Genomic DNA, 72,089 nt, shown 5'->3' with positions numbered 1-72,089 from the left:
TAGTATAAATAATAAAAAAAGAAAGAAATTAATTAAGAAATAAAAAAATAGAATTAATACTAATAATATTATAAAAGCAGATTTTTAGAAATATCTAAATATTAAGTTATATTAGTATATCTTATATAGAACTTCTAATAAGAACCTATAAAATCTATTTAAGAATAATTTTAAAGACTTTAGTAATATAATCTTTAATTAATATAGCTATATTAAACTATAAATCTTTTAAAAATACCTTTAGTATAATAGTATTTATATTAAATAGAATTATATATATCTTATTATAATATAATTCCTATTTAATATTATTTAGAAGGAAATAATATATATTTAGTATAAAGCTAATATTATTAAAATAGCCTAATTAGAATAGATTTTCTAAAAGAACCTATTATATTAGTTTATTTTATTCTAGAGAAACCTAAATAGAAAAAAACTAAGTATTCTGAATTAACTAGCTAATTAAATTAAGATATTTATTTATTTTCTCTAAATTAAGGTTATTTATTACTTTTATTTTTATTACTATTACTAGATTTACTATATCTAAAGAATCCTTAATTAATTTCTATTATTACTATTAGAAAGCTTATTAGAAAAATAATAAAAATATATTTTAAAATATAAAAATATAATAGAACTAATAGTAATTTTAATTATAAACTTATTATTTTTCTTAATATTTACTAATATATAAAACTTCTAGAAAAGATATTAGTAAAAGCTTTTCTTATTATATTAAAGAAACTAATATAAGACTACTTCTATAATAACTAGTTCTTTTAATATATATATAAAGAAGCCTATATAAATATTTATAATTTCTTTAAAGATTCCGGTTTCTATTATTAAAATTCAAATAAATAAAATATTATTACCTTAGTAACTATAATAGTAAAAGACTTTAAAAAACAATATTCGAGCTTATTTAAATACTAATTAATAACTTATATAAATTATAATATAGCTTTATTCTTATCTTAAGAAATACCGGTTTTGTATATAAAATTATTATTTCCTATTAAGGCTTACTAATATACTAATATATAGTTTCGAATTCTCCTAATAAACTTGGCTAATTTATTAATAAGCTCTAAATATCTATTATTACTTATAAAAAGAAATAATAAATTAATACTAAAACTTATTTTACTAATTAATAATACTATTTTTAAAACTTTTTAAGCTATTATTTATCCGGAAATTATTAATATAAATCTAGTTATAACTTTAAAACCTATAATAATTACTTTAAGTCCTATAATTATAATAATTATATTCTAAAGTTATATTTTATATATAAGAGATTTAAATACTATTTATAGAAATATATACTAGAGAAATAAAAAGCTAAAAAGGCTCGATTTAAAAATAGAAATATTTACTAATTTAGATCCCAAAATACCTATAACTTTAATAAATATTTTAGTAATACTTATATATAGTATATTACCGAATTTAAAAAAGAAGAAAATAATAAAAATAATAAAAATAAACTAGTAAATAATACTTTTAAAGCTTTACTAATAGAAACGAATAAACGAAAGAAATATTACTCTAATTCTTACTTTATTTTTATTAAAAGCTTCTTAGCTATTTCTATAGCTCCTGTTTTTACTATTTCTATAACTAATATTCTTATAAATAATCTTATTTCTCTTTTTCTTATATATTAAATAATAAGTAAAAATTATATTTTAGAGTTTACTAAATAAATAAAGAATATCTAGATATTTATAATTAATAATATATTAAAATATAATATCTATTACTTTTATAGAATTGTAATTAATACTAGAGCTTCTAGATTCTTAATTATTAGTTCTAACTAATAATAGTATTAAACTTAATAAAACTACTAAAGATTAAGTTAATATCTAGTTTAATATTAGATCTATATTTTCTATTAGATTTATAATAATAAAAATACTAATTAGGTAAATATAATTCTATTTCTATTTAGCTTAGCTAATATAAATAAGCTAGAGATTTATTTTAATAATCTTACTAATTATCTTATTACTTTTACTAGATATTTTATATTTATAATATAATATTTTAGAATATTATATTATAAAGCTTTATTTTCGAATTCTTTATTTATAATTCCTACTTTTTTATAAAAATTAAATTATAATATCTATATTACTATTTTAGTTATTTATTTATTAGTAAACTCTAAAATATACTAGAATAAGTAGGCTATAATATTAATATAAAAGCCCTTAAATATTTTATAAAATATTATAAATAATACTAGAAATTTAAATAATTACTAAAATAATTTAAGTTTAATCTAAAAAATAATATTAGCTTTAATTATTTTATTATTATTAATATTTTTTATATTTCTAGTAAGTCTATATTTTATATTATTAATAAAAGTACTTAATATTAAACTAGTTAATAGCTTTAAAATATTAATATATTATATATTTAAAATATACTAAAATAGTATTAGATTAATATTTATTGAAATTCTTTTAATTAAATTATAATAAATATTAAATAGTAGTTTATTAGTGAAAAGTTTACTTAACTTATAAATATTATAGGAACTAAAATTAAAATTATTTTTATAAAAGCTTATAATTCTATTAGAATTATAGAATACTATTATAGCCTAATTTAATATATTTATTTTATTATTATAGCCGAAATTAATAGAATTAATAAGAATACTACATTTTAAATAGCTTTTAAAGCTATTAATAATTCTATAAAATCTAATAGTATTATATTAATTATTTTAATTTATAATACTTTATCTTAAATAACTAAATATAATATTTTATTACTAATTATATTATAATAATTAATAATATTTAAAAAAGTAATAATAGAAATTTAGAAGCTTTAAACTAGATACTAGATTATAAATATCTCAAATACCTGAAATAATTCTAGTATTATTAATATTTATAAACTTCTTTTAAATTTAAATATTCTTATATAATATAAAGAAAATACTAATTAATCTAATAATTAAAATAGATTATATAAGCTAGTAACTATTAATAGAAAGAACTATATACTAGCTTTATTATATAATAATACTATTTTCTATTTTATTTTTATAAAGATTTTTTATATAAGAAATATTAAGGTTATTATTAATAGCCCTAAATCTAAAACTATTTTCGAATTTTATAATAAAACTAAAAGTAATATAAATATAATTTCTTTTATTATTCCTGCTATTCTATTAAAGTATAATAAAAAACGCTCTTATAAAAACCCGGATTTTATAATATTTCTATAAAATAATAACTTATATAAGAATTCTCATTAAGTTAAAATTATTAGTTTTCTAAAAAGAAAAATATTTAAGATTATTTCCAGATTTTAAATACTAAAAGAAATATATATATTTAATTCCCGGTTTATTAATAAAATTAAGAATAAGAATATAAAAAAAAAGTTTAAGAAATTAAAACTAGTTATCTAAGCTTATAATAATAATAAAAAATATATAATATTAATATAATTACTTATTATTTAATATATTAGCTAGAGAATTATTCTTAATATTATTATTATAATAATAAATATTATAAAATTATATTTATATAATATTTTATAAGCTTATATCTAATTAATAATATTATTTAATTATAATTTTTATATTGATTTATTTTATAATTTTATTCTAAAAATTATAAAACTATTATATAGTATATTAAAAGCTAAAAACTACTAGTTTAAGACTTATTATTTCTATTATACTAATAAGCTTTTTATAGAATAATTAATTTATAACTCTTGCTTTTTCTATAATAAATAATTTTTCGGAATTATTAGCTTTTAAACTAATAATATTCTATTTATTAAAACTAATAATTTTATAAAAATAGAATAACTAAAGCTCTAAAAAGTTAAGTTCTTAGCTAAGAAATATAAATGCCTCATTTTTAATTATAATCTCAAATTAAATAAAGATATTATTTATATAAATATTATTAGAATTACTTTTATATAAGAATACTAATATAAAAACCTCTAAATTATTTTTATAAAAAATACTATTACTATAAATAATAAGAGTATTATTTATTAAGATCTCTTTATTAAAAACTAATATATTATCTAATATATTAAAGAAATATATATTATATTAATTTATTAACTAAAAGCTTTATATAATTTATTAATTACTATTTAAGCTATTAAACTTTCGGAAACTAATATAAAGGCATTTAATAATTATATTTAATAATAAATTAAGAATATTACTAGAGAATTAAGATTTATAAAGCTAATAAAGAAGTTCTTATATTTAATTATTTTTATAAATACTTTATTTATAAATAATAAAGATTTCTTTTTCTAAATTAGATATATTCTAGTTCTAATAAATAAAACTAGATATACTAATATTATTTATTAGCTTTTTATTAAATATAAGAGAATTACTAGAAATATTCTAGTTTCGAAATTTTATAATATAGCTTATAGCTTTAATATAAATACTTTAGTTAAATCTATAATTAATAAAATACTAAAAATAGAATTATTATAAGTAATTTATATAAATTCGAAGTTATTATATAAATATTTTATTAAATTAGAAACTATTCGAGAAAAGTATTTAATAATTAATATAATATACTTTTATTAAATATATAAATAATAAGAAATTATAGAAGTTAAATGAATTAAAAAAGAATTAAATTCTATTTATTATAGACCTATAAAGAAAGCCTATAAATAAGGTATTTATAAAAGAACTATTTATTAAAAAAACTAAGCTAAGAAAAAAAGGAAATCTCGAGCTAAAATTCCTTAAGTATTTATAGTTCTTTATTTATAGCTCGGCCTAATAGGGTTTAGTATCCTAAATTTCCCAGAATATAGCTTTTTTTAATTTTATTATATATAATTATTATATAATTCTAGATACTAGATATTAGATATTAGATTCAGATATTAAATACTAGATATTAGACTAGATAAAGTATAGAATTATAATATTATTTCCTTTTTTAGAAAAAGCTTATTCTTAAATAAATAAGTATTATAGAATTATTATTAAAATTATTAAAATTTTCTATTTTGTTTTTCTAGGCTTATATCTAGTTAACTAGCTTCTTTAGTAGGCCTGGCTATTATTAATTAGCCAAGTAATAGTCTTATAGCTTATAGAAGAAATATTTTAGATTAGAAGCTAAATACTAGTTAAGGTTTTTATTATATCTAATCTAACTAACTTTATATAAAAGCTTTTCTTATTTTACCTTTAATACTTAAATATCTTATACTTTATATTCTTAATCTATTATTACTTAAATTAGTAAAAATAGTTTATTTTTCTAGCTAGGTAATAAATTATTAATAGTCTTATATAAATAATTAGAAAAGAATATATTATGAATTTTAATATTTTCGAATAGTTTAATCTTATAAGAATTACTAACTTAATATAGAATTAAATAAGGCCCGGCTATTTAATAATCTAGTTTATAGCTAAAGTATTATATTCTCTATTTTTTTATTAATATATATATTTTATTTTTTATTTTAAAATCTATAAAGTAATATTTAGTATTAGTATATTTCTTTATTCTTTTTTATACTTATTTTATATTCTCTTTATTTCTTTTTATAATATATTCTATTTATCTAGTAATTTATTAAGCCTTTATCTTACTTAGCTTATTTTAGGATATAATTATTAGAATTAACTAGTTAAAGAAGGTTTATAGAAGCCTGCTATTAAGAAGTTTATATAGGGATATACTAATAAAGCTATATAAGAAAGTAAGTTAAATATAATTAATTATTAGTAAATACTTATTCTAGTTATTTTAATAATATATAATATATAAGTATAATTATTAATTAATATATTAGTTTATAATTTCCGTCTATTTATTAATTTATAAGTAATATATTATTAATAACTTTAATTTTATATCCAGAATTCTATTAAACTTTTTCTAGAATACTAATATAAATTATAGACTATAATCGGAAATAATAGAGGCTAGAGAACTATAATAATAATAAATAATTCGGAAATATATTTTTATTATATCTTTTATTATAATTATTTTATAATAAGATATAGAAATAGTTTATTTACTTAATTAATTAATTATAATATATATAATATTATAGCCGGATTTCGAATTAGGTATTAATTTGAAATTTATTATAATATATTATTATAAGTAGTCCGGAACTAATAAAAAATAAAATAAATTAGAAGTTTTATTTTTTAGAATATTTATTTATTTATATAATTAGTAATTATAAATATATTAAATAATATTATATTATATATTCTTCTAGTAATACTATAGCTATAATAGCTTATATATCTTATTTTTACTAGAATATATTATAAAAACTTAGTTATAAGCCTTATAGATTAAATTTATATATAATTATTTTCCTAATATTATAAGTTATTTATAATAAAATAGTAATTTATTCTTTATAATAAAGTTAGTATTATTCTATTTGGCCTGCTTATAAAAAGCTTATAAAAAAGAAGCTTTATAATTATTTTATAAGATTTATTTAACTAAATTATTTATTTTATTAAAATTATTATTATTATTTTAGAAAGAAGAAAGAAAGTTAACTTTAATATTAAAGTTCTAAAATACTTTTAAGTCGATTTGGTTTTAAGAAAAAAAAGCCTTAGTATAATATTTCTTTTTTATTTTATTTTATTAAATAATCTTATTATTTTAGTATATTAGAATATTAGCTTTTATATTTTATTTACCGGATCTATATTAGATAATAAAATAGTATTTAGCTAAGGCTTTAGTCTATTTAGCTTATTTATTTATAAGCTTTTTTATTATTATAAAATATTCTAATAAATAGTAGTTTATATAGATCTGAATTTAATAAATAATTCCTTAAAATTCCGGGTATTATTAATTTAAAAACTATATAATAGTAAATATTTCTTTATTATATATTTTATAATTATATTTTATAAATATTATTATTTTTAAGAAAAATACTATAAAATATTATTTATTACTATATTATTAAAAAAAATACTAATAATAATATTATTTAAGATATTAGTTTTAATTATTAATTATTATTCTAGATTATAGTAATAAAATAAGGCTAATAATATAAGATAAGTTTTAAGTTTCTTAAAAGTATTCTAATAAACTTTATTAAATAAGAAGAAAATATATATATATATATATATATAAGGTTTAATAAAAGCTTAGTAATCTTACTATAGTTATAAATAAATCTTTTATAAAAGTTATAGAACTTTAAAAAGGCTTATATTTCTTTTATAATTTAAGGAGCTTTCTAATTCTTTATAATTATAATCTTTTTAAAATTAATTTTAATATTTTCTATAGAAATAATAAAGCTAAGGTATTTTATATATATAATATAAAATTTATACTTTTTAATATCTATTTATAAGCCTATATTCTAAAGCTACTAAAAGATCTTTTTTATATAAAGTTTATATTCTAACTTATTATTAGAATAAATAAGAATATTATCTAAATAAGCTATATAAAAGTTATCTAGATAATTAAATAAAATATTATTTATATAATACTAGTAAATAGCTAGCCTATTAGTTAATTTAAAGAATAAAACCTTATATTTATATATTCTATAATATATATAAAATATTATTAATTTCTCTAATTTAAGGTTTATATATATTTAGTAAAAAACCTAATAAATATTAAGCTTTATAAAGATTTTGGCTTTATTAATTCTAATTAAGGTCTTATTAATAAAAGAAAAAAAGTAATAGTTCTTATAAGTAATCTAGTTAAGCTTCTAGTAATTAATATAGAATTATAAACTCTTATTAGACTTTTTTATAAAAAAGATAAAGGCTATAAATAGTAATTAACTAGAAGTAATAAAACCCTTATTAAGATTCTTTAGGAAATATTTCTTTATAGCTTTTAATTCGGCTATTATTATTTTATATAAAGGGCTATATTTTAAGTATTTCTCTATTTCCTTTTTTAATTATATCTTATAATTATATAACTAATAAAGAAATAGAATATTAGAAACTTTTTTAGAAAAAGTATTATTAAACTTAATATATTATTTGGGAATAATAGAATCTTTAATATTAGCTTCTAAAAAAAGCTTTTTTTATTATTTAAAGAAGCTATTAATCTTATAAAGGCTTATAGTAAAGGCTTTATTCTCGAATTATTAAAGGTTATAATATATATTTATAAAGCTAATACTAGTAATTTTAATAATAAGAGCTTTTATTAGCTTTCTTTTTATATATAGTCTTTTCTAATATAGGGTATTTATAAGGTAAATAATACTAGCTAAAGAGTTTTTTATTTAGTAATAGCTATCTTAAATATTCTATTTATAGAAGTATTTAATCTTTAGTTTTTATAAAATAAAAGTAACTAGTATTAGCTTAGGCTCTTTATTTAAATCTAATTCGGAATTAGTAGAATTATATTTAAAGATAATATTATTAGTAAAACTAATATATAGAAAGAAATTAGTAATAAAGTTATTCTTTATATTATAGTTTTTAATAAAAGCTCATTTTCTAATAACTTATTATTAGTTCTTCTTATTAAATATATAGTCTCTAGCTTTAATATTTATTTAATAATTGAAATAAGAAATATATTTTGGGATAGGAAATAAAGTCTTTTAAAATATAGAAATCTCTTATATAACCGAAAGTAATAGAGGAAAAAACTCAGGCTATATTAAATATTAGTTTTAGATATTAAGAAATAAGCTAAAGTATTCTAGCTATTTATAGCTAAGAATAAGGTTATAGGATTTAAACTTAAGAATTAATAAGGAAATAGTATATTATTATTTCTAATTAATAATAAAATATATTTTTAAGAAATAGGTAATATAGGTTTCTAGTTTATTATTATATTTCTTAATACTAATAGGCTTAAATAAATACTAGAACTTAAGATTAAAAAAAGTAGTAATATTTATAATAAGAAAAGTATTAATAAATATAAAACTATTTATTCCGGAATTAGTAAGAGAAAAAACATTAATTAAATATTTATTATAAGATAATCTATAAAATATAATTAAGTATAGTTTTCTTATTAACTAGTCTAGATTAATTTCTATAAAATTAATCCCAAGTTTACTTAAAAAGAAGTCTTTTTTTTAGATATTCTTATTTCCTAGTATATTATTTATATTAGCTTTTATAAGCTTATTATTTTTTTCTAGTTTCTTAATATTAGTAATATACTTTAGTACTAGATAATTACGGGCTATATAACTAGTCTAAGAATAATTAAAGTAAGTTAAAATTAAAGTAGAAATATTTTCTTTCTTAATAACTAGCTTACTAATAATTAGAAATATTTGAGTTAATATAAAAATATAAGAAGTTATTATATAAAGCTTAGAAGTAGTAAATATAGAGATATTAGAAATAATAAAGATTAGAAAAGTAATAATAGCTCGAGTCTTAATATATTTTTTAAGGCTTTTATAAATCTATAATATCTTTATTTTAAAATTAACTAATAAGGCTATATAATATAGGTTATAGAATATATAAATAAAGTAGTACTAGCTTATAAGTTATTTTTAAAGAAAGAATATTAGCTTATTATATAGCTTATTAAGATAGTTTTATAAATAAATCTAAGCTTTATTTACTAAGTAAATAAATTTAATCTTAAACTTATAGAAAGTCTAAATTTCGTTTATTTATAGCTTCTTATATTTATATCTAGCTTTATATATATAATAAGAGTTAATAAAGTATTTACTAAGGTAATTAATTATTTCTATAGCTATCTTAAAAGAATTAGTAATATTAGGCTTATATTAAGTATATAAATAATATTAAATATTATTTTTTATATAATTAAAGATATAATATATATAAGTATTCTTATTTATATAATAGTTTATATTAACTTTAAATTTACTAATAATCTGGATTTACTAATAGTTATAAGTTAGGTTTTTACTATTATTAAACTTTAAGAAATCCGAAATTTTTATAAAATAGAACTTACTATACTTAGGAATTTTTCTAACTAGATATATTTATTTAATAAAAGAAACTAGGAAATTAGATACTATATTATAATACTTAGATTAGAAGTAAATATTATCTGGAATATAATCTTTATTAATAAAATATTCTCGAGAAAGCTTCTTTATATTAAGTAAATAAACTAGACTAGTAGCTAAGCTATTTAGGATTATATAATTAGTCTAGGTATTTATCTGAATCTTAACTTGAGCTTATTATAATATAAGTATATTAGAATAAATATTAAATAGAATAAGTAATTCTTTTAGAATAAAAAGTTCTATTCTAGAAATATTTTTAGTATTAGAAATAAGAAATAGAATTATAAGATATAAATAAAAACTTTTAGAAAAATTATTAGTATAAAAGGCTATATTAAAGGTATTAGATATATATAATTTATATATAAGAAGTTATTCTTTAGAAATAAATAATTATTTTAAAAGAAATATTCTAAAGTCTTTCTAGATAAATAAAAAGAAAAAGCTTAGTTTAATATTATAGATTTATAAAAGAAGCCTATAAATAAAGCATTTATAAAAGAACTATTTATTAAAAAAACTAAACTAAAAAGAAAAAGAAGTCTTAAGTTAAGATCTCTTAAATATTTATAGTTCTTTGCTTATAGCTTGGCCTAATAGGGCTTAATATTCTGAATTTCCCAGAATATAGCTTCTTTTAGCTTTATTATATATAATTATTATATAATTTCAGATACTAGATACTAAATACTAAATACTACTAATTTTATAATAAAATTAAAGCTAATAAATATTCTTAAGTATTTAGTTAATATAAATATTATATAATTAGATATAAAGAAATAGATTAAATATAAATAGAATAGAAAATAAATATATAAAATAAAAGAATATTATAAGAAAAGAAATTATATATAAAAGACTATAGCCTTTAGTATATAACTAAAACCTTAGAAATAATATAGATATATAAAGTATTTTGGAAATCTAGTATTAGGCCGAATTAGAGAATTTATATATAATTAGAAAAAAAATTATTTTTTATATTTTTAGAAAGTTTTTAATATTAATATAATTATTTTTTAGAAATTATATATATAATTATAAGATATAGTTATATAATCTTATATCCTATAAATAACTTAATTAGTAAACTAGATTCTTTTAGATTTAATAAATTTAGGAATTATATATTAATATTATAATATTATAATTTCTATTTTTGAATAATAATAACTTTATTAATTAATATAATTAGTATTTCTATACTTATATAATAGTATTATATATTACTAATAATTATTTTAAAGTTTTAATTAATTAAATAGTTTCTTATTATATAAAATTAATTTTAATAAATTTTAAATATATTATAATTAGCTTTTAAAAGAAATATAAATTAGTTTTAAAAGAAATAATATTTTATTTTAAGTTATTTTTTAATTTTATTATTTTAATTTTTTTTCTATTAATATTCTTTTTATATTTTTTTAATATATTTATAAAATAAATTATTTCTTATATTATTTCTTTTTCTTTTATATTATTTCTAAATTAATAGAAATATCTTTTAATAAATAAAGAATTAAAATATATTTATATTATAAAACTTTTATTATTTTAAATACTATTATATTATTTTTTAGATTATATTTCTTTAAATATATATATTAGTATTTTTTTTTATAATAAAATCTTAATTTTATATTTTATTTTCTATAATTATTTTAAATATATTTAATTATTATATTTATTTTTTCTATTATATATATATTATTATTTTAGCTTCATTTCTTTATTTAAAAAAAAGAAAACTTAAATATATATAATACTTTTATATAATTTAAGTTTATTTTAATTTATATTTTCTTTTAGGAAATATTTAAAAGAAATTCTTATAATTTCGAGAATTTTTAATTCTATAATTTATAACTATTATATTAATATTATTTATATAATTTCTTTAAAAATAGTAAAATAGCTAAAAAATAGATTTCTTAAATTAATAAAATATAATAACTAGTTCTTATAAGCTATAATATTACTAAAAGCTTATAAATTAATAATATTAAAGTTTAGAATATTAAAAGAACTTAAATAATTATAAAAGGCTTATTAATACTAGAAAAAATAGCTATAATTATTAAATTTAATATAAATATTTTTAATAAGCTAAATAGTATATATAATAAGCTTTTAAAATAAAAAACCTTTATTAAAAACGGAACTAAACTAGATTTAATTAAGGAAAAACTAAAGAATTATTAGACTAATAATAAGAAATTCAAGAATATTATTAAAAGTATTACTAAAAATAAATAAAACAAGCTTAATAAAATTAAGATTATAATAAATAATCTAGAAACTAAAAATTAAAATAGAATTATATTATATAATAAAGCCTTTAACTAATATATTAATAATATTTATAATAACTTTAATAAAAATATTAATAAAAAGTTATATTTCTTTTTTAAAATAAAAGCTTTAGTATATAAGGCTATCTAATTAATTAATAAAGCTATTTTAAAATATATTAAAAATAAGAAATATTAAAATACTAATATATTTATTAAATTAGATATTACTAAAATATTTAAATATATTAAAGCTATTTTAGAACTTAAAAAATTAGGTTTTGAGTTATTATTAGCTAATAATTTAATTAAATTTAACTAATAAAACTAAAGCTAATTTAATAAAGCTTATTAATAATACTATTAATAAGACTAGTAAAACTAATATAACTAATTAAAAACCTAATAAGAAAAGAAATTAAGCTAAATCTAAAACTTCTAATAAATAATACAAATTTAAATACTTATTAGTTTACTAGTAATATATAGTACTATTATATAGGTATAGAAGTACTATTTATATAAAGTTAGTAAAGTTATTATTTAGAAGTAAGAATTATAGTATTATAGTATTAATATATAATTCCTAAATCTGCTAAGCCTAAAGGGATCTAGTCTACTAATCAAATTACTAATAAAATATAAGGTTATATAACTATATCTTATATCCCATATCCTATTATCTATATCCCATTACCTATATCCTATTACTTATATCCCGTATCCCGTATCCCGTAACTATATATGTAACTCCTAAAGAAATAGCTATACTAATACTAGAAACTCTCTAAAAACATAAAAAATAATATTTTCTCCTAATTATATACAAATTCCCTAATCTGGCCTAGTACCAGATTTCCCAAACGCTCTATATATCTATATTACTTCTGAGGTTTTGGTTATATACTAAAAGCTATAGCCTTTTATATATAACTTCCCTTCCTATAATATTCTTTTATTTCATATATTCATTTTCTATCCTATCTATACTCGACCTATTTCTTTATATCTAATTATATAATATTCGTATTAATTAGATACTTAAGGGTGTTTATTAGCTTTAATTTTATTATAGAATTAATAGAATTTAATTCTCTTTTAATTTACTTAACTTCTGTAATTTCTCGTTATTTATATATCTGGCAAAAATATATTATATTAATTATTAGGCATTTTTCTCAAGTAGTATCTAATTTAATAAGGCATTTATATAACCACTTCGAATTTATATAAATAACTAGTAGTAGTTCTATTTCTAGTATTTTATTAATTATAGATTTAACTAAAATACCTATATTAAAACCATAAGCTATATTATAGAATTCTAAAGCTAGAATACTTCTAGTAATTCTCTTGTATTTAATAGAGAACTAGTAAATAATATTAGTATATCTAGTTCTATTTACTAGAACTAGAATATATCCGATTTGGAAAAAGAGATCTCTATTATTTATAAAAATAATTAAATATAAAGACTTCTTTACTAGCTTTATAAATCTCAGTTCTCTAGTAGTATTCTCAATTTACTATTAAATATACTTATTAAGTGCCTTTATATTAGTTTCTAAAGATTTAATAGCTTAAATAGTAATTAATAGATTATATAAAGCTTCTAGTTAATAGACTAATATAATATATATTTCTCTAGTATATTAGGTAATATATTAGTTCTTAATAGAAAGATTTTAATAAATAGTATTTCTATTACTTATAGTAATAGTATTTTTCATAGAAATAGTTTAGAGGTTTTTATACTAGTATTTCTATATAAGAGTAATTCTAGTAGTATTTATATAAATAATATTTCTATTAAACTTTCTTATAAGAATCATATAATAATGATATGTCAGTGGTCGAGTTGTATGAATGGCCTTAGATATAAATATATTATAGAATTTATCGAATATAGATATATTATTGAAATGAATTAATTATAAACGATATAATTAGGATAAGATATTCGAAATTATCTGTTCATTTAGATTTTCTTATTAAGACAAGATTTCAATATTTTTGTATGTATATCATATGGCCTGTTGGATCCTTAATGATCAAATTCCTGGAATAATACAGGATAATTATCAATTATTCGACAAAATATTCTTATCAATTAAATATTAAGAATGAAAGAAATATTATTCATTAAGAAACTTTAATAATCGGAAATTGATTATTATGGAATAAATAATCTTGATTATTAAAATATTTTTTCGTTTTCATTGATTTCGAGATATTCTGATTTAAGAACGATTTTTCATATTTAAAGAATAAATTAATATTAGAGTTTTTTTTTTTTTTTTTTTTTTTTTGGGGGCGGGGGCGGGCGGGGGTGATTTTTATAACGGACCGCCTGTCCATTCTCTATTATATTCTTTAGCGAAATAGTAGCAAGAAATGTATACCTGTATTATCTTTAGGTCTTACTATAGTTTAGGAAATAAGATTAGATTCGGGACCTATTAGTAATTAACCTTAATATTCCCTATAAAAAGGGCTTATAGAGATTAAATAAAAAGCAGTATTACTATATAATAAAGCTAGTATATATTTCTCCCTATTAATAAACTACTAGCTTATATAGTCTATTCTAATTACTAGATTAACTAGTATTTTCTTTATACTAAATAAGAATATTTGAATTTAGAAATAGTTTATAAATATTAATAATACTAGAACTATTTCGGGTATTTAAAGTATTTATAATTTAATATCTAGCTTAAAGCTTCTGAATTTCTATTATTACTTTTTTAAGTACTACTAATTACTATAATATAATAAATAATAAAGTATTATATTCGGTTATTTAAAATAAAGTACTATAAACTAAAAAAGTTAAAATAATACTATTAGGTCTTATAGAGTTATTAATAGCCTTAAAAGCTATTTGAAATATAGTATCCTTATTAATTTTATTAACTTTAGCTATAATAATAAAGTAGATATATTAGATTAGGCTATAGTAGTATTTTATAATTCTAACGGAATTATAAGCTTCTATAGAAATAATCTTAACCTTAGTTCTTATAGTATTTATAAGCTAAATAAACTTCTTACTAATAAACTACTTTCCGGTATTTACTATAATCTAATCAAAAAAGCCTAAATAGTTATTAATCTAGTATTATTTAAATATATTTCAGATATATATTATACTAATATTCTAGAGCTATTAGCCGGCTTAATATTAAGTACTTTTATTAATAATATAAAGTATAGGCTTACCGGAAATATAGAAAATATTAATAATAATAGAATAGTTAAAGTTAATATTATTTCTTAGGTTAAATTTAAATTATTTGGATAATTAACTATATTTCTGATATTATTTATAGTATTTTATAAGATACTTAAGGGCTTTTATATTAATATTATAGCCTACTTATTCTAGTATATTTCGGAGCTTACTAATAAATAAATAACTAAAATAATAATATAAATATTATAATTTAATCTTTATAAAAAAGTAGGAATTATAAATAAAAAAATTCGGAAATAAAGCCTTATAATATAATATTTTAAAATAAGAAAAAGTATCTAAAATATTATATTATAAATATATATTTTCTAGTAAAAGTAATAAAATAATTAGTAAGATTATTAAAATAGATTCCTAGCTTATTTATATTAGCTAAGCTAAGTAAAAATAAAGTCTTTAAAAATATAATATAGAATTATATTTATCTAATTAGTATACTTATTATTATAGATCTAATAAAAAATATAAATCTAATACTAAACTAGATATTAACTTAACTTTTAGTAATTTTATTAAGTTTAATATTATTATTAGTTTACTAGAGAGCTTGAAATTAGTTAGGACTAGTAATTAAATATTTAGAGGCTCTAGTATTAATTATAACTTTATAAAAGTAATAAATGTTATATTTTAATATATTATTAATTATAAAAGTCTAGCCGTTTTCTATTAAGGATTTAATAAGCTTTAAAGTATAGTTTTTACCTATTATTTAATATATAAGAGAAAGGGAAATAAGGTTATTTATAAGAGTATTAGCTATAATTATTAGTAAAGTAGAAGTAGTAAAAGTAACTAAAAAGCTTTTAACTAAAATAAAATATAAATCTAGATAATATTTTTCTTTTTTATTTATTTTTACTAATAAGGCCTTAAAAGTATTATTTACTAGTTTGTTTTTATTATTCTTATTATTTTCTTTACTTTTGGCTTTAGTAATATACTATATATAAATATTACTAAAGCATTTATTAAAGTTATAAGTATTTCGAGATCTAAACTAATAGATATTTCTATTTCTAAATCGAGCCTTTTTAGTTTCTTATTTTTCTAGTATATGTTTTTATAAGTAGTATTCGGGTTTCTTATATATAAAATATAACTTCGGAATATAATTATTATAATTATAGAACTTAAAGTAATTATTTCGGGTTTCAAAATTATAGCTAGGTTTATATTAATAATTTCCGGAAAAATAATAGCTTAGAGAGTTTTAAAAGTAATATTATTAATTAGTAAAAAAAGTTTCAGAATTAGCTTATTATTTATTCTTATATATAGTAATAAATAACTAAAGCTTATTAATAAACTAGCCGAAACTTGCAGGAAAATCTGAAATTATATATTTATATATCCGGAAGCCTTAGTAAGAAATAATAATTTTATTATAGAGGAATTTAGTATTTTATAAATTAGATATAAAACTATATTATAATTAATATAGTTTATTAATTAGTAATTAAATAGTCTCAAATATTATCTTTTCCGGAAATTTAGCTATTATAAAAGCTAATATAGTAGTATTCCGCTTATCTAAATTTTAATATTTGAATTTAGGGCCTTTAAAAAAGCTATAAATATTAATATAAGTCTTTTTATATATATATTAAAAGAGCTAGTTACTATAGAAGTAGTTTTAAGCTAGTTCCTTTAGTATAATAAGAAAAGCTCGTATTAGTACCTTTTATAAAAGCTTTATATATTAGTAAATATTAGATAAAATAATAAGTTTATAATTAAAATTATTATTAGATTTATTATACTTTTATTTTTTAATATAAATCTTAGTAATTTCTCTAATAAGTCTTATAATTAAAAGTAATAGAGCTAATAGAAGTATACTATTTGCTTCTAGAGCTTCTATACTAGTATATAAATCTAATAGAAATATAGGATATAGTAATAAAGAAAATAATAATAATATAGAAATATTAAAGATAATAGATTCTAGATACTTATTCTTAGTAAGAATAATAAAGCCTAATAAAATTAGTTCCTTAATAAGGTCTAGTCTAGCCGCTATTAGATTTTTATTTATTTAGATATATTATATATCTTTTTTAATAATAGAAAATAGAATAATTATAATAATAAGAATATTAATATTTTATTATATATATATATTACTATATTAAAGAACCTTATATAGGTATAATATCTCCGGGAATTCAAGCTTATTAAAGTTTTCTTAATAAGTAAAATTCTTAAAGTTATATCTAAATAGCTCCTAAAGGTTATTATTAACTATTTTATAAAGAATATATTAAAATAGCTTAGTATTTAAGAACTCAAATATCTTATATATTATAGTAATATCTAGATTAATTTCATATTTCTATTTTATTATTATTTCCTTAAAATTATTAGTTTTTATAAATATAAAATAATTAAATTAGATAAATCTAATAAAAGAATTATTTATTATAATAAGTTTTACTATTATATATTCCGTAGGCTTATATTTAGTTTAAGATATAGTAATTTATAAAGAGAATAGATTTATAAAAAGGAAAGTAGTTTATAAAATAAATAAATAGGAATTATTATATTTGAGATAAAATTTCGCTTATAATAAGAAATTTAGGAAATAAAATTCAAGAAGTAAAATATCGAGATTTCGGGAGAACTTAATAGTTTTAAAGCTTAAGAGTTCCAGATATTTAGATAATTATAAAGAAAGTAATTTTTTATAAAAAAGGTAGTTTTATAGGATAATTAAATAGTTAAATAATTAATTATTTAGTAATTAGTAAGAATTAGTATCTTTTTTCTTTATAAAACCGAATTATAGATAAAGGTAATTATTATTTCCCTTTTTTAATATAGCTTAGTCGGGCCTTAGTAAAATTAAGTATTTTTCTTTTTTTATAAAACCGAATTATAAATAAAAGTAATTAATAGTTATTTTTTCTTTAATATAAAATAATAGTTTTATTTCTAAGAAATTAAATTTTAAATAAATATAGCTTAATTCTTTTTATTATCTAATCTATATATATAAACTAATTAGTATTAGTTTATTAGTAATATATAATACTATTATATAAATATAAAAGTATTATTTATATAAAATTAGTAAAGTTATTTTTTAGAAATAGAAATTATAGTATTATAGTATTAATATATAATTCCTAAATTTACTAAGCCTAAAGAGATCTAGTTTACTAGTTAAGTTACTAATAGAATATAAGATTATATAATTATATCTTATATTTTATATTCTATTATCTATATTCTATTACTTATATCTCGTATCCTATATCTTATAACTATATATATAACTCTCAAAAAAATAGCTATACTAATATTTAGATATATTTTTCGGAATTTTTTTAAATTAATTTTTTTTATTACTTTTTTTAAATTTATTTTCTAGTATTTTATTAATTTTATATTTAAACTACTATTATTAGTATAGCTATTTCTTTAGAAGTTATATATATAATTACGGGATACGAAATACGGAATATAGGTAATAGAATATAAGTAATAAAATATAGGTAATAGAATATAGAATACGGGATATAGTTATATAATCTTATATTCTATTAGTAACTTAACTAGTAAACTAGATTCCTTTAGGCTTAATAGATTTAGGAATTATATATTAATATTATAATATTATAATTCTTATTTCTAAATAATAACTTTACTAATCTTATATAAATAGTACTTTTATATCTATATAATAGTACTATATATTACTAGTAAACTAATACTAATTAGTTTATATTTAGATTAGAATAAGGTTTATTTATATATATAGATTAGAAAGAATTAAGCTATACTTATTTAAGATTCGGTTATTTAGAGGTAAAGTTATTATTCTAGTTAAAGAAAAAACAATTATTAATTCTATTACCTATAATTCGGTTATATAAATAGGAAAGATATTTAATCTTATTAAGGTCCAATTATACTATATTAAAGAAGGAAATATTTATTAGTTCTATTATCTATAATTTGGTTATATAAGTAAGAAAGGTACTTAATCTTACTAAGTACTAAAACAGTTAGCTATTTAATTATCTTATTTCATTTCTATTTAATTTCTATAAAACTCTCTTAAAAACTATTTTCTTTTAAACCTCTAGGGCTTTTAAACTTTAGAATTATTAAGTTTTTCCGGAATCTCGATATTTTACTTCTTAAATTTTATTTCCTAAATTTCTTACTATAAATAAAATTTTTATCTTAAATATAATACCTATTATAAACTATTTATTTTATAAATTACTCTTTTTTTTATAAACCTACTCTTCTTATAAACTACTATATCTCGAACTAGATATAAGCCTATAGAATATATAATAGTAAAATATACTATAATAGATAATTCCTTTATTAGATTTATCTAATCTAATTATTTTATAAATAATAATAATTTTAAGGAATTAGTAAAAAAGTAGAGATATAGAATTAACCTAAACTTTATTAAGGCAAATAAGATAACTGAGTTCTTAGATACTAAGCTATTTTAATATATTCTTTATAAAATAGTTAATAATAACCTTTAGAAGCTATTTAGATATAACTTTAAAGACTTTATCTATTAAAGGAACTTTAATAAATTCGAATTCCCGGAGATATTATATCTATATAAGACTCTTTAATATAGTAGTATATTTATATAATAGAATAATAGTACTAATACTATTATAAATACCCTATATACTATTATAAAGAAGAATAAATAGTATATATAATTAAATAAGGATATATTAGTAGTTAGACTAGACTTTATTATTCTTATAAAGAATAAATATCTAGAATTTATTATTTTTAATATTTCTATATTATTATTATCTTTTCTATTATTTTCTTTACTATATTATATCTTATATTTCTACTAGATTTATATATTAGTATAGAAGCTCCAGAAATAAATAGTATATTTCTATTATTATTACTACTATAACTATATTCGAATAATTCCTAATTTCCTTTAATTATAAGACTTATTAGAGAAGTTACTAAGATTTATACTAAAAAGTAAAAGTATAATAGATCTAATAGTAATTTTAATTATAAACTTACTATTTTCCTTAATATCTACTAATATATAAAGCTTCTATAAGAAGCACTAATACGAGCTTTTCCTATTATATTAAAGAAACTAGCTTAAGACTACTTCTATAGTAACTAGCTCTCTTAATATATATATAAAGAGGCTTATATTAATATCTATAACTTTTTTAAAGGCCCTAAATTTAAATATCGAAATTTAGATAAATAGAATATTATTATATTAGCTTCTATAATAGCTAAATTTCCGGAAAAGATAATATTTGAAACTATTTAATTACTAATTAATAAACTATATTAATTATAGTATAATCTTATACCTAATTTATAAAATACCAAATTCCTCTATAATAAGATTATTATCTCTTACTAAGGCTTCCGAATATATAGATATATAATCTCAGATCCTTTTACGAATCTCGGCTAGCTTATTAATAAGCTTTAGTTATCTATTACTATATATAAAAGCAAATAATAAACTAATCTCGAAATCTTTTTTACTAATTAATAATATTATTCTTAGAATCTTTTAAATTATTATTCTTTCGGAAATTATTAATACGGACCTAGCTATAATTTCGGAACTTGTAATAATTACTTCAAGTCCTATAATTATAATAATTATATCCCGAAGTTATATTTTATATATAAGAAACTCAAATACTATTTATAGAAGTATATACCGGAAAAATAAGAGGCTAAAAAGGCTTAATTTAGGAATAGAAATATCTATTAGTTTAGATCCCGAAATACCTGTAATTTTAATAAATGCTTTAGTAGTACTTATATATAGTATATTACTAAAGCTAAAAATAAAGAGAATAATAAGGATAGTAAGAATAAATTAGTAAATAATACTTTTAAGGCTTTATTAGTAGAAACAAATAAAGAAAAGAAATATTATCCAGATTTCTATTTTATTTTAGTTAAGAGCTTTTTAGCCGCTCCTGCCGCTTTTGCTTTACTAATAACTATAGCTAATATCCTTATAAATAACCTTATTTCTCTCTTTCTTATATACTAGATAATAAGTAAAAACTATACCTTAGAGTCTATTAAACCCTTAATAGAAGACGTTTAGACTTTTATAATTAATAGTATATTAAGATATAATATTTACTACTTTTATAAAGTTATAATTAATACTAGAGCCTTTAGATATTTAACTACTAGTTCCAACTAATTCCAAGCTCTCTAATAAACTAATAATAGTATTAAACTTAATAAAACTACTAAAGATTAAGTTAATATCTAGTTTAGTATTAGATTTATATTTTCTATTAGATCTATAATAGTAAATATACTAATTAGGTAAGTATAATTCTATATTATATTTTTAAAGACTTTATTTTTATTTAGTTTAGCTAATATAGATAAGCTAGAGATTTACTTTAATAATTTTACTAATTATTTTATTACTTTTACTAGAAAATATATATCTATAGTATAATGTTTCGGATACTCTTTCCTGCTTTAGAATACTATATTATAAGGCTTTATTTCCGAATTCTTTACTTATAACTCCTATTTTCTTATAAAGGTTAAATTATAATATCTATATTATTATTTTAGTTATTTATTTATTAGTAAACTCTAAAATATATTAGAATAAGCAGGCTATAATATTAATATAGAAGCCCTTAAATATCTTATAAAGTATTATAAATAATACCAGAAATATAGTTAATTATCCGAATAATTTAAATTTAACCTAAGAAATAATATTAACTTTAACTATTCTATTATTATTAATATTTTCTATATTTCCGGTAAGCCTATACTTTATATTATTAATAAAAGTACTTAATATTAAGCCGGCTAATAGCTCTAGAATATTAGTATAATATATATCTGAAATATATTTAAATAATACTAGATTAATAACTATTTAGGCTTTTTTGATTAGATTATAGTAAATACCGGAAAGTAGTTTATTAGTAAGAAGTTTATTTAGCTTATAAATACTATAAGAACTAAGGTTAAGATTATTTCTATAGAAGCTTATAATTCCGTTAGAATTATAAAATACTACTATAGCCTAATCTAATATATCTACTTTATTATTATAGCTAAAGTTAATAAAATTAATAAGGATACTATATTTCAAATAGCTTTTAAGGCTATTAATAACTCTATAAGACCTAATAGTATTATTTTAACTTTTTTAGTTTATAGTACTTTATTTTAAATAACCGAATATAATACTTTATTATTTATTATATTATAGTAATTAGTAGTACTTAAAAAAGTAATAATAGAAATTCAGAAGCTTTAAGCTAGATATTAAATTATAAATACTTTAAATACCCGAAATAGTTCTAGTATTATTAATATTTATAAACTATTTCTAAATTCAAATATTCTTATTTAGTATAAAGAAAATACTAGTTAATCTAGTAATTAGAATAGACTATATAAGCTAGTAGTTATTAATAGGGAGAACTATATACTAGCTTTATTATATAGTAATACTGCTTTTTATTTAATCTCTATAAAGCCCTTTTATATAGGGAATATTAAGGTTATTACTAATAGTCCCGAATCTAAATCTATTTCTAAACCTAATAGTAAGACTAAAGATAATACAGGTATAATTTCTTCTACTATTTCGCTAAAATATAATAGAGAATGCCTTTATAAAACCCCGGATATTATAGTATTCCTATAAAATAATAAACTATATAAGAATTTCTATTAAATTAAAATTACTAGCTTTCTAGAAAAGGGTATATTTAAGGTTATTTCTAGATCTTAAATACTAAAAAAGGTATATATTTTTAACTTCCGGTTTATTAATAAGATTAAGAATAAGGGTATAAAGAAAAAGCTTAAGAAATTAAGATTAGTTATTTAAGCTTATAATAATAATAAGAAATATATAATATTAATATAATTACTTATTATTTAATATATTAGCTAGAGAATTATTCTTAGTATTATTACTATAATAATAAATATTACGGAATTATATTTATATAATATCTTATAAGCTTATATCTAATTAATAACTTTACTTAATTATAATTTCTATATTAATCTATTTTATAAGCTTACTAGAAAGCTAAATCTAAAGAATAATTCTGTTCTAAAAGTTATAAAACTACTATATAGTATACTGGAAACTAGGAATTACTAGTTTAAGACTTATTATTCCTATTATATTAATAAGCTTTTTATAAAATAGTTAATTTATAATTCTTACTTTCTTTATAATAAGTAATTCTTTGAAATTATTAGCCTTTAAACTAATAATACCTTATTTATTAGAACTAATAATTTTATAAAAGCAAAGTAACTAAAGCTTTATAAGACTAAGTTTTTAGCTAAAAAGTATGAATTTCTTACTTTTAATTATAATCTCAAGTTTAATAAAGGTATTATTTATATAAATATTACTAGAATTATTCTTATATAAAAATATTAATATAAAAATCTCTAAATTATTTCTATAAAAAATACTACTATTATAAGTAATAGAAATACTATTTATTAAAATCTTTTTATTAAGGACTAATATATTACCTAATATACTAGAGAAGTATATATTATATTAGTCTATTAACTAGAAGCTTTATATAACTTATTAATTATTACTTAAGCTATTAAATTCTCGGAAACTAATATAAAGGTATTTAATAAATGTATTTAATAATAAATTAAGAATATTACTAGAGAACTAAGATTTATAAAGCTAGCAAAGAAGTTCTTATATTTAATTATTTTTATAAATACTTTATTTATAAATAATAGAAATCTTTTTTCCTAAATCGGATATATTCTAGTTCTAGTAAATAGAATTAGATATACTAATATTATTTACTAGTTTTTTATTAAATATAAGAGAATTATTAGAAGTATTCTAGCTTTAGAACTTTATAATATAGCTTATAGTTTTAATATAAGTATTTTAGTTAAATCTATAATTAATAGAATACTAGAAATAGAACTATTACTAGTTATCTATATAAATTCAAAGTTATTATATAAATACCTTATTAAATTAGGTACTACTTGAGAGAAATATCTAATAATTAATATAATATACTTTTACTAGATATATAAATAATAAGAGATTATAAAAGTTAAGTAAATTAAGAGAGAATCGAATTCTACTAACTTTATAACGAAATTAAAGCTATTAAATACCTTTAAGTACCTTATTAATATAAATATTATATAGTTAGATATAGAGAAATAAATCAAATATAAATAAAGTAAGAAATAAATATATAAATAGAAGAATATATATAAAGATTCCCTTAATATCTAGTATCTTAGTATCCGGTATCTAGATATCTAGTATTTAAATATCTAGTACTAGGCCGGATTAGGGAATATAGATTTATAAAAGGAGAGGTTATATATAAAAGGCTATAATTTTTAGTATATAACTAAAACCTTAAAAATAATATAGATATATAAAGTATTTGAGAAATCTAGTACTAGGCCGGATTAGAGAACTTATATATAATTAGAGAAAAGTACTATTTTCTGTTTTTCGCGTTTTTAGAAAGTTTCTAGTATTAGTATAGCTATTTTTTTTGGGAGTTACGTATATAGTTACGGGATATGGGATACGGGATATAAGTAATGAAATATAAGTAATAAAATATAAAATATAAGATATAGTTATATAACTTTATATTCTATTAGTAACTTAACTAGTAAACTAGATTTCTTTAGGCTTAGTAGATTTAGGAATTATATATTAATATTATAATATTATAATTTCTATTTCTAAAGAATAACTTTACTAATTTTATATAAATAATACTTTTATATTTATATAATAGTATTATATATTACTAGTAAACTAATACTAAAAATAAAAATTAAAAAACTAATAATATTTATAAAATACCTAAATATTATATTTATAAAATACTAGTTAAATAAAAGCTAATTTTTAATTATTAAAATAATTATATTTTTAAGAAATTATATAATAGTATTTTAGAATTTATTTATAAATATAAGTATTATATAATTAATATTAAGCTTATAAAGATTTTAAAAATAATTATTAAGATTTATAAAATTACTAAAAATAAAAAAATACGAGATTTCTTTTTAAAAAAAATAAAAAGATTATAAATTATAGATATAAATATCGGGTTTTTAATTAATTTTACTCGAATTTATAACTTTTATTTCTAAATCTAGTATTTTTAATTTAAGTATAAATAGCTATATTTATAGAAAAAATTATTTAAAATAAATTAAGAAATATAATATTTAAAAGCTTTTAATAAAAAAATAATATATTAAAATATAGAAATTTAAATAATAGTTATTTTATTTTGGTTTTTTAATTCTTAATAATAAATTCCTTAATATAACTTGAATTTTATAAAATATTAGTTAAGTATTCTATTTATTTAATTATTTATTTTTAGCTAGTCTAATATTATATTTCTAAAAATATTAATTATTATTAATATAAAAGTAATATTAATAATTTAGCTATTATTAATATTTTAAATAGCGAGTTTTTTCTTAGTAAGAAAAATCGAAATATTAATTATATTTTCTTTAATAAAAAAATTTTTAAAGGTATTAATTATTTTTTTATTTATAATAATTTTGACTTAAAAATATAAAGAAATTAAGTAAGTATTTAATAAAAAAATAAAAGAAAAGTATTTAAGTATAATTTATTTAATTAAATAAATAAATGCTTTTAGTTAGATAATTTATAAATCTGAAATTATAATTAAATAATAATTCTCGAATAAAATAGTAATTAAAGAATAGTTTAATAATAATTTATTATTTAAAAAGCCTTTTATTATAATTCTAATAAACCTAGTTACTATTTAGAATAAAATATATAAGAATAGAATATTTTATAAAGTTATTAAAGCTTTTTACTAAGAGCTTTTCTTTTTTACTAAAAGCTAATTTAAGAATATTATAAATAATACAAAATTTAAAAAAGCTATTTATTTAAAATATATTAGTATAATTTATAATATAATTCGCTATAATAAGCTATTTTAATATCTAGCTATAAAGGCTATAATTAACTAATAATTAAAGGTAAATACTAAATAATAAAAAGAATTATATTAAATTTAGTATAAGAATATAATTAAACTAATTTGAATTATATTTAAATAAATTCGGAAATATAAAATAAGATTATTTAAGAATAATAGATTATATTTTAAATATATTAAAAAGAAATCAGAAATACTAATATAAATTTTTTTTAATTATTTTATTATTTCGAATTTTAAATAGAGATTTTCTATTAGTTTTTAATATTTAGAAAATAAGTATAAATAAATAGAAAGTTAAATATAATATAATAAGCTATATTTTATTTAAATTATTTCATTTTAATAGTTTTAAGGTTTCAGTTATATAATAAAGGCTAGGGTCTTTTATATATAATTTATAGAAATTATATAAAAAAGCTAGTTTTTTTATAATTCTAAATAATAATTTCTTTTTTATATTTAATTAATTAAGCTTTTATATATTATATATTATTTCTATTTTATTATTTATATTATTTTATTATTAAGTTATATTTTATATTTTATTATAGTTTCTTTCTTATAATAAATTAAATAATATTATTATGTTTTATAAATAATAAATAAAATAGAAATTATTTACTTTTTATTTTCTTTATTTAAGCTTTTTTTTAAAGTAAATATTAATAAACTTATAATATAATACTTTAGTAAATCTTTTTCTTTTTCTTTTTCTTTTACTATTTTACTAATTATTTTAGATTTATATATATATATAAGATATCTAAAAAGCAAATTAAAAAAGATTATAAGATTTATAAATTTACGAATTATAAATATATATATAATTGGGTTTAGAGCTTTAGAAAAAAGAGATTATAAAGAATAATTCTTTATTCTATTCTTATAAATACTAGTTCTTTTATATAAAACCTAGTACTTTTCCTCTTATATTATTATTTAATAATATATCTTAATAATTACTTTATTTCTATATTTTTATTTTTAGAGCTATAGGCTTATAAATTTAGTATTATAGGTATTATTTATTTATATAAGCTATTTTCTTCTAATTTATTAATAATTAAAAATTAATTTATAAAAAAGCTAAAATAAAATATATTTATTATTTTAGTAATTTAGGATATATTTTATTTAGTTTAATAGAATAATAGTATTATTTTAGATTTAAATAAAAGAAAAGAAATACCCTATAAAAATATCTATAAATAAATTATACGAGACGTTTTTAGTAACTTATTAATAAAGAAATTTAAGATTTCTTGCTTTATTAATAATTATAATTAGAATATAAAAGATATAGATCTTATAAATTAATTTAGAGAGGTATATAAAATCTATAGGCCTATTTATAGGAATTAGTAGCCCTTATTTTACTGGCTAATTAATATAGCCTATATAAATAAATATAAGCTATATTAATTATATATAAAGCAAGAGTATTTTTTTATATACTATAACGGCGGGATTAAGGCAATGGCCAGGGCTCAAAGATCCAAGAATCTCATGTATTAAAAATACTAAGCTAAAGAGAAGAAGGAGAGAGAGAGAGAAGGAGAGGGGATAAAAGGAGGGAAATACTAGCTAAAACCACTGAAACGCCGGCTAGCTCGGTAAAACCAGTCATGTGACAGCCACCCCCCTTTGGCCCCCAGCCAGCGCCGTCACATATACTTGTAATTCAGAATCGAGCTTTATTATAAGCTTTTAGAGTATTTTGAAAAGGCAAAGCTATAGAGCTTGCAAATAGAATTAGGGAATAAGAGGGTATTTAATTCTGATCTCTAGTATTTGGGTATTGAACTAGCTAAATAAAGAAGCTAGGGTCACGTGCTTGCAATGTAAACCAAGTAAAACGTACTGAATTAACTACTGTTCTATAGTAGTAAGTAGCCCGTATATATAGCCCTGAACCCCCTAAATCACATGTACTAAACCCCTATGCCAGCTAAACCGTTTCCAGCTATATAGGGCATTCCAGCTATACAGGGTACTAAGCCCCATAGTGCACAGCCCCATAGCGTTCCGTTCCAGGGCTTACTAAGCCTATTAGGGGCCTCAGGCCCCTAATTTCAACACTGGGAACAGCGCCCCAGGGGCACGTGCGCATGGTGTTTATATAAACAAAGGTGCCAAAAGGTCCTTGTGAAAGCTATAGAAGGGAGGCCAAAACGGTCAGTTGGAGGGTGTGTGTTTTGTAATGTGAACCTGTGCAAGGAGGGGGAGTGCTGGATGCGATTTCATTCGCCTGATGTAGATTACTAATAAATTTGTATGCAGAGGTACAGTACATAATTATTATGCTAGGTGAGCCGTGCGGGACCCCCCTGTTTAGTGCGGGAACACACTCTTGCTAGCGCTGGACAGTTGCTGGCGGACGAAGGGATAGTCTGAGCCAGGCCCCCTTGCTAGTACGGACAATGTCTCACCAGATAGAGGAATAAGTAAAAGGGAGAAGCCTCAAAAAAGTGTAATACCCCTTGCTCCCGTCTTCTAGCGTGTTTTAGGGTAATGACCTAGAAATATAGGGCAGTTTAGTGGCCGAGTGCACCAGAAACGGACACCAGGAGTGCCGTTAATACCCTGTAATCCCGTTACTATATGCCGTAATCTTCGTACAAGTCCGTGCACTCTCAAGGGCATTCTATATTTCCCAAGAATGTCTAACTCCTCGATATTACAGAGACCCTTCATGAAACTAATACGAGTACGCACGGATCGTAGTAATATATATGGAAATTGCACCAATTTCCTGCGCCTCAACTTCCTAATCGACACATATTTCTTGACTAATAAGAAAAAAATAATGCAACTATTATATACTTCTTACTTAAATACAATTACTCTTTTATTACTAGAAAATGAGGTAAAGAAGTCGGACTCGCTTCCTGACAAGTTTTGCTATATTAGTAAGCTAATTACTATATTCCTCTTCATTTCTATATGCCACTGCTTCTAATAAAAGAGCTCTAATACGAAGGCAAGAAGCATTAAAAATTGTTCAATTCGCGAATCAAGAGCGGGCACAACCTTGACTCTCGCAATATAAAAATTCTCGTAATTCTGTATTATATTTAATTATTGAGAGAATTTCACAAAAGTCAGGTATGCTTCTTTTCTACTTTACAAAGCCATTTTAAAGAGTTTCAGGCGTTACATTGAGATTTGGGGTAATTTTCCAAAGGTAGCGATTTTAGTGTTCCTCGCTTTTTAGCGGATGGCCGATTTTTAATGCTGCCCGCCTTCGTACGAAGGCGGCGGGCGTTGAAAATGGTCCATCTCGCTAAGCGAGGATTTGGGATACCCTAGGGGCTGCACAGTTGTAAATGTCTCGTAATGTCTCCCCAAATTTAATTATTATGGAAATCTCGGAAGAGATTGACGTGCTATTTTCCTATTATATAAGACTCTAATCGAAAGATTCAAGCGTTGCGGTGGGGATTGGTGCGACTTTCCGTACAGGGCGATTTTGGTGTTCCAGGGCGCACTGGGCAGATGGACCATTTTCAACGCCCGTCGCCTTCGTAACGGAATTAAAGGCTCAAAAATCACGGATTGTCGGTGCTTACAGCGCGTATCCTAAAGTGGAGATCTTTGACCGCGTTTTATTAGGGGGTTGCTCAGCCACATCATGCCCCTGTAGGGTCTCTGCAATATCGAGGAGTTAATGTCCGAAAATCACAAGACTTGAAAAAGTCATGTTCTATCATTGGTGCAGAAGGACTCTCTACTCTATTCCACCAAGGAAGATTCCTTTCATGTATGAAATTATTTCAAAACTTTATCCGTCCTCAGGTCGCCCAGTGTGGTTACCTATTTTATATAGGAATGGATTCGATTTCCTTCTCTATCATATCCATTTCCTCTTCTTGGTGGAAAGACTTCGTCTCCCCCTAATCTTTATCTCTATTAAGCATTATTCATCATGTTATTCACCTCACTCCATTTGGCCTTCGTTGCTATTTTATTAGTTGGAGCTATTGCTGCTCCGACCGATGAGCTTACTCCAGGTCCAGTGGTACTCGCAAAACGAGCTACTTGTACTCCAGCAACCATGGGAGATGATCAACTGGATGATACTCCTGCCATTATTGCGGCTATAGCCTCCTGTGGCAGCGGAGGCACGATTGTCATTCCAGCAGGCACGACTTACAGTCTTCGAACTATGCTCACGTTCTCTGGATGCGTCAACTGCGATTTCCAACTGGAAGGTACTCTCAAAGCTTCCGACGACACCACTTACTGGGCAACTGTGTCTGGAATCATCTATCTAAACGCAATCAAGGGTGTCAAGATTCGTTCTTTGACCGGTGCCGGTATACTTGATGGGAATGGGCAGACTTCCTACGATTAATGGGCGGCAAGCCCGACTTTCGCCAGACCGACTGCAATCTATATCAACGGTGGCTCGGACATCACTATAACTGGACTCACGGTTAAGAATGTTCCCAATGTGTTCTTTGGCCAGAAAGGAGGTGTCACCAATGTCAACTATGCAAGCCTCACCATGACTGCGGCTTCAAAATCCACGAACTTGCCCAAGAATACGGACGGCTTTGATATCGGCGAGAGCACTTACACGACCATCAAAAGCGTCTACGTCAGCAACCAGGACGATTGCGTTGCATTTAAATCCGGCTGCAACTATGTGACTGTAGATGGAATCACCTGTGCAGGTACCAACCATGGCCTCAGCGTTGGCTCCTTAGGTAAGACGAACGCGGACTGGGTCAAGAATGTATACGTGACAGGCGCAACCAGTATGTATATCCTTATCTTTCTCTGCTGCGTCGGAATATCTTATGGGCTACCAGACGCGCGATTTGTCTTTGAGCGATAAGTGCATTCAAATTTCTGGAACGAGTATGTTAACTTTGAGATTCTCTAAGTGATCAATTGCAGCAAGGCAGCAGGTATCAAAGTGTACCCCGGTGGCTCAACCCACGGGACCTCCACCGTTTCGAACGTTACTTGGGATGGAGTCACTGTCAGTGGCTGCGACTATGGTGCCCAAATTCAAAGCTGCTACGGATCTACTGCAGCTGAGTGCACTGCAGACCCCAGCGCAGCAAGCTTGACAGGCATTTACTTCAAGAATTTCCAAGGCACCACCAACACCAAGTACGCAAAAATTCCTCACTCCTTGATCGAAGTCCTGGTCAGGTAGACTAGCTTTGAGGTTTGTCAGGTATGAACCGGCGGTTTCAAATCTTGACTGTCCTCCTGCTGGAACTTGTGATCTCTACTTTGCGAGCTGGGCAGTGGTTCCGCCAGCTGGGACAGCTGAAAATCTCTGTGCAAACATTGATTATAGCCAAGGGATTACATGTACCGCTGGTGCTTCTGGCTAAAGTGTAGGGGACTGGGCGAGAACACGGTCAAATCCAATGTTGTGAGCTTGTGTTAGAGAGGAAGAAGTATGCCAACGTCATTTGTTTTTATATTGCCAGTTTTCGAACTCCACAGGAATGACATTACCGCACATTGTTTATTGTGTTGCACGTAGTTTTTTCTATACCGGAAATACAACTGTTCTGAAAATATAATTTTTGATACTCTACAGGATTTTACTACAATGGATGGGAACACCAAAAACGAGGAGAGAGGAGAGAGGGGACAACCTGGCGGTGGTCGCTGGCAAGCGCACGCTGAATGTATTCGCCAGTAGACCGCGCTTCTCGTAGTTCGAAAATTTGATTCGATTATCGACAGGCAGCTTATATCGTAGTGTATACCCACCCTGTCTTAGACGATGTGCTTCCACGCGGGAGCCATCATCGACCAATTCGCGGATTCCCTGGTACCATGAATCAATCTTCTCTTTCTTGTGCATCGCGTGGGGTTAGTAAGCTTGCCGCTCTTACTCAGGCGAGCAACCTGAGGACCCTGAGCACCCCTGAGCAGCTCACCTAAGCCAGCCCGATCATCCTGAGCAAGATTTTATTGTAACAGTGATCCTTTAATAAAATACAGCTAAAAGCCAAAGCCATACCCGCCTCCTAGCATATCTTGTATCCAGCCATCATCCAATAAATCTACATTCATACCCCCAAACTCCATTCCATCCATTTGCTGCATGCCAGGTCCTCCAAGTCCATTTACACCCTCACTCTCCTCTGGTGTCAGTCCGCCTGTCCTGTCGGCATCCGCTGCTGTCATTGCTGCAACTTTTGTTTCCCACAAATTTCGCACTACCAAGACACTCTTCATCACATGAAACAACGACGGCTCTGACCACACACCATCCTTTGTAACCTTCGCCATCCCGGGAACCATCTCTATGCTGTTTGCTTCAGGGACTTGCTCCCACCTATCGACTACAAGCTGCAAAATATCCCCAAAGTTCATCTCCTGTCGTACTCTCCGACGATCCCATGGTATATCGGGGGACTCGAAGATGCTGAGACGAAAGAGGGCGACAAGGAAATGCCCCATTTGTGTGAGAGGCATCATTGAAAAATGGGTATAACTGGACAGGGGGAATGTCTCGAGGGAGAAGAATAAGTTAAACCAGGATTTGACGGCCGTAAAACAGATCCAGAGATGTTCGGCATTTTGAAGTTTGTCCGAAGGGTCGGAGGAGATCGATTTAGGAGTAGAGGCGAGGCTACCCTCGTGGATGGTAAGGGTTGTGTTGAGGATGTGGAGTTGTAAGGTGACTATTTTAGATCAGAAAGTATGTGTAAAAGGAAGAAGCAGGCTAGGAATACCGTTGGTTTTCAATTCTGGTGGAATAGAGCGCTCCAAATCATCTAATTGCGATTTCAACGCTTTCACAATGAAATCCACTGGCACTCTCAGTTCCGCATCACTGAATAAACCACTGATTGTTGAATTATTGCCTTTGTTGCAGATTAACTGTACCCGGGCGAGATAAACGAGGACCCCGTCCGTTGGGTACTCCTTCTTGTCCTCCAGGACTTGCAAACACTCCTCTAAGTAACTAGTCCAGCGCATTAAGTCGATCCTTTGGAAATATATTGCACATCTAATCCTCGAAATTAGGAATTCAACAGCCTAGCAGAAGAAAGTTGACTTACACCGAGCTGACCACGTAAAGGCCGATTACTGCCCTTCTTTCCTCCATGGTTCTCGTTGGAATCATACCAATGATCGGCTTCGGGCACCCTTGTGCAGTGTAATTCAGCATTACTGTACTAGACTCGGTCGGAAGCGGTTTTGTGAGACCGAGGTCTGACGCAAGCGACATTGCGAGGTGGATAATGGTCGATATTATGGGTCCGTTGCAGATGTAAACATGGCACCAGCCTGCAAACACCAAAATTCCCAGAAATAGATCCAGATTCCTCGATCCCTCCAGAAGCATCTCCGTCCCTAATATGTTCTTAACCTCCAGTACAAGTGCTGCCTGGCGCCCCAGATTCTTGCTGCATATCGCTCTGATGACTAGAAATAAAAAGGGTCGTTGCTTCCTTAGTTTTTCCAAGGTCATACCTGGACTTATACAGACAATCGGGAGATAAGGAACCATTTTTGTCCGATAAGACTCCAAGTATTCTTCCAATTGAGCCTCGGTCTCCGGAAGATAGTCTATAGAGGAACTGGGCTTATCTCGTCCCGTTGAATAGCTACAAGTTGAGGTCGCGGGAGTAAGTGGTCCATTGACACTGGCCAAACGGCCATTCAATTCATGCTGTGCTGCCTGTCCAAATCTGCAGAAACTTGGCTGTACATTTTGTTGTGCCAACTCCTCAAGCCTCCCAAGTCTCATCGAGGAAGAATTATCGGTACCAGCGAGGTCTTTGTCGTCAGTGTTTACTTGATTATTTCCGTCATGGTGAGGGGTGTTCCTAGCCTGACTGGCCGTGCTCGAGGACAAAGTAACTGATCTTGAATAAATGTTCTGCCTCTGCATATGGCTGTGAGGTCGAATCATCTCAGGTATTGGTGTTTGGGAACGTTGGAGCATCTGAACGAGGCCATCGAGCTTTGCTTCCAATGTTGCAGTCTTTGAAGACGATGATGATACTGGCTTCTTAGGAACTCTCTTCTTGCGGACACTTGGCGCAGGCTGGCAAATTTTGTTTAGGCGGTGACATCTAAGTCTCGTTAATCTTGACTGACACATTTTTGGGGCGTCAGATACAAACGGAAGGGCTTGAGATTGTCTACCTTTCGCACTTTCCTCCAACGGTTGCAACTGCACATCTAGTCTTGCTCTTGGCACAATTTATGCAAGCTTTTCCATACGGTGCATATGGGTGCACCCGATCAGCCTCTAGGGCCTGGTGTCGAGATTGGTTCATCGTGTTCATCTCCAGCCGGTCACCTTTTCTAAACTCCGAATCTGCACATCCGTGTCGGATTTCGGAAGTTCTCGTAAACTGGAATCTGTTTCCCCGAATCCCCGTAGAGCATGTTACATATCGTAGCTCATGGTTGTGGACTGATTTCAAATCATGTTGATCATCTTTGAGTATGAAGGTAAGATGGAGAGCTCAAAGCCGGCGGGCATTGATGTTGGGCGAACGCAATCTCCGATTTTGCCAACTCCGACCGACGGATCATGTGACCAGCGGCCTTTTCTGAACACTCCAAAGGTTCCGAACAACGGCCCAACCTTCAATGAAAGGAATTGAAAGAACGACAGGATATGGTATTAAATATTTTATTCTGCTTGAGTGATATATAGTTTTCTTATAGAAGTAATTTGAATTTTTGTAGTATTATAAGAGCAGAGACTTTTAAAGCAATGACCTGAGGGAATAAATGAACTACGTTATGGTTGCACGCTCCCTGGCTGTCACGTGCTCCATGCACGTGATGGGGCTGTATTAAGCTAGGCTGCTTCGCCTACTTACTTGCGGCAATAGCAGAGCTGAAGCATTGGAACAAAGTTCAAAGATCTTTATTTCCTGTGTTTTAGAATCTAAAGCTTGGGAGAAAAGGAGGAGTGAGGTGTGGTGGTAGGGAAGTAAATAAGGCTAAAACCACTGAAACGCCGAGCCTAGCCTGAAGCTTAGCTTGAAACTAGTCTATAGCAATTATGGGATAACAGCTGTCACACCTGCTATTTGTAAACCTATATATACTTCTTTCCTTAGTTTAGTATTCTCGAAATAAGAGCCACTTTACTCTTTTTTTCAAGCCTATAGCTAGACTTCGTAATAAATTAGGTATTAATTATTTAAAAACGTAATTATTAATCTAATATATCTTTTATTTAAGAATTAAAGTTAAAGACTAAAAATTAAAAATTAAAAAAACAGAATTTCTTTTATTTTTTAAAATATATAATTATTTATAATTATTATATTAAAGAATTATAATTATATATATTAATATTAATTAATTAGATTCTTAAAAGAAATTAGTAATTATAATATAAAGAGTTATAAATAAGAGATTAAAATTATAGTTTTAGTATTTCTTATATAATTATTTAATTTTATAAGGGGTCTTCTTAAAAATTATAACTTCTATTATATAAGAACTAATTATATATAAGGGGTTTTCTTAAAAATTATAACTTCTATTATATAAGAACTAATTATATATAAAAGGCTTTATTAAACAAGTAAAATTAATTCCTTATAAGAACTTTAAAATAATATATAAGAATATACTTTTTATATATAAACCAAGAAATAAAGCTTAATAAAAGAATAAAATAAAATAAAAGTAATCGCGTAATAAGAATTAAAAGTTTATTACTTAAGTAAGATATATTTCCTTATAAATTTATATTTTTAAAGTACTTTTAGGGGGGAATTATTAGAGAAGGGAAATAAAGTTATTAAGAATTCTTATTTAAGTCCGGCTTTATTATTCGGTCCTACTTTGTTTAACCTCCCCTTCGGCCCTCTAATCTTGATCCACCTCTAAAAAGACTATTTTCAAAAGAAGAAGAAAAATCCATAGTTAATTAGTACACACCTCACTACAGGCCTCTTATAGACTGCGCACACCTTTGCCCTACTTTTTCGGGTTGCGACCGGGGCAACAAAATTGACCCTGGATATTAAACCCCGAACGCCGACTGAGGGTTCGCACCGGGAATTGCACGCTGGATCTACACAAATTTCGACCTGATGCTTCTTCTCTCTCATTCCTATATATATGCCTAGAATCCTCCAATTTTTTACTATGTTGCCGATTCCTTCAATGTCACCGTAATGTGGCGATAAGCGGGGTTTCCTGCTCCTCACCAATAACCCTCGCTGATATCGCAGCACTTCCACCATGACGGCAGAAGAAGAAAAAGAATGCGTCGATCATGTAATCGCTTTCAAGGGCACAACCGATTCGGGGAAGGGGATTGGTGTCTCGGACTCATCAGATCCAAAAAGGCCTTCAGAGAGCAACACAAAATTTGCCGAAGCTCCAGAGCCAACCGAGACAGAGTATGAATATGTCACGGGTGTCAAGCTGTGGCTTGCTGCCGTCGCAGTTACTTTGGTCGCCTTCCTCGTGATGTTGGATCTGTCGATTATTGTAACGGTTAGTCTTCATAATCCTCGCTACGCTCTGGACATGCTCATCAATATGGCAGGCTATCCCTCGAATCACAACCGACTTTCATTCCCTCGGCGATGTGGGCTGGTATGGCAGCGCATATATTTTATCAAAGCAAGTAGCCACAAATCACCCCACTTGATGGTATATCAAAGTAACCGAGCATTTAGTTGTGCCCTTCAACCATCAACCGGAAAAATTTACTCGAACTTCGGCTCCAAGGTGAGCTCAGCCTCCCGCTTCTAGCTAAAGTGCTAATTGTACTAGATCACTTTCATTGCTTTTCTCAGCCTTTTCGAATTTGGGTCCATGATCGGTGGTGTGGCTCAGTCTTCGAGCATGTTCATTGTTGGGAGGGCCATTGCCGGATTGGGCGCCTCTGGTCTCACTAACGGGTCGCTCACTATCATAGCAGCAATTGCTCCGATGCATAAACGACCCGGTACTCTCTTGTGTATGAATTGTCACTGAAATGCAAATGCTAATTCTATCTCCAGCATTGATGGGCATCATCATGGCAAGTGAGTTTACGCGAAGAGAAAGAGTCCAAAATATTCTGTATTCTGACTGCGTTAGTTGGCCAATTTGGTATTGTTGGTGGCCCCTTGATCGGAGGGGCGCTGACCCAGTACGTGAGCTGGAGATGGTGTATGTTCCTTTTTTCCCCTTCCAAGACCTTCGCTCACACTTCCAGGCTTCTATATAAACCTCCCAATTGGTGCCATATCCGCAATACTTCTGTCTCTCATACATATACCCGATCGTCTCGACAAAGACAGAACCGAAAAGGGCACAGTTCTTGCAACACTTTCAAAACTCGACATTGGGGGGTTCGTCCTCTTCGCGCCATGTGCAATCATGTTCCTCATGACACTCGAGTGGGGCGGAACCAAATATCCTTGGAATAGTGCGATTATTATCGGACTTCTCTGCGGGGCAGCAGGCACATTTATTAGCTTTGTGGTATGGGAATATCGACTCGGGGATGAGGCCATGATCCCTTACTCGATGCTGCAGAGAAGGGAAGTCTGGTCGTCTTGTCTGGTCACTGGTTTCTTCTTTGGTAACCTGCTCACATTTTCGTACTACTTGCCGATATACTTTCAAGCTGTGAAAGGGGTGAATCCTGCCCCGAGTGGATTGTGCATTCTACCTGGCATAGCGAGCCAGATATTGATGGCTGTTATATCTGGCGTTTTAGGTGAATCTCCCAATTTTAGACTTAAGATGTCTCCGCTGACCTGGTGGTAGTTGGTAAATTGGGATACTATCTCCCATGGATCGCAGCGAGTGGGGCAATTGTTTCTGTGGCATCAGGCTTGGTATCGACCTTCACACCACGCACCACTACTGCAAAATGGGTGAGCTACCAATTCCTTGCAGGTATTGGTCGAGGCTGTGGTATGGCAATGGTGTGTATCCATCCACAGCTAATATTGACTAAAAAATATCCTGATGCTGATCTCGCTAGCCCATCGTTGCCATCCAGAACGTCGTCCCACCAGCACAGATCCCGGTAGGAATGTCTCTTGTGGCCTTCAGCCAAAACTTCGGCGGAACTCTTTTTCTCACCTTTGCACAAACGATCTTTAGTCGCAGTCTTATCGACGGCTTGAAGGAGTTTGCCCCTACAGTTGACGCCCAAGCTGTGATCATTGCTGGCGCTTCGGCGATCAAACGAGTTGTGAAACCGGATCAGGTCAAGGGGGTGTTGGAAGCGTATAATCTAGGTCTCAACCGGAACTTCTATCTTGCTGCCGGGGCTTCAGCGGGAACCTTCGTATTCTGTTGGGGAATGGGGTGGCAGAGTGTCAAGCAAAAGAAGGTCGTCACTCCAGAGGCATAGGATGTTGGCCAAGTCAGCACCGCACAGTGTACTTTTCGTTGGGACAGGTTTAGACGAGCGAGGGATAAAAACTCAGGCGCTAGTGGTCGTTTTAATCCAGGAGAATTAGATCCGAAACTTTCTTTGGCCAGACCGAGGTCGCCACGTCATGGTTGGAGAATAATAGGCACGTTACATGTACTCCGTAGCGTGGCAAAGTCTCGGTTTTCGCCTCGCATCTCGACGGATACCAGCTTGAATTCGGAACACCTACTACAGGCAGCCGTTGAGAATGCGAAAGGGCACTTCCTTAAGGCATACTCTGGTTGAGGTTTTAGTTGTTACTTACTATTGCTTTAGCTATTCTCTACTATTGCTTTAGCTGTTCCCTATTATCCCTTTAGCTGTCCCCTACTATCAAACTCTGCATATGCTCGTTTATTTAGCTAACCCTATTATCGCTTAAGCTTTCTCTACTACGGTTTAGTATATACTCTCCTTATGCTGTGTATATGCACGGGCTAGGAAGATTCGGGTTAGTTCCGGGGGGTTAGGGGAGTGAGAGCCCCCGTATAGTAATCTGTTAGAGTATAAAGGCCCTACGAGTTAGGGTTAGCAAGCATATGCTAGAGATAATAGCAATAATAAAGTGAGGTATATTCTAAATTACTTATATACTTCTTAGTAATAAAGGTCGAGGTGCTTTAACTTCCTTATATGCTTCTTAGTAATAAAGGTCAAACATATACTAGAAGTATGCCTGGCGGGCAGTTAGGGGGGGTCGGGGATAAAAGAGGGCTTTCAAAAGAAGGGAGGGGTAGTATTCCTTTAGTAAAATAAGTACCTATTATATCTTAAGGTCGAGCATATACAAAAAACTAATCCCTACTATGGAAAAATACAAGGGTATTTGCGCTAATTAATAGTAGGGGGCAGCTTAAGCGATAGGAGGGCTCAGCTTCTGGCTCTGGGTTATAGCCGTGAAATCCACTTACAGATTATGATCGGGCTGGTTTGCCCATTACGCAGCTTATCTGGCCCGAGCTGCCAAAAGATTATAATACTATCAATTATCTATTTAACATCGTGTTAACAGCTAACCCTCCCACACAAGTGCTGAATTCAGCTAGAGGGTTCCTTGGCATAGTTCCTCGCCACTAGGCGCGGATCGCTGGGACGGCAATTCAGACCATTGCTAAGCTTGGCACTGCTGTCGTGAGTAAGTCGAGAATAGACATGCATATGGAGGAAGGGAGTGAGAATATGTTCAAGACAAGACGGCCGAGTGTCAACGTTGTTTTGACGGAGGCTATGCGAAGTATCCTTGGCATGCCGGATACGAAGCCAAGTTTATCTCCTCTGACGCCCGAGACGATGTAGATGAGCACGCTGGAGAGGGAATTGTTGGCTGTGAGGGAGTATAATGCAGTGCTAGACTTAGAAGTGTCGAGTCCAGCTGAGCAAACGACAATGCTTGCTAAACTAAGCGAGAGGCAGGTGGAAGGATTGGCGAGGAAGAATCAGAAGAAGGCTGTATATGGGAGAGAGAAAACCGCGGAGAATGACGAGGAAGAGGTAACGATGAGATCATGACAAAAGGGCTAAGAAGGAGTGGAAGCGAGAGAGTGAAAGCGTGGGAGGGACCAGCAATCAATTAGTGAAACTGACGACGATGGAAGTGAGAGAGGCGGCGTCGAAGGCACCAGGAAGTCGGGAAAGGATCGAAGAAGAGTAAAGAGGAGAAGAATGCTGGCAAGGTACTGTGGATCGTGATTGAGAAGTTGTAAAGTAAAATTCTGTGTCCCTTGTTGTCATTAGAACTCTTTCTTACAAACTTGTTCGTGGTCTGGTATCGTTCGACTTCCTCCACAAGCTTTCTGGAATCTAATGAACCACGCCATGCTTGCACATGCACGGTTGCATGCCGTGATGCAGAACTGCGGCATATATTTGCAGCGGAGATGAAGAAGGAATACGAGCACTCGTGGCAGAGCTAGGAGATTGATTCATCTCTGAAGTCTCATGTTGGCGTGCCATGGGTGGCTTATATGTGATCCTTTCGGCTCGACGCCAATCTTGAAGCCTCTTTTGTGGATCCTTCCACCCGCCTCTCTTGATGGTCCAAATTTGAGTTTTTTAAAGTATACAAATGGGCTGACTTTTGGTAGGAAACCAATTGCATTCCACCACCATGTGGGGTTCATGTGATGAAGTTGGAGACGCAATGAACCAGCCGATTTCCTGGTGAACAAAACTGGGCGAACTTGGCACTCAGTCCATACTGCCGGGCGTAAATTTCATCCCCGCAGAGATGAACATGGATTCTATCATAGAAATTCTGTGATCGAATAAGCGTCAGGTTTTGATGGGAATGAGTTACTCCGACGTGATGCCTCCCGATGTCGAAGGATGGGGCGTTGGGGAATCCTGGGACGCGAAGAAGAATTCGCACTACAGGGAATAGACTTTACCTTTCACATTGTTATGACAATCGATTAATCACGCCTAGAACTGGTCTCCCATTTCTCCAATCTGTCTGGAATATTCCAGGTGAATTCTAGACTTGCATGTACCGGACGAAGTGGTGAAAATGGTTCGAATTAACGGGTCATATGTTTGTGCAGGTTGATGGCGCCGTTGGGCCCTGCGGATTCTTCTTCGCGGTGCCTGGCTTCGGTCTAGTGGGGGATTTAGTGGGTTCAGAATGACCTCACACTGCCCCTTCGGTCGCGACTTTCTCGACATCTCAATCTCCCATCAGCAACATCAACATTGCTAAAGGTCCGTCTGAAGCCTGATCTTCTCTCATAACAGATCACGAGACATATTGATTCAATTGCAAACGCGCGCCAGGCGACACCGGCCGGTGAGGATCAGCTCTCAGCTCGCAAACATTCAGCTTTCGCGCCTTGTTTTTTGCACTCACTCGGATGTCAGCCTAGGGGAAGGATGGAGTCTTATTTCCACCGTGAGTTCCCCCTTATTCCCTTCTATTGACTCGTTTCGGGGCAGTGCAGCCAATCTCGTGCTCATCCCTCCAGGCAGCATACCAGACAGACTGGTGGGCAGCCCAGCGGTTGACTCCGCCACAATGCTGTGGGAGGCCACATGCAAGTTCAACCACCACACACTCAGATTTCGTGCCAACTGGGTGAATCCTCACCAAGACCTGAAATCGCGTTACTCTATTCGCCATTATGATTCGATGAGGCAGTGGGTTCACTAAGCCCTTGGGCCCAAATCAGTGTGCGGTATCGTGCTTGGTGCTCCAACTTTCGATAGTGGGTGGCTATGAGAAACCAGTGAGTGGTGACAGGGCACCAAAATGCGGCTTAGTTGGGGTTCCGCCTTCGAGGGCTTCCCAGACCCGTTATCAAGTCTGTCAATCCGGTTCTTGAAGATTGATAACCTTGACGCTACAAGTGCTGTCAAGATACCTTTAAAAGTCCATCCGATATCTACTCAGGTCTAAGAAGATGCTTGAGATGACGACTATTGCTTCTATGCCGGGCAACTGGCCCAGAGAATTTCACGACGATATGAACACTTCCATGATGTCGACCCCACCGCCATATCCTCGATTAAACACACAACTCGGACAGCCTTCATTACAGGTGCCCAGAATCGTTGCCTCAGCCTCGTCCTCAAACAGCGCAGATGAGCTGTTTTTCGATTGCACGACACCAAATCCCGATCAAAACGACGAAGCGAGCTCACCGTCGTACTTGGTATTCGAACCGGTAGTTTCAACAGTCTCGGAGAAGGAACCAATGGATTGGAAGAGATATGAGCCGCCAAAAGAACTGTTAAAACCCCAAGATGACACCTCCGAGGTGGTTCGGGGTATCCTCGAGCCATCAATAGCAAGAATTCGGGCGAGACATGTTGAAGAAGAAGGGAGACAAGTTGCAAATGCACGACGTGAGAGACCTTTATCAAGAGTTGGAAGAGCGTCGGTAAAGCCACGGAGAGAAGTACGTACTTCTAACGGAACAATGCAGGACATACTAACAAATGTTAGGCGAGAATGAGTGGAGGCCTAGACCCTCTACAACATGATAACGACCGCTTGAGCGCAGGGAGTGCCACATCTCTCTTATCTGACGACTCGGGATACGCATCTATGTCACCAGAAACTGATCCGCCAAGCCCAAAAACAATAACAAAAAGAACCTTCGGCCTTGGTGCTCTCTTCAAACGAAAAGACAGATCAGCTCACGAAACACATAGCAGAGCGGGCTCATCAAGTCTTTTTGCAGCAAGACCATCAACGCCCCTTAGAGAAGTTGTCGAGGAAGAATCAACAACAACGTAAGTTACTCTCCAACTTCTTTCATTTTAATCAAACTGACCTGTCCAGGGAATGCGTTTCTTGCCTTGAAGACCTTGAAACCGCAGAAATGATCAAATTGACTTGCCATAGCTACTGCCGTGAATGTTTCGCAAGACTTATGAAGTATACTCCCCATTACCTGTATATAAGAAAGCTTCTAAACCTTTACAGCACTGCCTTGGAAACTGAAGCACAATGGCCACCGAAGTGCTGTCTCAATACAATCCCATCCAACAAAATCTTGCCAAATATCGACATCGCTATGAAGACAAAGTATCAGGAACGAGAAGCAGAATGGTCCATACCAACAGGAGATCGAGTATATTGCTCAGCTCGAAACTGCAGCACTTGGATCCCACCAAAGAATATCAACACCCAACGGCAATGCGCAACTTGCCCGAAATGCACGAAGAAGACATGCTCCATCTGCCGGGGAGTTTCACACAACGGTACCGACTGTCCCCAAGATCCCGGTCTCCAAGCAACTATGAACCTAGCCGAAACAGAGGGATGGAAAAGATGTTACAGCTGCCACGCTCTTGTCGAACACAATAAAGGATGCCGACACATGACTTGCAGATGCAGAGCTGAGTTCTGCTACATCTGTGGACTGAGATGGCGGACTTGCGCATGCACAGATGCCCAGTTGGCAAATGTACAGCAAGAAGCTACAGCAAGACGACAAGCACAAGTTGCCCAAACTGCACGACAACGAGCAGCCGCTGAAGAAGAGAGGCTTTTAGTACAAATGGTAGCTGACTTCGAGAGAAGAGAAGCTGAGCGTGCTGCAGCAGCAGCTGAGGCTCAGAGAAGGCGGGATGAAGCTGAACAGCGGGCACGAGAAGAAGAGCGTCGTCGTCGCGAGGAAGAGCGCATTGCTGCCATCAACCTCCGTTTTCATCGCTTCACTGCTGAGCTCGAGACCTTGCACGACGTCCAGCGTGTGCTGATGGCCGAGAGACATGAATTCGAAGCCAGTGTTCTGAAGAAGGACCGCCAGGATGCATTGCACACCTTCTCTATTCGCCACCCAGCGGAAATCCAACAACTAGGCACGGAGTCGCAGCAGAAAATTTCGGACTCGGAGTACAAATTCGAGCAAGAGTACAAACTCCGCTTTACCGAAGAACGTCGTATCGAAGATGAGTACGTGGAGCAGCTCAGAGCATACTGGCAGGGAAAGCCGGAGGGCGAATACAAAGTCCGTGGCGCTAGAGATGAGCTGAGAGCAGAACAAGATAAGGAGTACAAATTTTGGGATTCTTACAGAAGGAGACAACTGCAGGATATTTCCGAGAGGGAGAAGAAAAAGATAGAGGCGTTGATTGTGAAGCACAAGGCGGAGATTAAAGCTGTTGAGGGGAGGTCGAAGATTGATGAGGTGGAGTGGAAGAGGAAGAAGGTGGCTGAAGGGAAGTGGATCGAGGAGGTTGTTAGGCAGAGGATTGCTCTCTTGCAGGAGATGGAGCAGGCGGAGTATGCGAGGAGTGAGTAAGGGATTATGATAATTAGCTCTTTAGAATATTGAAGTTAATGAGCAATCAACAATATCCATTACAACAAGTAAATCTTTTTGCATTCTGTAAGCCAAATTCAAACTTCGATGAAGTTAACGAACATGGACCGCAGCGAGCCTCAGTTGATGTTGCACTCCGAGCGCTGACTTTTGTATTACAATGCTTGGAAGAGATTATGGCTGTTTTGTAGCCTTTAAGTTCTTTTGCAGCTTTAATCTCTCATAGCCCCCTGGCGGAGTCTCTACGTCTCTCAGATATTAATGTTTGTACCTAACTAAATCTCTCGCAAGGATCCACCAAAAATATCGAGTTGATTTAAGGGTAACCGGCATGATTGCTGATCTGGGTATCGCCCCCATTATCTCCATTCATAACTTTACTATCTTTAGATCCATTACAATGGATTGCATTCTTCATTTCCAGCGCCGGATCCTCCCTTTTTCTTGCGCCACCAAGTAAATGCTCCAAAATCAAGCCAACATTAGTAGCGATATTGGCTAGACGCGATAAAGAGTCTTCCACGGGAGGTGCAGGAGATTGGCTAGGGGTTGGTGTAGAGACCCGCTTGATGGCACCAGTGGAGGTCATGTTAGTATGGGGAAGGATTACAGGTTGTGACGTGCACGACTCCACGAGGTTGTTCTTATAACCTCCTTAACAATGACTCCCTCGTAAGTACAGGGGAGAAGCCCTCAAAAAGGCGTGGCAGCCCTTTTTGAAGGCGCATAGGGAACTTTTAGGGGAAGGGTGTGAAAATATAGGGTCTTACAGCGAGTTTGCTACCTTGATCTGTACGCTAGAGGGTCTAAAGTCTTCCAATGCCCTGTATTCCCGATGCTTTATGCCGCGATCTCCGTATAGGTAAGTTTAGCTAGATGCTTCTATGCAGCTCTGTAGGCAAGCCAGAGCGCTGCTCCATTTTGTGAGAGGTTAGAGAGTGGTGATATTGTCCCCCCCGCCGAGCAATGATTGATTTGTAACTTGGGGAACAATCCCTTCACAAAACCGCCTGATCACTACCTGATTTGGCCGTGGGAGAGATGCTTCAGCCACCTCTCAGTCACGATGGATGTTAGTCGTCAAGTGTCAGCCAAAGCGCTACTTTAAAGCTTAAAGCCATTTATACATATCGGATATAACGGCAGCAAAATCACATCTGAGAAAGGTTACGCTATGTCGGATGGTGCCACGGTTCGTGTCCAGCACAAATTGAAGCTGCAACTATATATCGTGTGTTCTCGCCCTCGGAGAAGCTTAGGTGCCCTCTGGGAACTATTTTTACAGAAGATCAAATTGACCTTCAAGCAGAATGTAGGAATGGGACGAACATCGAACATCACGTGATCTTTCTCGAGCCATTTGGAAAGACTAAAGGTGAACTGGGAAGTTATAACCTAGAAACAGGTAGCGAAATGAGTTGTCCAATTTCCGTCAGACTGATATTGTTTATAATACATGTCAAAATACCCTGAGCAACGTTCTTGAAATTTCTATAGCCGATTTGTCCCCGGCATCAGAACTTCCCTTTCATCTCAATACTTACCGCAGATGAAGATTTTCAAATCTTGAAGTATTTGCTGTAACCACAGGCCCCTGCTCTAGGTCTAGAGCGCTCGATTTCCAAAAATACTGCCCCGGAGACCTTCCACACCTTCACGTCGATCTAAATGTTTCGACGGGGTGTGATGAGCAACCTTGTCATGTTCGAAAACATTGCCCAAAACTTGATCAAGGCTGAGCGAATAGTCGACCGGAATAGCCTCTGTCAACAAACAGGAGCCAAAGCCCACAACCCGAATATTTTATCCACCTCCTTTTCACATTGTGCCCTTCTATTCTGACCACACAAAAGGCTCAAATATTGACGAGCTCGCGCTGAGGGAGATTTATCCATTGACTGCCACATGAGATTTGACATCGGAGAAACCAGTGTGCCAAAAAATTAATCAGATTAATTAATTAATTCATGAATATTCATGAATAGCGTGAATAGAATTTGGTTAACGTGATACTTATGTAATTTGATTATATTAGAATAATTAATCATGATTATTCATGAATACGTTGATTAATATACACGTGACCGCATCACGTGAGAGGCTAGCCTAATTAAGTAAGGTTCTTGCTCTAGCACTGCCTTAGCGAGTGTTTCTCTCTAGGAGCAAGGTAGCACTAGAGCCAGATCCTTACCTAATTAGGTTAGCCTATCACGTGCTGTAGTCACGTGTACATTAATCAAGGTATTCATGAATATTCATGATTGCTTAATTAATTCGTGAATAGAATATGATTAATGAGAAAATTCCATGAATAGATTAGATTAGTACCTATTAATCTAATCTAATCTATTCATTTCTCGCACTGGGAGAAACGTTCTCCTCTTGCTCGTTCTCTCTTAATTTAAGGCCACTCACTACTGGGTAGTCAGAATCCTTAAATTCCAGATCAGCCACGAATCCTTTAAACAATTCCCAGGGAACACAGTCCTTCCCGCACTGGACGTAGGCTTCCGAAGCTAGCTGGAGTTCTTGAATGATCCAAAGTCTAGTCCAGTATGGTCGAAGTGATATAGACCGTACCCCTTCCAGAATTCGGCATCCCTCCCAGTATCGGCTAATTCGTTTTTGAATATTAAACCGGTCAGACTTTCAATCTCGGGATCGAAGCTTTGAAGAAAGCCCAATGCCTCCACCGTGAATTCGTCAGACAGGTCCAGCCACGCAAATACCCTTTCTGCTTGGCTATAGATCGATCCCATTCGAGAGACCTGGTGATTGCGTTCCTTCATATCGTCCTGGTTGATGCAGACTGTATCAACCGAGAAGAGAAGAGTGCAAGTCACGGACCCCCCCGGCAGATCCTCGGGCTCGCTAAGGCCCTCGATAGGCTGTGATGAGCCATAACTAAGCGGACTCTCGCCTCGCGAATTCCTTCCTCAGCAACTCTACATCTTTCATTACCAACAGACCCGGTCCCAGATATCTATAATTGTAGCAAACTGCTATTCCCTCCGTACTACCAAGCTATATACCATATCCTTTGCCGAGACTATAGTAGGACTAAGTATAGGAAATGCCTCAATACGTCTATACTGCCAGGTGCTAATATACTACCCCCCAGCTCAGGATATAAGAGCCGTTTTGGGCCCCCCCTTCTGGCCAAAGGTGGCCATATCCCTCTCTTATAGTCTTTCCATTCCATCCTCTATTGCTTATTATTCTCTCATTATATTCTTTCTCTATTCTGTTCCTATAAAAAGGCGATTATACAATCGCTTTTACAAGCCCGTATCTATTGCCTTTCTATTTATCCGTCCTTAATATAATTGTCCAGTAATATTTATTCTATTTATATTTCAGAGCAATTTGATTTTGCCCTACTATTATAATAGCTCTATCAAGGAGACGAAGATTCCTCCAGTCTAGTAATTCTAAGGCAAAGAGGATAAAAGAAGAGAAGGTTATTTAAGAATATAGTTAATAGCTACTGGATAACTGTTCTAATATTATAGAAGAAACCGAAATATATTATAAAAGATTAGTAATAGAATAGATAGAATACATTTTGATTTTCGAAAAACCCAATATAACTTGAAATTAATAGCTATAATCTATAGTTACTTTCGCTTTCTTAAAATGGTTCCAAATAGTATTTGGCTTAATCTCTGCCTTAATAGCAATCTGGTAAAAAATAGAATTCGGGCTTTCTTAAAGGCTTATATAAAGGACTCTTTCTAGAAGGTTCCTATACTTGAACCGGAAGAAACCGCCTGGAAACAGACTATTACCTCGGCTAATTCCTTACTAAACGTCTGGAAAAACCTTATTATAAAGGCAGATACTATTATATTATAAGATAAAAGGCAAGTGGATTCTTCGAATTAGTATATTTAAAAGTTAAAATAGATAAATTATACCAATTAATAAAACTATAGATCCGTCTTTAAAATCTCTAAAATTAGTTAAATATAACCGCTACTCTTCCTTACTCTTGCCCTCTTTATCTCTCTTATTGCCTCTCTTTCCCGCTTTATTTTGGTTCCTTTTCTAATTATCCCTACTTTCTTAACTATACTTTCTAATCTTTTAATTATATAATGGATTTTTGGAGCCGGTATAAAGAAATTCGAATTTTATACCTTATTAATTATTAAGAAAACAGAAGCAATAATAAAAGATATTATTAGTATTATAACTATTATATTAAAGCGACTAGAGGTCGTTTCCTATATATCTAGAGTCCGGATCGGATTTCTTGCTATATTTATTTTTATTGGAATTAATAGCTTTAGGCCGAAAATACTCTTAAATTTCCAATTTAAGCAGATCCAGCTAGCGGTTATAAAAGATCCAAAAAACCGGTTAAAAACAAAGATTATAGTTATATTTCAGGTTCCGATTATTAAAAAGTATTAAAATAACCGAGACTCAAAAATATAATAATATATTTAATCTAATTTACTAACTCTTTTATTATACTTGGCTTTTAATCCACCTTTATAAAATAAAGTTTATAATATATTTTATTTTTATTCCAAGTATTTGCCTCGGGAATTTCATTATTACTCTTACTATTATAGCCGATATATTCGATTCTAGTATTAACTCTATCCAGATATTACTTTAATAATCTAACTTTAAAAATATAAACTATCTATTATTAAAATAGAAAAAAGGAATTAAAAAGACTTATATATTTCCTTTCAACTATTATATTTTCCTAAAATTATAATATCAAATATATATTATAATCGGTTTGCGGCTAAACTCTTGTTTTTATATATTTAAAATCGGTATAGGAATGAATTTAAATAATAAAGTGACCTAATTCTTATTTATTTTAATTTTTAACTATTTCTAATATTAATTATAAATCCTAGAAGTATTTTCTAATATATTATATAATTATATTATATCTAATATATCTATTATATTTGAAAAGAATTATTAGATAATAGAGATTTATATAAATCTTTTAAAAAAGTAATTCGAGTATTTGTTTCCGGATAAAGGAATATAGGGTAATAATAGACTTAAACGGGCTATATATTTAATATCTTTAAAAAGAGATCCAAATACTCTAATCGGCCTATTCCGAAAGAATTTAAAAAGTTTGAAATAATATAATAATATATCTGATTTTTATAAATATCTTGGAAAAGCAAAAGTAGTAAACCCAAATTACCAGACCTGGAATCCGCTTATTATATAGCTCTAAAGCCTTATTTGAAATCTTTTAAACCAGGTTCTAAAGTTAAAAAAGAGTAAATATTTTAAATATATTAATAGGCTATAGGCTTTCGGATAGAATATTTCAGGAAAAGCCAATACTACTATTACTATAATACTATTTCTATAAACTAGCTATATTAGACTCTATTTAAAAAAAAAGGCTTTTAATAAAATTATTAAATTTATTCAATACTATAGCTATAATAATAATAACGGAAAAAAGGTAAAATCCTATTATTAGAAATAATATTTGGACTTATTTATCGAATATTTAATTAATTAACTAATAGTAATAGAGCCCGAAAACAAAAAGGGAAAAATAATAGATTTTAATATTATTAGTTTTACTAGCCCTTTATATAATAAAAAAAGCCCATATATTTCTTATATAAATAATTATTTACTAGTCGGGGCTTCTTTATATAATATTATAAGATATTATATATTAAAAAGGAAATATTCGACTATTTATTTCCGTATTTTAAATACTATTAAAGCTATAAGCAGGATTTTTGAATTACTAATACCTTTTTTAAAAATAGCTATATTAAAATAACTTATAATAAAAAATATATCCCGGTATTATATATAGATCTTTATTTAGATATAAAGAAAATCTAGTATCTATTTTGCAACTTATATCTTTTAATAAAGGACTTTAGATTATATATTAAATATTATATCTATATTGAAATAGTAAATATTTTTTTTTAATATCTTTTCCTTGTCTGATTTACTATAATAAATAGAATAATAAAAAGCAGATATTATAATTAACAGATATTCGGCTTGAAATATATATATCTTATTAGTATATAGCAAGTTTATTTAGATTTTATCTATAAAAATATTCTTAAAAATAAAAAGAAATATATATATTTCTTATATAAATATCTAATTTCTAATCGATATAAACTAATAATATATTATAAGATATTATATATTAATAAAGGGATATTTGATTACCTATTTCTATATCCTAAATACTACCGGAATTATAAGCCGGATTATTTAATTACAAGTGCTTTTTCTTGAAATAACTATATTAAAAAAGCCTATAATAAAGAATATATTCCAATATTATATACAAATCCAGCTTTGAATAAAATAGAGCCCTATTATTCTTTTTACGGATTATTTTTCTAATAAGGTCTTTATATATATTTTAGGAGCTATATTTATAATAGGGCAACTAATACCATTTTTATAAAACCGTTTTTCTATTTATTATATATTTATAATAAATAAAATAGTAATAATAAATAGAAAATAATAATTAATAAATATTATATATAGAATATATATATATATTTTCGGCCTATAGAAAAAACTTTCGAACTTGGATAATAAAAGCCCCATCTATTAAAAAAATAAAATAAAAAATAAAAAATAAAATAATTATAATAGAGATTTTATATTTTTTTTATTATAGTTCTTTTCTATTAAAGAATATCCGTATCCATTTTATAAAGAAATATTTTTTAATTCTTTTTTCGGAATTAATATTATATTTTAGTTATAGTAGCTAATATTAAGATAATTAAATATAAAATAAATATATGGAATTAAATTATAATAAGGTTTTCTAATATTTTATAACTGGCAAATTTGATATTATATAATCTATTTCTATAGTAATAGAACTATTATCTTATATTCAAACAAATATTATTAAAAAAAAAGAAAAGCAAGAATAATAAAATAGAAGCTATAATTATAATACTTAAAAAATATTCAATAAGTTCAATTAGCCTAGTTAATAAGGATTAGGAAATTCTAAAAGAATCCGGAAATAATATTAATAATAATATCCAAATTCTATTATTATTCGAATATTCTATTATTAATTTTTCTATAATCGATTCAATTCTATTAAAAATAGGTAATAGAAATATACCGGTATTTTATAATAAATTCTATATTATAATATTTTCCCAAATATATAATATTTATATTATTATTATAGCTATAATACTTCCGGAATATTTAAAAACTCTAATTAATTTTATTAATAGAAATAAAAAAAAACAAAAAAAGTCTAGAAATAATATTAGTAATTATATTCAAATTCTATTACTATTCCAATAATTTAATATTGATTTTTCTATAATTAATTCCATTCTATTAGAAACAGATAATAGAAATTAGTTATAAAATATAATAATTATACCGGTATTTTGAAATAAGCCTTATATCCGGTATTTTCCCAAGGATCTAATCTCTATATTATTACTCTAGTTCTTTTAGATAAAAAAAATAAACTAGTATATAGGAAAAATATAATAATATAGCCGTTTTATAATAGCTAAAAAATAAAAGAAATATATTAAACTGAAATATTATTTATTAGATATAAATAAAATAAAGCGGCTTAATACCTTATAAAATAGAAAGGCTTTTTATATAAAGCTAATATTTGGTAAATACCGGAAAACCTAAGTCCGGAATTTGTTAAAGAATTTAAAGCCACCTATTAAAAAAACTACTTGAGAATATAATTATTTAAAAAGCAAATATAGAATAAAATAGTTAAATATCTTATTTAATAGATAAAATGGCCCAAATATAAGAATTCCTGGATAAGAGAAACTATTATAAATTATAAACGAATTATAAACGAATTATAAACTTTGAGAATTGGGTTATAATATAAGATAAAAAGAAATAAAAAGAATAAATTAGATATCTATTATTTATATTAGCCTTATTAAATATTAGTCTTATAACTATTTAACTTATTTTCTCTTTTGGCCTTATATTTTTTTGGAATTTTAATAGCCTAATTTTTGCCTTTCTTTTATAACTTATATTAAATATTTTAATAACTAGTAAAGAATAATATCTAGTAATTTCTTTTAGTTAAAAAGGCTATTAAGAATTATTAAAAGAATTATAAGAAATATAAACTCTAATCTTTTCTTTTTATTTTATTAAAATAAAAATATTAATATTAAAGTTTTTTTTAAATTTATTTCTTTTCTTTTCAAATATTAGAATCTATCGGCAGAAATTTTTATTCTTGAATTATTTAATAGTTTTTTTTAATTCCTTTTTTGGAAAAATCTATTATTTTATAGATTAATTAATAAGGTTTAATTAGTAATCTTTATAATTCCTTATCTAAATAAAAACTTATTTCTTTTTCTAAAAATTAAATAATAAAGTCTCAATTAATTATAATATTTTTATTATATTATAAGATTTCGAAATAAGCTATAGGAACTAAATAAATTATAAATTATTTATTTATTTAATTTCTATAATATAGTAGCTAGGATAATAAGGATTTGAATAGGCTTCCGGAGACTAGAATAGGCTTTTAGAATATACTATTAAAATATTAGAATTATTTTAATTATTTCGAAACAAATATTTCTTTATTTTTATTTTAGTTATAATTAATTAACTATTTATTTTTGCTTTATTCTCTATTTAGATTACTCAGGTACTACTCTCCCAATATTCAATTTTATTTCTATTCTTATTTCTAATAGCCAATTATTTATTTCTATTATTTGCTTCTATTTTGCAAATATTATTAATTTTATATAACTATTTCTAGGAAAACCAAATCGGTTTCCTGGAATATTTAACCAGATCCCTTTTTTTTTAAAAATAACTTTATTTAATATCTTAAAATAATATCCTTTATTTAAAAGATTCTGGTTCTTTTTTAAAAAGAATATATTCTTATATTATCTTTTAAATCTTTATTCTCTTATATATTATTTTTTATAAAACTATTTAACTATTCTATTTATTTCTTCTAATACTATAAAGCAGCTATAATAGCTTAAAGTTATTTTTAGCTAAAAGCAAAATATATTCGGTAATGTTATGGTTGTACGCTCCATGGCTGTCACGTGCTCCCTGCACGTGGTATGCTAGGCTATATTGGGCTAGGCTGGTTCGCATGCTTACCTGGCGTTCGCATACACTTGTACATTCTTCTCTCCTTAGTTTAGTATTATCGGAATAAGAGCCACTCTACCCTGCTTTCCAAGCCCAGAGCCAGGCCTCGTAACAGGTAAGGTTTTATATAAATATAGGCTTAATTATCTTATATTCAAATCTAAATTTCTGAAATTATATAGTATTAATTTTTGGATTTATTATTATATTTAATATAAAGTTCTTTAGATAGCTTAAACAAATAATTATATATTTATATATATATATATATATTGGCTTTTTATAGCTATTATAACTTTATTATATATATAATTAATATCTGTATATATTATATTTAACTATATTATAGAAGAATTAAATAAATCTATTTTTAAAATTTATTTATCTAAATATATATTCCAATTAATATAAATTAAATAACAGTTTATAATACTTACTAATAAATACTTATAAATAGAAATTATTATACTTGAATAGTTTTTCTAGTTTAAACTATTTGGATAATATATCGGAATAATTATATTTATAAAATAAATTAGATATTATTTTTATTCTACTATTTAGTTTAATTTAAAATATATAATTTAATCTATTTATATATTTATCGAATATAGGTTATTAAAATAAAATATTTAAATATTTATTAAAAGGTAATATATACGAATTATTATTTTTTATATATTATAATATATTATTAAATCTATTTATAAGTTTATTATTATATATTTTAGTAATATATATAAATTTTCTATTAATAAATTTTTATTTTATTATTTTATTTCTTTTTATTTATTTCTTATATTAGTAAAGGATTTCAATTATATTATCTATTTAAATACGTTTTCTAAAATTAAAAAATATATTATTAAAATACCAAACTATTAATTTATTATTATTAGTTAAGTTATAATAGAATAATACTATTATAAAACTTAATATAAAGTATTATAGAATAATAGAATAAAACTTTATAATATATTAGCTACTATTATAGCTAAATATTTAAAATATATTTATTTCTATTTAATATATTTCTAATTAATTAAAACCTAATTTATATATAGAAAATATTATATAATTTAATAATATTGTTTTTATTATTAGAAAATAACTATTATATATTTATACTTTTTATATAAGCTATAAATATAATTATATTATATATACTATTTTCCGTATAGAAATTATAATTAGATATCCTAAAGCTATATTTTAAATTTAAAAAAGTTAATTAGTTAAAATCCGAATAATACTATTTTTAATTTATATATTACTTCTAATAGCTCTTTAATATTATTTATAAAATCTTTAAAAACAGGCCTAATATCTTCTTTTATATATTTTAATTTTTTTTTCGTATTTTTATTTATATAAATTCCTAAAATTATTATAATATTATTAATATAGCCTATATTTATATAAGTAAATATATTTTTTATAATATTATAAATTAGCTTTATTTTATTAAAGGTCGGTAGTTTATTTACTACTAATTTAATAGTATTTATAATAAAGTATTAACTAGTAATATAATTAAATTATAATATAATATTTTTTAGAAATATAAAAATAAATAGTAAAATAGAATAAATTCTATTATATTAAATATTCGGAATTCCTATATTATATTCTCGGCCTTTATATTTCTAAATTTATATACTATTAATTAAAAAGAAAAAAGAAGTAAAATAGAATTCTTCCAAAAATAAATATTCTAAAATAGGCTAAAGATATAGAAATAACTCTATATTATATATATTTTTACCGGACCAAGTTTTTATTCTATTTCTAAAAAATATATAATAAATTTTATAATTTTTTTCTTTCTTGGATTTTATTATTTATAGATTAAATAGCCCCGATTCGAATAAATAACTTGGAATATAGTAAATAAAAAAGCAAGTATTAAGAATAGTTATTAAAATATATATATAAAACCTTTTTTATAATTTTTTTAACTATAGTTAATATAATTCTAGAAAATAGAATAAATATTATAATAGAACTATTATAAGTTTATTTAATCTCTAGTATTAATAATTCCTATAACTAGAAAGTATTACCGGAAAAGAAATATTTCTTTTTAAAAAATATAAATAATTATTCTATTAATATTTATAAAGAATTATATAGAGAAATTAGTATTTTATTTGAGGCTATATTTATTAAAACTATTTGAGTTAAAACCAGTTTAGAAAATATTATATAAGAAGTTTTTATTTTAATAAAAGTATATAAATATTTTAAGGTTCTAATTTTAGCTAATTATTTATTTAGCCTTTATAATTTAACTTTAATACAAAAATAAAATAAGCTATAAAATAAGAAATTAAGGGTTAAATAAGAATTAAAATAATAAAAAAATTAAGCTATAATAAAATCGGAATTTAAATATTATTCGGAATATAAACTGAATCTATTTAAGGCTATAAATTAGGTATTTTAATAGAAGCTATAATAAAATATAATAATAGTAGATTTTTTTTTAGAGATAATATATATTAATATATATAAGTAATAAATAGAATTATAAAACTAGTAAAAGAATTAAAAACCAGAATAAATTTTAATAAAAGTTTATATAAATTTATTTCCTTAATAGATATCTAATAAAGTATTTAAATAAATATATATATATAATATTTCTAATAAAGTTTTTTATAAAATCTATAATAGAATAATAAGACTAAAATAGACTAATTTTACTAGAGAAATATAATAATAGTAATAGTTATAACTAATAGAATAATAATATTATTTATAAAATATAAATATTATTTTATATTTTTCTATAATATTTTCTTATATTTTATAAGAGTATTATTATAAAAATTTTATAAAGATATAGTTAAACTATTAGCTATTTAATTTAGAAACTATAAATTCTTTTTATATTATAATTCTTTCTAAATGTTTTCTTATATTATATTAGTATTATTTAATAGCTATTAAATTATATTATTTGTTATTTTAATTAATAGAAGAATTAGTTAAAATAAACTTTATTTAAAAGAATTAGATATAGAGTTATAGAATATAGAATAAAACAAATATATATATTAGCTAATATAAAAGTATAAATTATAGAATATAGGAATAATAGTGTTTTTTATTTAAATAGCCGAATTAGGCCCTTTTTTATATTTAGTAAAATAGTATTAAATATAATATTTTTAATTTCGGAAAGAAAAATAAAACTTGTTTTTCTAATAGAACTATATCTAGTATTCTTATATTTGGTTATATTTATATTTAGCTTGTATTTTTATTTATTTTATATATTATATATAATATATTATAATTATTAATTTATTATTAAATAATTTCAAGATTTTTTTATTTCGAATTAATAATTTAAAATATTATATTTATAAAATTAGATGAAAATAGAAGCTTTATTAATTCTTTTTTCTATTGCTTTCTATTATATAATATTAGGGATTCAAATAATAGTTTAGAATAGAACTATAAGAACAAAAATTGCGATTTTAATTATATATATTTGCCCTTTTTATAATGTTTTTACTTTATTAATAAATTCTTAATATAGTTTAATTTAATTAATATTCATTTACCAGATTCCTTAATTAGGCTATATACTATTCTAGTAAATAGCCTTTTTTAACTATTTTAAAGCAAGATTTAAAATATAGTAAGCCTCTTTAATATAGCCGTTTCTATTACTTCTAGTAAGGCTTAAAAAGCTATAGATACTATTACTATAGCTATTTCTAATATTATTAATATTATTACTAATATTAAAATAAAGATTCCAAAAAATTATTCCTTTAATATTAAATAATTTTATATTAAATTCGAAAACAAAATAAACTATATTAATTTTTTATTAAATATTTCTAATATAGTACTAGAAGCTATTATTAAATTTATTAGTAATAAAATCCAGTTTTTTTTAGCCTTTTAAGGGAATTTTAGTAAAAGTTATATTTATAAGAATTTAAGGCTATTTAATTCTGGATCTAGTATTTATTCTTTTTATAATTCTTATATTTACCTATTTGTTTTTTGAATTTATTTCCTTTATTACTTATTAGTTGAAATTAGAAATCTGTTTTATATCCGTATTTTATTTTATTTTATTTTTTATATTTTATATTATTATATATAAGATTTAATTAAAAATCCAGGATTTGAAATCTGTTATTAGAATAGAAAAAGAAAATATAGGTAATTTAATTTTATAGTTTTTTATTTATGCCAGAAATATAATACTATTAATAATTGTTTTATTTATTATTATATAAAGAGAATAAATAAATAGTATTATTTTTTGGCTTTATTTATTTCGGTTTATTAATTATTATTATAAATGGATTATTTAATTAGAACTAGTAAAGCTTTTTTTAATTATAGAAATTCAAACCATATATAATTATTATATTTTTTCATGTTTTATTCGAGTTCTCTTTTAATTAATTTAATAAATTCCGTTATTTTATATATAAATTTTTATTTTATATATTTTATATATAATAAACTACTTTATTTACTATAAAATATTCTAATAACCGGCTATATTAATTCTATCTTATATATATTACTACTAATAAAAGTAATTCAGGTCTATTTTTAATTTCTATTAAATTAGTAATAACTAATTCGGATATCTTCTTTTTTATTTTTAAAGAATTTTTGGATTTATATAATAAATAGTAGTATATTTATTAATAAATTATAATAATTAATATTTGAGAAACCTCGCCTTTAAATAAAATAAAGGCATTTTCGATTAATTAGAACTATTTTTTTAAAACCAGGAAATTAATTAAAATATTATATTATATCTTTTTTAAATCCGCTTTTATTTCTAATAATTCCAGATATTATAAATTGATTTATAAATATTGAATTAATAATAAAACCCGAGATCTTGATATTAATTTATATATTCTATTTTATAATATAAAAAAAGTTATATATTTAATTAATATAAAGTATTTTCTATTTAAAAAGGCCAGAAATATATATTATAATATATTTTAGGATCTTTTTTATTAATAAACGGGAGTTTTAATATATATATAAAGCTACTAGTAATAGGTAATATATAAGCCTATTATACTACTATTTATAAAAGTAATTTTTTTATTAATAATATACGGCTTTAATAAAATAACCTATTATATAATATTCTGGAATTTAATAAATATTTTAGAAATAAAATAAAGCTATAAAGTATAATTAATAGAAAATATAATAAAAAAAAATTTATATTATAATATCTTTCTAAAGTTAGTCTTTTCTTTTATAAATAATAACTATATTCAGATAATATAAAAGAGCCGAAATCGATTTCTAGATATAGAAAAATATTAAATATAGTCTCCTATAAAACCTTTAGCCGATTCTATATTTAGATTATAGAACGAACTAGCTGAATTAGAATTTATTAGATATAAAATAGAGTTTTAATATTAAAAATATATTTTGAGTTTATTCTATAAAAGAATAATTATTAAAAAACCTATATAGGTTTATATTATTATATATATTTATCGGATATAATTATTTAAATATAAATACATATAATATTCTTTTTATTTTTTATATTATACCTTATATAGATAATAGAAAATACTATTTTAGTTATATATATAAAGTTTTAAATTAATATAATAGAATTACAGGTTTAAAAATCTAGTTCAAATTTGGCTAAAATAATATATTTTTTAAAATTCAAGTTTAATATTTTTAAAATCAAATATATAATATTAAATATTAAAATCAAATATTGAAATAATAATAAAAATTCCAATTATAATTTAAAATAGCCTTAAAATAATAAGTTCTATTAATATAATAAAAGCCAGATTATTAATATTTTCTAAATATTATATTATTATTATAGTAAATACTATATTATTTATCTTTTATAATACTAGTATAATTCCTTTTTCCTTTATTACAATATTTAATAGTATATATATATCGATATATTTAGTTAATTAATTTACTCGATTAGTAATTATTTTATTGGCTTTAGTAATAAAAGTTATTTATATAGAGTCTTATATAAATTCTTAAAGGAATTTACTTATTATAGAATTTATAAATTCTAAATAAAATATATTTGAAATAATTAATATAGAGAGAATAGATAAAGGAATTTTAATAGAGTAAGATCTAGATATAATAAAAGAAAAGGCAAAATTATATATTTATATATTATTAATACCTATATTAAATAGAACTGGATTAGGTATTTTATTTTTAATATATTAGAAAAATATATTATATTAGGATTTAATTTCAAGTATTAATAATACCGATTTAACTAATAGAGAATCCGTAATTATAAGATATTTAATAAGGCTAATAGTAATACTAATATCTATTAAGATAATAATATTAATAAGCTTAAAAAATTACTTTATAGAATTAATTAGAAAGAAATAATTATAAAGCAAAATAAAAACCTTATTATAGGCTTTAAGGAAATCGATAATTATTATAATATAAACCTTTTTTTACTATATAAATATTAGCTAGTATTTCGGGATTAGAAAAGAAATTTACTTATAATAATAATTTTATTTATAATTTTAATAATATTATTTGAATATTTATTTATATTTTATTTTATAATATTTAATAAGATATTTGAGAAATAGTAAAACTTTAAGTTTTTAAGGAAAAGCACTAGCTAAATACCCTTAATAATAACTAGAAATAATAGTAATAGCCGGCTACTATTTAATAGATTATTATTTATTATATTTATAATATTAGAATAAAGGGAAATAATAGCCGTAAAACAAATAATAATAAAAAACATATAAATAAAAGCCTTTATATCTATAAAAGAGTATATAATTATAATAATAATAAAGAGAAAAAAATAATATAATTTATAATTAAGAATATAAAAGAGTAATATATTATATTTTTATTTATTAATATTTTCTAATAGTATAATTAGAATCCATTTCCGATTCTTAGAAAAATATATTTCTAGTAATAGCTAATAATAGATAAAGAACCCATTTGGGTTTCTATTAAATAACCAGATTAAATACCTTTAGATAAATCTAATTCTAAAAAGCGAATTCTACTAATTTTAATATTAGATTTGTAATTAGTATTATTAAAATAGATTTATAAATAGATCCTGTATTAGCTAGCTATTTGTATCGATTTTTAATTATTTAAACTATTTTACTAGAGTATTTGCTTTTAATAATTAGAAATATATCTGGCCTAGAACTTTTTATAAAAAGAATAAATTAATTCTAAGAAATTTTTTTATTATTTTTTTTTTACTAATTATTACTTTCTAGTTTCTCAAATAGTATTAAAGTTATAAATTAGTAATCTATTATTATTAAGATGTTTTTGGGTTATAGAATTATATTTATAAGACCGAGGAAATTTTATAATAGACTAAAAGTAAAAGAATATTATAATATTAGTATTATATTATAATAATCGAGATTTATATTTTATAGAAAGATATTAAATATAATATCTAATAATTATTTGTTTTCTAATAAGCTCTTTTTAAGCTATATTAATATATTCGGAAAAAACAGCCTAACGGATTCCCTAAAGCTCTTCTATTATTCGATTTATATAAATATAATTTCGGTAAATTTATTAAGCGATTTCGAATTAGGAGATCCTATAATAGATCTTATAAAAAATAATCCAGTATTTTATTAATAGAATCTATAGCTAAAAAAAAGTCTTATAAGGAGATTACAAATATAAAATCTATAATAGATAAAAAGTCTTATAAGGAAATTACAAATACGGAATAAGGATAATTAATTTAAAAGAAATATTCTTTTAAAAGAAAAGAGAAATAGAAAAAGCTATATTATTTATTTAAAAAAAACTATATAAATAGAGCTTTTTTATTTATCTAATATTTTATTATTTCGATTATCTAATAGGATTAATTAGTAACTTTTACTATAAGTATTAAATATAGAATAATTATAGCTATATATTAATATAAGATCTGTATTTATTTTTTACTTTTATAAATTATATAAAATATCTAGCTCTAGTTTAATATCTATTCTTTATTACTAATATATAGGTATATTATATAGAAATCGATCGAGATCTATATATAAGAATCTATAGCTATATTATTACTATTAGGTATTTTTATTTTAAGATTAAGCCTTTATTTAATAAAAGCCTTAATTAATAAATATAGCTATATATTAGACTACTTTTAACTGCTTTTAATATATAATATATAATAAAAACCTTTATATAATTTTAATTACTAAAATCCTATATTTGTATTAGAGATTTCTTTTAATTATAAATAACTATTTCTAGAAACAATATTAAATAGAGGCTATAGTTTTTTATTATATATTATAAAAAGATTATATTTATATTACCTAATTCTAATTAGATAATATTTCAATAATTATAGATTTCGATTTAAAATAACTTCTTTTTATTATATATTATAAAAGGGTAATTATAGAAGCCATATTTTCTATTATATAGGAAAATATATAAGTAATATTTTTTTTATAATTTGTAATAAAAAAAGAAGTCTTTTAATTTGGCTTTTTATTTTATTTTTAGATTCGAAATACTATAATTATAATTATATTAGTTTGAAATAATATATTTTAATATAATTATATTTATAATAGAATTCTTTAATATATTATAAGATTATATATATGCCTTATTTATATTTTAAGCCAAAATAGTTCGAATTATAATAATATAATTCGAATTGCTTTAGCTTAAAATATATGAATTCGGCCTAATAGAACTTAGAATAAATTGAAATTTTATATTAAAACTCAAACTATTCTAACTAATAATACAAAAATCTAGAGTATTTCTATATTATATATAAATTGTAGACTTATTAATTTTTAATATTTAAAAAAAAATACTAGCTTTTTTATTCCGTTTATATATTTATATTTAAATATTTTAAAGAAAATATAAAACGAATTTCTTATTTAGCTTATTTATTAATTTTCAAAAATTAATATTAGCTAATATTATAAATACTATTTATTCTATTTACTATTTATACTAACCGTTTTTATTATATTTATATTTAGGAGCCCTTTTTCTATTATAATTACTTTACTAAAAACGATTTCCTTAATTTCTTTATATAATATCCTTAAAACTATTTTTCTAAATATTCTATTATTATTCTTAAATCCGAAAATTTAATTAATTTAATTATTTTTATAAAATAGTTCCAGTTTTATATAATAGTTAATATAAATAGTTAATAGCCTTATTAAGGATATATTATTCCCGAATATCTTATACTTATATTTGATTTTAGTATAAAGGATATTAAAAGACCTATAGAGGCCTTTGCCTATAATTCTTTTTTATTAGTCTCTTTTATTTAAAACAAGCGGGAATTTGTAATTAATATAAAAGATATTAATCTTTTTCTCGGTTTCGAAATAGTATAAAAACGGATAGAATAGCTAAATTTTCATATTCTTATATATCTTTACTATTATTAGCTAGTCGAATTTCGATTTAAGAGATTAAAATTCTGGCCTTAAAAATTAAAATCAATTTAAACCTTAAAAATATAGAAATCTAGAAGTTTTTTCCGAGAGCTAATTAAGGACTTATAAGAGCCAAAATGGAATTCCTATTATTATATATTAGAGGCCCGTTTTTGGCTCTCTTTTAATCTTTTAAATATCTATTTCGGCTTTTATTATAATACTATTTATCTTTTACTAATAAACCGGAGCTAATTTGGGGCCTAATAAAACTATTTTAAAATATAATTCCGGTTTTTAAAATAGTAAAAGTAATTAGATAGTATTATATTTTAGGGTTATATTACCTTTTAATAATTGTATTATAATAGAAATATAGGAGCCGCTTTTTATAAATTATTGGATATACGGATCGAACCAGCCTTATTAAGGGATTATAAAGGTAATTTTAGTATAAATAGAAAGGGAAAACTTTTATTATCTAGCTATTTTTAATATTTGTTTTATTTTATTATTTATTTCAAATTAATTCTTTAGAATTCTATTCTTCTAAAAATATATTATATTTCTACTAGTTATATTATAAATAATTTAATTACAAATAGAGGCTAAATAGGTTTTAATTTAATAATTTCCGAAATACTAATAAATAATAATCTTATAATATATATTATATACGAGTTATATTTAAATTAATAGAAATAGTATAATTTCAAAAAACCAATCGATTTATTAAGGAAATTATCTTTTCAAATATATTAAATATTAAACTAGATTTCTGCTATAAATATAAAAAACAAATTTTAAAATTGAACCTATAGAAAAAATAAAATATTTTAAAATATTTCTATTATAATTAATATATAAAAAATATAAGCTCTAAAATACTTTATAAGTAGTAATATAGGGAAAAAATCGTATTTATTTCCTAATTAGCCAGATATTATTAATTTGGGATAAAACCTTTATATGTTTTAATTATTTCAAGAATTGTTTTTAAATAGTATTTAGGAAATCTTTAATACTATTCTTTCAGTTTTCCGGGTAATATAGTTTTATAAACCGAGGATTTAATATATATATTATAGGCTTTATAAGCTCTATTATAATAAAGCCAAAGCTATAGATATTATTTTATTTATTTTCTATTATAGTTATATTTCAAATAAAAGATTTTCCGATATTTATTAATAAATATTAGCCAAAATTATATTAGAAAGCAAATAAGGTTTATTAATTTTTACTATTCTATTAGTATTAAAAAGAATTATAATATAATCGAGGTTTTTATAGTATAAAAGAAGTTTATTATAAATATAAGAGAGTTCTATTATAAGTTGGTTTTAATTAATAAAATTCGAAATTGGATTAGGGTTTATTTATTTATTTATAGATTATAATAATTGGAAATAATTAAAAGGGATTTTATAATATATTTATAATATATTAAAATAAAATAACTATTAGATTATTATTTTTAAAATAGGTTTTTCTAATACTTATTATATAATTACTTATAAAAGGTTTTATTTTATATAATAGCTTTTATAGATTTCAATAAGTTTCTTAATTATTATTAAATTATATTTCCTGGTATTATTATATTTTATATTAGCTAATTCGGTCTAATTAAGAACTATAAACTTATAATAGATTATTTGAAAAGGAATTTGCTTTTCGGTTTTAATTCTTCTAAATTTAATAATTTTCTTTTTATTATTATATATATTAAAATTGGATCTATTCTTTAGCTACTTTATTAGATCCGGAATATTAATAGATATATTAGAACTACTTTATAATTACTTATCCAGTAAACAGTAAAATATTAGCTATAGTTTTCTATTAATTTAAGATATAAATCTCTTTTTAGAATTACTTTTACTATTAAATAGTTCTAATATAATAAATAAAAAAAGAGCTTTATAATTATTAAAAGTAAATAATTTTCCCGAAATATTACTAAAAAAGAATATATTATAATTATTTCTTTTAGATATTATAGCTTAGTATAAAAGGGTTTAAAGAATTACGGATTATAAAAGTAGTTATATAATATAAGAAATTATTATAATAAAATATAATTACCTGATTTATATAATTTCTATTAGAAAAGAGGTTAATTTGGTTATTATAAAAGAAATCCGATTTGGAATTTCGAATTTTCGAGTTTCTAAAATAAAAATAGAATATAAAATATAGAAAGGAATAAAAAAAAAATTAGAATAAAGAAATAGAAACTACTAGGGAATATTAGCTAGATTAAAAGCTTTCTTTAAGAAAGTCTTTTATTTTATTATAAAAGGCTTACAAATAATAGAATTACTAGTTTTTTTTTTTTAGAAAAAAAGCCGAATATTTCTTTATATAATATAAATTCTATTTAATAAACTCTAATATAAGAATCTTTTTAAAGATTTCAATATTATATAATAGAAGAACAAAAAGAATATTATAAGGTTAGTAAAAATCTTTAATACGGATTATAATTATTTAAATCCTAATAATTATATATATATACTAATTTTATAATTGACTATTTCCGAAAAAACTTTAATATATTTAAAAGTTAGAATTAGTAATAATTATCTATTCTATAATTCTAATAATATTTTTCTCTTTTTAGAAGAAAGATATTATATAGAAGTTGCCTATAAATCTCTAATAAAAAATAATATATAATAGATTACTAAATTCTATTTTTATAACGTGTGAGAATTAGGCTCGCACTACAGTTTACTGGACCAAAAGACCATAGTATTCACCATACGGTAAATATGCCTAATTATAATTAAATGGCTAGATTATAGTCACATGACCGCCACACGTAATAACTATTCCCCCCTTGCCAAGCAACATCCCGGAGTACCGGGGAAATGCTCTAAGCAAAGCGAACCGCTTATATCTTAAGCCCCAAAGGAATCCCTAAAAATTGCGATTTCGCAAATCTCAATTATATATAATTAATTAAAGGGTCCTTTTTAGCCCTGTAGAGGGTCTCTGACGCCCCTAAAGCTATTTCTAAGACTGGGAAAAATGGGAAAAAGGCCCTAAACTAATCTTGCGGGCAGAAGTATATATATACTTAACTACTTAGTGGACCGGGGCGGTGAATACTCTATAACATATAAGAATTAGGCTCGTACTACAGTTCACTGGACCAAAAGACTACAGTATTCACCGCACGGTAAATACGCCTAATTACGGTTAAATGGCTGGATCGTAGTCACGTGACCGCCACACGTGACAATTTTAATAGTTTATAAACTTTTTATCTTTTTTTTTATAAATTATCTATAGCTAATTTATTTAGATCTTAATCTACTAATTAAAATATTCCTATATAAATATAATTCGAATTATACGAAATAATATAATAGTAATATTCTATAATAGATTTGTATTTTTATAATATAAAATAATAATATATAATAAAAGAAATATCTTATTTAACTTTTATTAAATAAATAGAAAAATATAAAATATTTCAAGCTCTTATTTTTAAAGTTCTAAAATATTCTAGATAATCTAATTCCATTTATTGGATTATAGCTAGCTTTTATAATAGAGACTTTTTTACGGTTTTTAATTTTATATTATTTAAAAGTATTTACTTTTATTTCTAATATTTTTTATTTATATTAATTAGAGCTCAGGAAATAATATACTATTTATATTAAATAAAAATAATATTAATTTCTTTTATTAATAAGAATAAAAACAACTAGTTTTTAATTAATATTAATATATTTTATTATATTAAAAACTACTATTCCGGCTTGTTTTTCGAAAACTATAATATATATAGAGTTATATATAACTTAAAGGCATGTAATAAATCTCGGATATTACAAGTATTAATTAGAGAAATTAGTAGCCCTTTAATATCCCAACTAATTACTATTTATATTATATATATTAGGCTTATAAATTACTAATTATATATATACTATTAGAGCCTTCTATTTAGAGGGGGCTTCCCTAGACCTTATAGGAAAAATAGAGATTAGTTCTATACTAAATTTAATACTATAGTTTTATAATATACTAATTTATTTTATTATCTTATTACTTACTAATAAATACCTTATAAGCTAATTTCTTTATCCTTAAAAAAGGTAGTTTAATAAGTAATTATATCTCGAAATCTGTAAAATATATAACCTTTTACTAGAGCTATTTCTATAGAGGAAGTTAACTAGATTAACCCTAATACGGGTAATAATAAAGGCTCGTCTAATACTTTTAATAGGGCCCCTTAGGAGTCTCTAAGAGCTAGTAATAATAATAGAAATAATTCCGGTAATAATTAAGATACCAAGATTAATACCCAAATTACTATTACCTAAGCTATAGAATAGGGCTTATATATTAAAGTCGAAGTACTCTAATAAAAGCAAGAATTAGTAAATATAATTAACTAGTATATCCTATAGTTAGAATAATATAAGGATATTTTTAGGGATATCTTGCAGTTTATTATATCTTATAGAAACTTTATTTATAAGTTTACTTTCTCTTTCTCGGTAATTCCTACTAGGGAACTTCCTGAAATAGGGTTAGAACCTACTTCCTTTCCTAATATAATAAGCTTTGAGAGTAATCTTAATACTATTTGTTAGGAGCTACTATATAATATCCTAAAAATATATTTGGACTAAAAGAAGCTTCTTAAAATCCGGATATCTGATTTATATTATAGAAAGTTCCTTAAGAAATAGAGAATATTTATATTTTTCTAAAAAGTAGTTTTTAGGACCTAACCTTAGACTTATAATAAATACTTTTTTAGAATTAACTTTATTATAAGTGCTTTTAGAAACGAACCTTATAATACTTAGGAAGCTATAATAAAATAAAGCCTATTATTATATAAGGTTTATTAGAAGTAATTTAAGGCCTATTTGGCTAATATACTTTAAGTACCTTAAACCCGTTAATAAGACGCCTTTAAGGAACTCCGAGATTTTTATTAAAAAGATAGCGAGATAGTTACCGAATTATATACTCGGATAATTAGTCTCGAAGTTAATTAGGACCTATATCCTAAATAAGACCGGATCTAGACTCTTAATACTACTTTATCTAATTATAAGACTTATTAGATACTTATATTTATTTTCTTAGGAAATAAGGCAATATTTATTTCTAAATAGCTTAAGAAAGCTTAGAAAGCAGAATATACCGCTTATTCTAAATTAAGGAAAATAAAGGCAGGAAAGTCTAGTAAGGGTAATTCTGCCCCTAAGAACTCTAATTTAGTAAATTCTAATTCGTAAGACTATTAAAAAAGGAAGAATAAGTTCCGAAAATTATATAAGAAATCCTCAGGTAGTATTTTGACTTCTTTAAGGCCTTAATAAAGTACTAGTTCTACTTTAGGTATAGTTTATTAGACTTATAGATAGAAAAAATACTTTTTAGAAAATATAAAATATTTTAAGTATACTAAATAGGCTTAATAGAACTCTAATAAGGCTAAAACCATAAAAGAGTTAAGGCATCTATAGAAGCAGGTTAATACTATTACTATAAAGAAATACTTTAGAGGAGATCCTCCTAAGAAATAGAGAAAAAGAAAAGCTAAATCTTAAATATTAATAATTTTGGCTATAATAAAAAAGATATATTATTTTATATAATTATTTAAGTAAGATTAATATAGCTAGAAGTAGGTATCTTAGAGATATATAGCAGATTCGGTAATATCGGATTAGACTATAACTTTCTTAATAATAATTAGGCTTAAAGCCGGGGCTTTATTACCTTAACTAAATATAACTAAGAGTTTATAACCTTTTATAGAAATAGATTTAAGGTCTATTAAGCCTATAATCTTAAGGTATTTATTATAGATAATTATAGTAAAATATATTCTTTTAAGCTCTGGTTTTATAGGTATAAGAATATTAGCTCTTATAGCCTTATCTTTAGTATAGAATTTTATAAAGTAATTCTTATATAATATATAGACTATATTAAAAAATAATAGATATATATACCTATATAGCCTAATAATATTAAGATCCTAATATTAAAAGAGTTTAGTAAGGAGCTTAACTAGTACCCTGAGCTAGTACTTTAAGTCTTATTCTTAATAAAAGGCAAATATAACTATTCTAGATAATAGGCTTTATATATTTGTAATAGTTACTAGGTCTTTATTTTATTATATAGTTCTAGTAATACTAAATAGAAGTTTTTAATATAGTAAATTAATACCTTTCAAAAAGAGGCCTTAGAGATATCTGTCTATTTCCGGAATAATAAATATAAAGACTTCTCAGAGGTTTTTAATCCTAATAAAGCTTTAGAACTTCCTAATTTTAGTAGTATTAAATACTCTATTAATATAGATAGTACGGTTCTATATAGGCCTTTATATAATCTATTAGAGACCTAACTAGAAGTATTATATCTGTATTTATAGGATATACTTTATAAATATTAGATAAGGCCTAGTAAAAGCCTAGTAGGAGTACTTATTTTTTTTATTCCTAAAAAAGATAAAGGGCTATATCTTTATATTAATTATTATAGACTTAATTAAGTTATAATTAAGAATTAGTATTTGCTTCCTCTTATTAATAAGACCCTTAACTAGCTCCGAGAAGCTAAGATTTTTATAAAGCTAGATTTTAAAGATATATATTATTAGATAAAAATTCGTAAAGGATATAAATAGAAAACGGCTTTTAGGACCTGCTATAGCTATTTTAAATATTTTATAATACTTTTTGGACTAGCTAATATACTAGCTATATTTTAAGTATATATTAATACTATATTTATAGGACTTCTGGATTATTTTATAGTTATTTATTTAGATAATATCCTTATTTATTCCCGAAATAAAGGTAAATACTATAATTATATCTGCTAGGTATTTACTAGGCTATATAAAAATAACCTGTTTTATAAACTTAGTAAATACGAGTTTAATATTAAGGAAGTCGAATTTCTGGGCTTTCTTATTAAAATAGAAGGTATTTATATAGATCCTAAACAGGTCTATAGTATTATTAAATAGCCAAAACCAAAATTATTTTATAATATCTAAGTATTTCTTAGATTTACTAATTTCTATTACAGGTTTATTTACTATTATTTTCAGGTAATTATAGGCTTAATAGATTTCTTAAAAGAAATAGAAAAGGGCCGGAAATCCGGTTTCTTTATATAGATAAATAAAGTAGCTAAAAGCTTTTATTATAATACCTATTCTAGTTTATTTTAATTTTTCTAAGAATATTTATATTAAAACTAATATATTAAAATTCGTAATTACTAGTACTATTTTATAATAAGTTAATTCTAGTAATAGTCTGAAAAAATACTAGTATCTAGTAATATTCTAGTTCCGGAAACTTTCTAAAGCTAAACGTAATTATAGTACTTATAATAGGGAATTACTTATAATTATTAAAGCCTTTAAGTATTAGTACTATTATCTTAAAGGGTTCAGGTTTATAATTAAGGTTATTATAGACTATAATAACCTCTAATACTTTATAGAAATAAAATATCTAGAAAACTATTAAGTATATTAGGTAATATATTTTATAATATATGATTTTAATATTATTTACTATAGAGGCGCCTCAAATCTAGTAGACGGACCTAGTAAAAGACCTAATTATAAAAAAGGTCCTATTAATATAATTTGGCTTCTAACTTTTTAGAATAAGTTAAAGAGAGCTTTTATAATTATAATTTAGAGGTCCTTATAGATATCTAAAGAGTTCCCTCTTTAGAATAAGTATTATTTAATACTTATTATATTCGTAATAGCTAAGGAGAAATATTTATTATAAGATAAGTAAATAGATTATTTTATAGATCCCTTAACTATAGAATTAGTTAAGAAATAAAATATAAGGAAATACCTTAAAGACTCTATTATTATAGCTAAGGTAATAAAAGTATTTATAATTATATTACTTAATAGAACTAAAGATTTCTCGGTTTCCCGAATTTTTGAATTAGATAATTATAAATACCTAATTTCCTATATATAAATATATGCGGCTACTAAAAGAGCTATAGTACTAGCTCCTCTATCTGAATTCTTTCTGGATATTATCTAGATAGCTTAGAGAAATAATTCTTAATATTAGAATATTATAAAATAGAGACTTAGTAAAAAAGATATTAAAAGAAAGGAAATCTGGAAAAATAATTCAAGCCTATTTAGGTACTATTTAAGAATTATTATACCTAATAATCCTGCTTTATATTAAGAAGTTATAAAGCTTTATTATAATAATCTAATAGCCGGATACTATAAAATAAAGAAGATTCTTAAGCTTCTTAGAAGATCCTGGTATTAGGAGAATATAGAAGGAAATATTTATAATTATTATTAAAAATATAATATTTACTAGAAAGTTAAGATAAAGAGGTATTTACTATATAGTCTGCTTAGTAATTTATTATAGCCTAAGAGATTCTAGAATAAGATCTTTATAGATTTTATTATAAGTCTACTATTATATAAGAACCTAATAAGAGGTCCCGATTTTAATATAATTCTTGTAATTATTAACTAGTACTTTAAAATAGTAAGATATATTATATATTATAAGGTTATTAATTCTCTGAAGCTTACTAAGATTATATAGGAATATATTTTCTTAATCTTTGGTTCCTCTAATAGAATTATTTCTAA

General features: G+C 25.2%; 5 protein-coding genes across 5 annotated transcripts; 3 read left to right on the top strand and 2 right to left on the bottom strand.

Annotated features, from left to right (window-relative positions):
• Positions 1-30,570: 30,570 nt before the first annotated feature.
• Positions 30,571-31,996, top strand: K444DRAFT_648687 (glycoside hydrolase family 28 protein; the record flags this gene model as incomplete). The annotated part of the gene is made up of 4 exons (XM_024885490.1): positions 30,571-30,899; positions 31,011-31,405; positions 31,535-31,766; positions 31,834-31,996. The coding sequence occupies 4 exons, from the start codon at positions 30,571-30,573 to the stop codon at positions 31,994-31,996; spliced, it is 1,119 nt and encodes a 372-aa protein (XP_024726624.1).
• Positions 31,997-32,618: 622 nt separating this feature from the next.
• On the bottom strand, positions 32,619-35,068 carry K444DRAFT_657706 (uncharacterized protein; the record flags this gene model as incomplete). Its single annotated transcript, XM_024886185.1, has 4 exons — positions 34,779-35,068; positions 33,686-34,705; positions 33,356-33,633; positions 32,619-33,304 (listed from the first exon to the last, which is right to left on the bottom strand). The coding sequence occupies exons 1-4, from the start codon at positions 34,919-34,921 to the stop codon at positions 32,619-32,621; spliced, it is 2,127 nt and encodes a 708-aa protein (XP_024726623.1). The 5' UTR covers positions 34,922-35,068.
• A 1,780-nt stretch (positions 35,069-36,848) lies between these two features.
• K444DRAFT_657705 (major facilitator superfamily transporter) lies at positions 36,849-39,152 on the top strand (the record flags this gene model as incomplete). Its single annotated transcript, XM_024886184.1, has 9 exons — positions 36,849-37,106; positions 37,159-37,235; positions 37,292-37,343; positions 37,389-37,563; positions 37,619-37,642; positions 37,698-37,769; positions 37,816-38,322; positions 38,373-38,533; positions 38,593-39,152. The coding sequence occupies 9 exons, from the start codon at positions 36,849-36,851 to the stop codon at positions 38,965-38,967; spliced, it is 1,701 nt and encodes a 566-aa protein (XP_024726622.1). The 3' UTR covers positions 38,968-39,152.
• Positions 39,153-42,282: 3,130 nt separating this feature from the next.
• On the top strand, positions 42,283-44,844 carry K444DRAFT_281950 (uncharacterized protein). The gene is made up of 4 exons (XM_024871571.1): positions 42,283-42,920; positions 42,968-43,257; positions 43,307-43,402; positions 43,451-44,844. The coding sequence occupies exons 1-4, from the start codon at positions 42,423-42,425 to the stop codon at positions 44,772-44,774; spliced, it is 2,208 nt and encodes a 735-aa protein (XP_024726621.1). The 5' UTR covers positions 42,283-42,422; the 3' UTR covers positions 44,775-44,844.
• A 2,450-nt stretch (positions 44,845-47,294) lies between these two features.
• Positions 47,295-47,614, bottom strand: K444DRAFT_484787 (uncharacterized protein; the record flags this gene model as incomplete). The annotated part of the gene is made up of 2 exons (XM_024873083.1): positions 47,295-47,377; positions 47,443-47,614. Coding segments are annotated over 2 exons (255 nt in total), but the record flags the coding sequence as incomplete, so codon positions are not given.
• Positions 47,615-72,089: the final 24,475 nt, after the last annotated feature.

Source organism: Hyaloscypha bicolor, assembly GCF_002865645.1.
Source record: "Hyaloscypha bicolor E unplaced genomic scaffold K444scaffold_189, whole genome shotgun sequence".
Taxonomy (NCBI): domain Eukaryota; kingdom Fungi; phylum Ascomycota; class Leotiomycetes; order Helotiales; family Hyaloscyphaceae; genus Hyaloscypha; species Hyaloscypha bicolor.
Note: the sequence above shows the minus strand (reverse complement) of the source record. Positions and strands in the feature narration are given on the sequence as shown.

Excerpts from the sequence above, each read along its gene's own strand:
- K444DRAFT_281950 (XM_024871571.1), top strand. The coding sequence starts at position 42,423 with ATGCTTGAGATGACGACTATTGCTTCTATGCCGGGCAACTGGCCCAGA. Across the intron at positions 42,921-42,967 it reads CGGTAAAGCCACGGAGAGAA|GCGAGAATGAGTGGAGGCCT; the intron begins GTACGTACTTCT and ends AACAAATGTTAG. Across the intron at positions 43,403-43,450 it reads TGTTTCGCAAGACTTATGAA|CACTGCCTTGGAAACTGAAG; the intron begins GTATACTCCCCA and ends AAACCTTTACAG.